The sequence below is a fragment of the Aquila chrysaetos genome, chromosome 12 (assembly GCF_900496995.4).
Source record: "Aquila chrysaetos chrysaetos chromosome 12, bAquChr1.4, whole genome shotgun sequence".
NCBI classification, from domain to species: Eukaryota; Metazoa; Chordata; class Aves; order Accipitriformes; family Accipitridae; genus Aquila; species Aquila chrysaetos.
Window position 1 is genome coordinate 24989731 of NC_044015.1, and position 64769 is coordinate 25054499.

General features: G+C 39.8%; 1 protein-coding gene across 2 annotated transcripts; it reads right to left on the minus strand.

Annotated features, from left to right (window-relative positions):
• Positions 1-17013: 17013 nt before the first annotated feature.
• On the minus strand, positions 17014-46848 carry ZNF326 (zinc finger protein 326). 2 transcript variants are annotated; one of them, XM_030033845.2, is made up of 13 exons: positions 46602-46848; positions 46044-46118; positions 39615-39741; positions 37122-37527; positions 34245-34443; positions 32395-32429; positions 31369-31456; positions 28909-29023; positions 27694-27841; positions 27278-27377; positions 25774-25904; positions 24665-24760; positions 17014-17735 (listed from the first exon to the last, which is right to left on the minus strand). In XM_030033845.2, exons 1-13 carry the CDS (start codon positions 46615-46617, stop codon positions 17571-17573), a joined length of 1701 nt encoding a protein of 566 aa, XP_029889705.1. In that variant the 5' UTR covers positions 46618-46848; the 3' UTR covers positions 17014-17570. The 2 variants fall into 2 exon arrangements, with proteins under 2 accessions (XP_029889705.1, XP_029889706.1); XM_030033846.2 differs by lacking the exon at positions 46044-46118 and having other exon boundaries at positions 46602-46843.
• Between the last annotated feature and the right edge of the window lie 17921 nt (positions 46849-64769).

Consider the following 64769-nt stretch of genomic DNA (forward strand, 5'->3'; position numbering starts at 1 on the left):
AACTAGATGATCTTTAAGGTCCCTTCCAACTCAAACCATTCTATGATATCTGCCAATTGCAATTAAGTAAAATGTTTTCATATTCCTATTCCTAAACCCTCTTAGAGAGATACCATCTTTCATCCTAGAGCAGCTACATTTTATTGATGGGTGATACCCAATAAAATATTTTTTAAACTGGGTATCCTTTGGAAGGTAAAATACTATTTAATAAGCTCATCAGCATCTACCCTTGTTTTTTCACTGTCTGATCTGCCAAATTACACGTTGCAAGGACAAAAGGAGTGGACGAACTTAAAGTACCTTCCCACCTATCCTGTATGTTCAGTAGATAATGGTAACAGCTTGCAGCCATAGAACGCTCACCTGGATATATGGTAGAGAACAAGCAGCCTATGTTACAAGTTCTACACTCATCCACCTGCAGCAGAGAGCTCTAGCAGATTTCACACCTAATTGTGACATTTCCTTATCTGCTCAAAAATGTTCCTGAGCTACACAGTATCTCTGAATTTTCATCGTTGGCTGAATCTGACAAAACTCTTGGTATCATATCTCCCTCTCACTCATCTTGAGCAGATCTTGTTAGTGCAGATTAGAACTTGTTAAAGATTAATTCTTAAAGCATCCTCAAGCTTTCTTTTCCAACAAAGGAAACATGAATTATAGGCTCACACATAAACTTTGCCCCCATCTTGAATACTTGCTGCCCTTTATAAATCTTAGATTTCTTCCCCTTGTGTGTGTTCAAAGGAGAGATTTTATTGCCTCCAGGGGTTGTTAAACTGATTGCAATACCACGTATTTAGAGCAGTTCAGTGGGAATTAAGCTGGTTCAATGCTGTCAGACCTAGAATATAGCTGTCAAATAGCATTACAAGTAAAACACCCTTGATAAGAAATAATGACCAAGTGTCAATCTGTTTTTTACCAGCAGCATTACAGATTTGGCTTGCCAATGAAAAATGCAATATTATGCACATTATAGTAGCTATGCTTTTGTGATGCTACATAGGAAAGGGTGTTTCAGTCTTTCAATTTAGCTTATTTTTAGATGACACAATTTGATCACAAAAATGTGTCTCAGACCTACCTTGGGTTCAAAGCAGCAATGCTTAAAGTCTTAACATCCTTGCTCTCTTCTGTAAAAACAACAAAACCCAAAAAACCCCAAAAAACCCCCAAAACAAACACCCCCCCCAAAAAAACAGCAAAAACAACCCCCAACCATCCACAACCCAAAAAACCCCAAACCAAAACCAACACATGCATTAAAAATTCATTAATCATATTCCCTAAGTGTTAGCCATGCAGAAATTAAAACAGCCTATTTGGCTTAGAGATGCTTTATACTGTTATAGCATAAAGGTTCAAGCTTCAGATATCTGTAACTTCACACTACAATACAACCCATTAGGTACTGTTATTTTTCTGATTAATGGATTGTTGGTTTTTTTAATGATGGCAATATGTACAAAATTGCTATATTTATTAAGATTTCTTTTGCAGATCCAAGTATTTGTCACTTATATGAAGAATTAACATGCAATACATTTTTTAATACTTAAATACTCATTATTCGTATACCAATACTTAAGTGCTTACTACTCTAACACTTAAATCATCAGGTGACAATACGTTTACAAATGTGTATTCGTTTTTGATAATGCTAAAAACTTATATGAAATTGTTCCCATAAACAAACAATGAGACTTTAAAACCTAAGAAAAAAGGTTACTTAAACACAACTTAAGACTCATTTAACCAGATGTGATAGGGTTCAAAGTAACATGCCTGAAAACTTGGTTTAGATAAAGCAGGAGATATTTTAAAATGTCTGCAATAATTTGGGGTCACAGTTTCAGCCAGAATAAGCTTTTCAAGATTTTGTCTGGGAGAGATGCAAGAGGAATGATATACAAAGTAAGGACAATGAAAATCTAATGTAATGTCTTTCACAAAGGCAGCATACAGTTCCCCAGGAGCCACTGATGAATGAACAGGTAACAGAAGGTAAACAAAACACAATCCAAACTCTAAAGCACACTAAGATTAAGAATGTGAAGCCAAATTGTGCTTTCTATCGCATTCAAAGAGGGCACCTGTTGACAGCAGTGAAAGTTCCAGCACATGAGATAAAAGTAATACGTTTAAAACATTATTAGTACTTTGACAGAAACCTACAAAAATAACCCAACAAAAATTTTTAAATTAAGAAGACTCTTAATATTGTCTCCCAATTTAAAACTGCAAAATACCTTCCATCTCTGAAATAAGCAAAGGACAGACAGCATCTTTGTGTTTACTACCTTCAAACTTACACCTGATGTTTTCCATTTTGTAAACTTTTTCCCTGCATTTTATTAATCCATTACAAAGAAGCCAAATTAATAACTAGCTGAGGTGTAACTAAAAGAAGCTTGCATATGGCTGAAAATGTGGGTTTCAAGTATGCATACAGACAGCAAAGAGGACAAGACTGAGGAACTACCTCTAGTCCAACAGCTTCAATAGGGCTGTACAAAATCTGAACATTTCAGAGCTGATGAGCCACTACAAGTCCTTACATGCCTATGCAATTCCCTGTCTTCAGTGAATCTACATGATATGAAAGTTAACTCTGAAAACGGGCCAGAACATTTGAATAGAGATAAATGGGCCAGAATATTTGAATAGAGGCTTCTGGGTTTGGTTTGGGTTTGGGTTTTTTTTTTTGGCAGATATGTTTCAGAACAGAAAGTCACAGTAAAGCATGACTGTTGCCAGCTTCAGACCCTGATCTTCCTTATCAATCCAGGGCTTTGAGCTCAAACTGTCCCCTAAACTGATTGCATACTCATTATACAGGAGTAGGCAATACTAGTACCAGGCAACAGTACTAGCTAAACAGTACAACATTATAATCACTCTAAAAGATAAAACAGATGTTCCAATGTATTTAAAAAAAGTAAATTCTACTTTCTGCATTAATGATCAACATTCATTATTAATGGCTAAAGTACTGCATGGGGTATTCTGTTTTGGATGAATTCATAAGAATTAACTTCCACTTCCACTTGCATTTTTGCTTTAATGCTTTTCCCGTTCCTCCTGTGAAATGTTTACAGCTCACACAGCGATGCTGGAGGAGTAACTGATTTCAAGCTCAATGTCATCGTTTCATAACTATGCTTAAGGAATCACAGGGTAATAGAGTGTCACCACTGAGTAATATGAATAATTTCACATTGCGAGATAAATGAGGCAAAGATGGGGCATTTATCCAAAAATCAATCCAGAGGCACATGCAAGACTCCCTTTCATTTTTTCTTCCTTAAGTGAAGTGGGAGATATCTGTGTGTGATTTCATTTTGTTTCCATTTATACAATTCAGCATGCAGTCTGTAATTATAGATTTTGGTACAAACCAGCACAAGTTTCTCGTTATTGATGTTGAAAAACTGTCCTTCAATTGGTTTTGCAAGCTATTTTTCTTCCTGTACTGCAGCTATGTCACAACCAGTTAAATTGTACTGCAGGCAAGGTTCTTTTAAATTTATTTGTATTTTAGTAAATTTTTTTCTTAATTGAAAATTTTAAGTTAATTTTGAATCATTCAGAAAGAGCATCAACCAATGCATCAAACTGACACAATCATTATTTAGCTTGATAAAAAACACTTCAATAAAAAATTGTTTGAACTTTACCTTAAAAATAGAACTTTGCTGCCCTCTACCTGTCAATTTCCAGACTGTGGGAGAAGACTGAAAAATCAGAACTATGTCCAAAGTCCCAGACTTTTCACAGAATACTTAAGAGAGCTTGGAATTCAGCTACAATTACACAATCTGTCTGGATCAGGCAGAAGAATCAAAGTCACAATTATCATCCCCCTTCATTGAGTTTAAATGAGGGAATGCTATAAAACTATTTGGAAAATACAAAAAAACCCCAGCCAACCAGCTCTTTTGCTTATGATTAAACGTGGAGTGCACAACCACCATGGGAAGAATGATTGCTAAAAGCTTTCAATTATATTCAGCTGGAAGTCACTGCCCCAAAATCACTCACTCATTTAATCATCCATTACTGGGGCTACCAGCATGGCTTTCCTCGGGCCAAAACCACTCCACTTTTAAGTATTATGTTCAGTGCATGTAGGACAACAGCCATGTTTCTACCTCTGCTTTCTCTCACAGGAGTACACAGCCTCTTTCCTTTTACAGGCTATATTCCTCAAACATTCTGGGTTTGTTTTGCTCTGTTATGAAAGGCAAGACCTGCAAGAGAAAGCAGAAGGAATCAGTCTGAGTCCCCGCTTCAACGGACTTTCTTTCTGTTGCACTAAAAAGCGCTGAACATCTACAACTGAAATCACTGAAACAAAAGAAAACCTCTCTTCCTTGCTTTCCTTCTTCCATCAGACATTCAAGTTGCATTTGCGCTAAACACTTGTGACCAGAGAATCAGCACAATTGTTACAGCACTCAAGTCAAGCACTATTAATTTAGACGGCAACAGTTCTACCCCTCCTTTTTAAACCTGCAGTTTGTTCATTGGTTTCTCTTAATGCCCACTTAATTAAAATACCAGAAGAAAAAAAAAAAAAAACAAAACCCACCCCTCTTTGAATCTCCAGTAGCCTATCCATCTTCCCCTCTCATTGAAGGGTGGTAAAAGCTTCTAATTAATACTTCCCATGTACCCAGTTAGTTCGACAAAACAGGGAGACAGAGACAATGTCCTTAATATCATGATGGATAGGATCATATGAAATTAAAAGCTAAGGAGACACTTTCCACCCCCTGCCACCTCACCTTTTGGTAACTGAAGCCATTAGCCAAAAGTAGACATACATGGAATACAGTGAAGGACCACTGCATTTTAATGAAGTCCTAAAATAAGAGATTACTCAGGCTACTTGTACCATGCACTAGAGCACACCAAGTCAAACGTCTAGAGTATGTCATTAACTTTAAAACATAATGAAGTGTTTGCATCTAGGGAATATAAACACACAAGCAAGATCCCCTTTGTTAATTCTACTCTTTGAAAGCCAGTATGAAGTAAAACAAGGCGAGTATACCTTTTTAGATACACCCTTGATTTAATCCTCTTCTAAGCAAAGCCCTCCTTCACACAGAAGGAGACCCAATCGATAGTTGTTCCAATGTGTATTATTCCAGTAACATTAACAACCCTTCAGATCCGACTGTTACTAAAATCAAGGAATCTGCATGGAGAGAAAAAGTTATCTTTCATTAGGGTTAATGGCAAAACTCCGAGAAGCTTGGCAGGAAGAGAGACAGCTCCTGCTCTGGACAGCTTATAAAGATGTAAGAAGAGCACAAGCTATCCGGAGAGTGAGAGGGAGCGAGAAGGCCTTTTCTCAGTCATGGTCTAGGTTCTACTCCCATAGAACCTAACAAATCAACACTGATCATCTCAGGATTACACCAGGCTCTGCTACCTACCACCACAGAGGATAAAAAGCCTCCAAGAAGTTCACTTGGGATCTCATTTTATTAACCACTGCTGCACAGAAACTACACCAGTGGGCTCCATTATAAAGCCTTAAGACAGACAGTCAGACAGACTCAGCAATTCAGACTTTGTTGGTTGTTTTTTTTTCATCTTGAGTTTGTTTTAAAGAACACCACCACAACTCCTTTTTTTGTGAAATTCCCAGAAAAAAAGCCAAAAAAACAGCAAGGCTTTCAAGAGGAACTGAAAACCAGATGAGTTTCACATGCCACAAAAAAACAATTTTTTAATGGAAACCATGGAGAACCACTTTGGAAATACAAGGACTGAAACACTGAATGAGCACTTCTTTTGCTCATGGAAAAGGAATTAAATGAAAGCATCATCTTCAACAAAGAACACAGGTACAGAGTAGGCATTTTATTTAAACAGAAGTCCTGGGGTTATTCAGTCATGGTAGCAATAAAATATGCAATTCTGTGGTAGGCTCTCTCTCTTGAAACCTCAAAATACTTTCAGCTGTTTTATGAACTTTTATAATTTCCTTATCCAAGTGAAAAGTTTAACTATTACTAAATTAATTTCTACAAGACATCAGAAGTCATTAGAAGAGCTAAATACAAGCAGAGAACCCTTGACCCCTATTCAGTTACTTCTAAAGCAATACTTCCTCTCATACCACCATTATTCAAGGAGGTTTTGGGGGGTTTGGTTTGGGTTTCTTTGTTTGGTTTGGGGTTCTCGTTTGGTTTTGTTAACTACCAGTGCTATCAAATAGCAGTCAAACAAATAAAAAAAATAGAAGTACCACAACAAAAACTCGTTCAAGCAATCCCTTCCCAACCCATAGAAGCTCTCCAAACTGAGAGGTCAATGTAAAGGACCTAACCCCCATGATTTTAAGGAAGTATTTTAACTCCACTGATAGAATTGGAGCAACCTGAAGTCTGTTCTCCTGTGAAGGGCTTATGATATTTTCTGACCAACTCAGAGGAAAGGAACAAATACAAGAAGTTTTATGAGCACAGTTAAGGATTTTATAATAGTATCATCACAACTGTACTCCATCATGCAAGTTCAACAAAACTAAAGGTAGAAATATAATATTGCTAGGGAATACCACTAGACAAACATCTTACAAACATTCTGCATTTGTATACTTCTACTGTAATGTTAAAATTAAGGCTGAACAGCTTGGTTTTATGATAGTCTGCCAATAAAGTCCAAAAGAATTTTTCAAGAGATAGACATTGACTTAAACTTAGGAAAAAAATAAAAATCAAGCCCCTTCTAATTAGGAATATTTTTCTTAAGTTAGGAAAAAGAACTCCACAATAATCTTTGAAAAAAGAAATTATGGCCAAACTCCATTTGGAAAGACAACATGGGTCCCAGGAACTAAAGAGTTAAAAAATCTCTTATAAGAAGAGAGTAGAGGTCTGAAATAAAATGAAAGTGCTCATGCAACCTTGCATTCTTGTTTTGCATTTTGAGTGTCTCATTTTAGTCACTTAAGATCTCAGGTACTTTAGTTTCCATAACATGAAAGGTACACTGCAGTTGGATCTGTCTGGACTTCAGTGTTCAGTACTATAATTGCATCTGGATTTAAATATAGTTTCTACATTTAAAAAAATAGGAAAAAGGTTTAAGAAAAGTTTGAGGAGCTGAAGAATGGATAACTCCTTTTGTATGTTCTTTCAAAGATTAATACCTGCCTCTCTGCCCGTACTTATGCTTCCAACATCATTTATTATTGATTCAAAGGTTGGAAAAAATAGAGAATTAACAACTGGGGGTAGGGGGAAAAGAAGAAATCAGTCCTGTATAAAATATCCTTACCACTTCAATAAGAAATCAGAGACCATGAGTGGTAAAACAAATGTGATAGGGGACGACAGAATTGGGCAGAAGGAAAAATAAGTTGATCTTGATTTACAATACTGACATCAACCTAAGAATTAACATTTGGCTAACACGTCTAATATGTAGGAAGAACAATTACCACAATAGGGGTACCATTACAGCACCCTCCATAGGCTCGAGACACAAAAGATTCTGACTAGAGCAAAAGACACTCAGAATACAGCAAAAGAGAAAGTGGAAAGATAGTATCATATCAAAGATGTAGAATTTAGCTGCCTCTGATTTTGCCATGTTCCCTCAGTGTACTTCCAGGGAAATTAAGTAAACATTTATGATATGGATGAGAAGTAGTAGTAAAGGCTACAGCATCCACAAAAATATCAGGCAAAATTCACATTCTGACAGCCACAACTTCTGTAAAGCAGGAAGCTGTTGGCTTCTGCTTGAGGTAACACCTCTTTGCAAGAATAAAGCTTTCACAAAGAAATCCTACTGCATTTAAAACTTCCTGCATTAACTGGTATCTTTCACATTTTAAACATCTTCTCATTTTGAAATGCTTGTTGACTTTTTTGAAAACCATTCTGAACCATAAAGGAAAATGTTTAGAACATTATTAAATTAGTTTGATAAAGTCTTTGTGAGCATTTTTTGTAAGAAACACAACATGAAAATCTGATTGTTTGAAAAATCTGTGAAATGGAAGCAACCTAGTTCTGTTTGCTGAAGGTCCTTCCTTATTTTGGCCATATTTAATGTCCCAAAAATGATATCATCATGTATCTCCAACTAAAAGGAACCTCTTGAGAGCAGCAAGGATAAAACAAATACAAATTAATGTTGATACAAAGTTCATTTTAGCTAACCGAGACTACATTAATTACACCATACACTTACATAAATATTGTAAACCTACTAATGTCCATCTTCTCAACAAACACAGTGCTTGGCTCTCATGCAAAAGTAATTAGCAAACTGCCGTGCTTTGGCACAGAACTTTGCGTGCTCTGAACATTGTTTTATGTACACATTCTTACATTCACTAGGACTTTGTGCTTACCAAGTTTTGCTGCAATTAAGCAAGACTAAAGAGAGAATAATTATTTTACATTTACTTTCAGGGCTTGAAGTATCCCTTATTTAGATTATCTGATAACAAAAAACACCTTAATTCAAACAGCCTATTGCAGTTTTATAACCTTTAATGCTTTCAGTACAAATCCAAGTTTATTAGGGATGAATTTATATACTTCCATATTTAATTTGGGCAGCTGAATCCTTTGTTTAAAATAAAAAAAATAGAGTCTCAATGGACAGAGACACTTAAGCTTTAAACAGGATTTTCTCTCTGCCCTCCTGAATTTCCATCTGAGGAAGGATAGGCTAAAGGCCATAAATGTAGAGCTATCTTTACAAAGGAGATGGAAATCCAAGTCAAATATGACTCTGAATTTCCATTGGTTTGTCCTAAGCTATTCTTGTTTCTTCTGACAGACCAGTGTTCCATTACCTTTCTGGAGGAGTTGGAGAGAAGACTATCAGTTCTTAAAAATATGCACAAGAAACTAATGTGAAATTACAGATGAAAAGTAAAAGAGTTTTATTCCATTAAGATTTCATCTTTTCTTTATGGATTGGCTTTCACAGAGCACATATGGAATTGTATTTCCATAATATCAGAAGAACTATCAGTTTTGTAAGAGTAGCATTGATGAAGTGTCCAACACTTGATCTTACTAAAACAGGCTGGGTGCTGCCCTGGCTGTGTTGCTGTCAATGGAAACTTTGCCATTGGCCTCGATGCACTGGGGACTTCACAGAGAGCATACTACTTCTATCGAACACGCGACTGTTGTTTTCCATATACTGAATGTATTTTTTCTGGCAAATAGCAAATCACTAAACTGAAGCAGTTTAATCTGCTTTAAAGCTGCTGCAGAAAATAAAGTTAGTCTGACAATTGTGTCAGCATTAAAACTGCTTGATAAGCCGAGTGCAATCAAAGGCTGATAGCAGCTTAACACCTTGCATTTAAAAATAGCCCTTTACACTTCATTAATCTCAAGCTTTAAAACAGATGATGGAGGTTTACAAGAAAATGAGTACCAGCTTTCAAGCAGATCCTTTCTAAAAAATTTATAGTTAAAATACATGTCAATGCTGCTATACAGACATGAAAGTTGCAAAAATAATATAGCTGAAGTGAATATAGCTAGAGATTACAAGGAGACTGCAAAGGCTGTAGGGCAGGGATCATCTTCTGTCTGTACTCTGAAATGCCTGCCAGGCGTTTGGGTGGTGTGAAAACACTGAGTATAAAGTAACATTTTCATGAGGCATGTGTAGCATAAAGGTCAATCAATCAATCAATCACATTTTTCAAACTATGTCTCTTTCTGTTACAATGTGAATGTTGCTATTTCACAAAAGTATTTAAAAAACAGCTGTTTTTAAAAAAAGTCAGTGTTGTATCCTCACCAAATTCAATAAAAAGCCAGGAAATCCCTGGAATTAGAAAACCTATACAGCTGTCCTCCTTACCTCTTGTCCACGTGACACAGAAATGCAGATTGTGACTGCATTGTGCAGATCTGAGCAGTGAATGCAGCCTTACAAGGTGCTTCGATTGAATCTATTTCTTCTCACTTAAAGTTACATTATGCTAGACTTAAGGCACGCTTTATTTACATGCATTCAATCTCTAGTGGGAGTTTATATACTGTGCACTGGATAATTCTCTAAGTGAACAACAGTCCAGCATCAAGAAGAGTTTCATGCAGAATACAAATAGACGACTACCTCCCAGGGACAGCGAGTTCCCCGGGCTTACGCTGGGGATGAGGATTGGTCGATCTGTTCACCCTCAGGGGCTGTCTGGAATTATAGATCAGGGACCTTATTGTCATACCCCAGCTGCTGCACAAAGCCACTAGAAGAAAGGAGATTTACGAGTATTTCAGCAGCACTGAACAAGGGATACAGAAGCTATACAACTGGGAGTACAGTGGCTCTAAATCTGTAGGCATTATGCAAAAAGAAAATGCAGAGTTCGGCGTCAAGGGAGCTCTCCCAGAGCAACAGGACATCTTTGTAAATTCTCTAAAGAATAAATTTAACAGTTATTAAAGAACAACACCCTGTTATTGCAGTCACTGAACTTTACATCACAAGGAAAGATGCAAGGGATTTTCAGAAAGACATCTGTCATTTAACAGTGACAGTGACCTCAGCACTGATGAGCAATTCAAATCCCCAGTGATGGAAACAAATTAACCCCTTGGTACACGGTGGGTTGAGAACTCCAGCATTAGGATGACTGCGCACTGTAACAGTACAGCCTGTAAAAGGTTCTACCTTCAGACAAGCAGTAGATGGAACGAGGTAGATTTTTTAGATTGTAATTGCTGTACATAAAAACCACTTACGACATTATTTAACATCATGCTATTGACAGTCTTCAAAAGGTGCAAAGGAATTTCAGTGGCAGAAATAAACCCTTCACTGAAAAACATTTATAATGTAGTATTTAAGGACTGGGCTCACAAGTAGGAACGCTAGCATCTTTTACATATACCCATTTCACACGACAGTTGTGTTTTACCAAGAGGGTGTTCAGTCAGTCAGATTCAGAACTGGGACACTCTAGAGATCCTGCAGTCTTTTCACTAGGAACTGCTACAACATTGGCCTGCAACCTGACCTGATCCTAACTCCTATACATAGTCCTAAGGAAACCCAGGGAGAAATACAAAATCTGCCAATATGTTCTATACACTCAGCAGATGGCTGCAGGGCAAGAAGACGGACAGGCCATAGAGATTACTCCATCCCAATGACTCTAGTAGCCCCCATGATACCTACAGAGAGTAGGACTGGACAAGAAGCTCTAAAGAGTAATACAGTAAGACCTTCAGCCCTTCTTGACCCTACCTCACATTCTGTGCATTTCCACATAGAGAACTAGCACAACACAAGACAATGTATCCCTCCTCCCAGGAAGGGCACCGTACTCATTTCTAGACAAACCTTCACAGCTAAGGAAGGCAACTACATCTGTTCAATGCTGAACTCTGCTGTAATCAATATTACCAATAATTAAATTGTAAACCTCTTTCCCTCCACTGAGTCAACTGCACTTCTTGAACACTGACTTAGCCTCACAACGCCTGAACTGACTCCTCACTTTCTCCAAAGGAAAACACATAAGAGACACACATGATGGGAAACATATGGCTGAGTCTGGCAGAGAACTTGGCTCTCGTAACTTTATAGTTTTGCCAGTCTTTTGAGGGAGGAGATGCCCATGTAGCATCACAGATTGCTTAGTAGTCAATAGAATTGTTTTTTCCACCCCCATCCCCCGTTTTTTAAGTTGTTTACTGTGGCATTTAACAAGTGTGTTATTTATCACTAACAGAAACAAAAAGTCACAGCGAGAAGACACAAAGGCTGAAAAACAGGGCAATGCCATATGGAGCCCCACACTATACCAACAAAATCCATTTTACGCTTTTAAAATTAAAAGTCGTAGAGATTGCGTAAGATTCACCCTTGTCTGAATAATAACAGTTAAAATAAATTAGCTTTCTAAAATACATATTCTAGCCCAACTAAAAGACCTTTGATCAGCAAGAAAAACACAGCTGACATTAGCTAGGATGGCTATACAACAGTGGTCCTCTCCAGCCTTATAAATCTATGGCCTTAATGGAGTATGTCACTGTACTCCATAAACAGTGACTGCATGCTAAACAAATTGCTGATCTGCCATCACAGTGTCCTCCCTCAGAGTAATTAGCTTCCAGATGGATGCCTTTAACACAGAGTAAAATATTCATACAATATAAAACCCATTTAGATCTTAAGGCAACTGTAAATTGTCCACTGCCATATGTGTAGTAGCTACATACTTATCTTATCTATGTTCTGGGAAATTCAAACAGGCTCCAACATGTTTCAGTCATCTCAGTGTAAAAAGAGGAAGACTGATTGACAGGTACTCTTGAAGAAACCTTAGCGATTGATGGTTTAATGATACAGCAACCTTACAGACTGGACCATAATGTTATTAGCTGGTGATGAAGGATATCTATCTTATGACCCTTCTGAAGTGAGAAGATGCTCTTTTCTAAGTGGAGCACATCAACACTTGCAGCTCTTTTCCGTAGTCCGTACAGCTGTTCTGCTTTTTACAATCTTTGACAAATACTCACTTAAATATGCCATAGGTTATGCTTATTCACAATATATGCATTCTTCCTGCCACCACATTATCCATTCCTAGCTTTTTTGGTACCCCACAAAAACTCCCAATATTCTTGACTTACCTTCACAGCTTTGGGTGTACAGAGAACCCTACAAACACAGAAACAGTTTGGAATACACATGTTCTAGAGTCCACGAGGAAGATGTATGGAGTAAAAAGGAGTGAAGATAGCAAGTCTCCATAAAAAGAACAGGCATATTCGGTGTGAAGACTCAAATGTTTGACCTGCAGAGGACCAGAAAGGCAAGCAGATTATTTTTTCCTTGGTCTCCCATAACACTTGGTATTCTTCAATCCTGAAAGAAACAAACAAACAAAAAAGCAACCACACTTCTGCATACAGGCAGAACTTTGTTTTAAATCAGAATCACAGGATACTAGGGGGTCTTGTTAAGAAGCCTTCTACTTTTATGGTTTTGCCTCAGCAGATTTTGATGCTCCAGTTCACCCTCTAGGTATTTATTTCTTTTCCTGTGGGCATCAGCTTTGAAGTACCAAAGGGTGGGATGAGGAAAGCTTAGATTTGTAGAATAAGATCAGAAGCTCTTTTGTTTTAGATGTTGGACTTCAGTTTATACACATTTCTGTTTATACAGAAAGGCTTATTCATTGGCTAGCTGTATTTAAAACCAGTCAAATCTGTTTATAGACAGCTGAATTGAGCTGCAGGACTTAGTGCAGTTATAGTTATTTTAAAAGCAAGTACAACACTGTAAGCCTAAAAAAAAAAAAACCAAACACAAAAAACCACACAACTTAGGACAATTTTAGAAATTAACCTAAAAACAAATTAAACAGATGATACGTTATTCATTTTTATACTTAGCTCAGAACAAACCTTCATTGCCAACACATCTGATGTAAAAACTTCAATGCTCTCACATGATTAGAGGGACTTCATTGCAGGCTTTAGACCCAAAAATATGTGGGACTTACCAAGCCCTTCCTTGCTTTAAACTGGGAGGAAGCACCTAGGAGAGACCCAACTCTCTGATGGTTATGGGCGTTCCTTACAATAAAGTTTCTCCCTACAATCCTAAAAGCTGAGTGGGTGAGGACTTCATTTAGTACAAGGATAACCAACTGAAGAAAAGCTCTGGATCCTCTATTTTAGTGCTGCTTAAAAAGAGCAGGAGGCATTCCAGCATCTGAAAAATACTGGAAGATTAGATTGGCATTTAAAGAAAAGCTTGATACTTTTTTGTAGAAGGCTGTTGGCAGAAGACAGGAAGAAAATGTATAGTTAATATTTCAGCAAGCTGAAAACTGATTTAATTTATTCTTAACTATAAGCAATACAGGAAAAGCCAAAGCAAGAGAATCTACAGGCTCATTTCAAGATTTCAATCCTTTGCATAGCATGAAAACAAGCCAAATATTACACGAGCATGATGCTAATTGTTCTACAGTTATACTGTGTAGCAAAAAATAACTGTATATAAAAAGCCTAGTGCATTTGGGCTGCAATACACACAAGAACACACACATATGGTAGTTATTCAGTATGTGTAAATTTGCAAGGATTAATGCCCATATTTCTTTCTACTGTACTGTACTCACTTCCTTGCAAGTTCAACCCTAAACAAACAACCAAAAAACACAAACAAAAAACCACAGAATATTTTTTTCAACATTTCTCAGAGCAAAAAGAATTGAATTAAGTTCTAGCTCCAGAAACAGGTAGTTACAACATGAGACAAGTTGCATGTATTTCTTCAACACAACAACACACCATTAAGCAGTGTCCTGTAAAAGACTAAAAACACAGCAAGGTGTTTCCAACAGAAATAAAACAGCATTAGCATCACTGTGCAAGTCAAATCCCCATAATTCTTGTGCAAAGTAAATCCTCACCTGAAACATGTCATGCAGTTTTGGCTACTCAGATCAGAGGTACCACACCTTCTCTGTTGATTCCACTCAAGCAAGACACTAGAAGAGTTCTACAGCTCATGCACTGGAACAGGATTAGAGAGATCTTGCCTTTTTTATTCCCTAACAGACATTTTTAAACATCCTGAAATACTTCACATCACCTGACGCCACTTTTTACCAACCACAAAATTCCTTATCAAACCTCTGAATATTGATTCCAGGACATGACCTATACCCACCACCTGCCTAAATTCCATCCAACTGCTTGTCCTTAATCAGCTGACTCCCCAAGAAACCAGTCATTAGTAACCAGTCATCATCTGGAGTGTGAACCATCAACAACTACATTTCAAATCCAGTTTTCCGCTGATCTTTCATTTAGTTAACCTGGTCTTTAGGGACTGGGGGATACAACTATGCTCCCAAATTGTTTGTGGTATTATAAACTGTATCACCTAGGGTAGTCAACATTCCAAGAAGGTTCTTTAGATAATTATCTAGAGAAAGGCATGTGTTACTGCAACCAACACTTACAAACAGTTCAGAAGTTGACAGCACATAGCTGGTCTTTGGTGAATGCAAAGAAAACTGGAAACATCTCTTAGCAGGGATGGGTAAATAAATATACCTGTATATTCCGGCATGCACCTTCATCCAGAACTGCCTAAAACTGTGGTCTTTTTTTCTGAGATTCTGAAACAAACAAATGCAATCTCCACTCAGTTCAGAATAACTGGGATGGGGGGGCGGAGGGGCGGGGCGGGCACAGCTTACCACAAATCTGTCATCTGGAATGGGCAGCCATTACTCCCTCTGAAATTATTTCCATACTTTGTCATTGGTGTAGGAAATTACTTTAATTTGATAAAACATTAGATGGAAATGGGACCCAGGGACTCCATTAAAAGTTCTTTCTAAGCCTATAGAAAAGGGTAATTTTGTCCATTACAATCAGCAGTTCCTCCCCATCCAAAATCTGTCATCTAAGTTTAAGCTATCACTTAACACACTTTATAGGTGAGAACTGTCAGTATACAGAAGTAGTCAATTATGTATTTTAGATTAGCAGTGAAGTCAAGAATGCTTAAGAGTTCAAAGATCCTGAGGTCATAGTGGATAAAATTACTATAGCAATTGAAATAAAGCACTGAGATCTTAGGTAGAAGGGCTTATCTTAGCTGCTTCTAAGCAACTTAATTCTCTCCAACTAGTGAAGGAGCCATAGACAAAGACAAAAAACCCACCACTTGCAGAAATCTGGGCAGCATCTCAGTTCTCTTAACTACTGCAAACAACTTCTCATGCTAAAGCTCTCGCCAGTTTCTAGAACACTGATACAGTTCCTGTTGTCTGGGAAGAGATCAGCGTCCTCCTCTTGTAGGGCAAGAGATCTACAAACAGAACACATAAATAGTTGAGTGACCAGCTTGTAAGGCAGAAGGGGAGATTATACCTTAAAAGTAATGCAAATATGAATCTTAATCCTAGCCTTAAGATGGAGAATAGGAGAATGAGTGTTTAGAGATCCAGGGAGTACTTTGTTATTTTAAGCTTACATATCCACAAAAGATACTGTTCAACCAGCTGCAGACTTAACACATCTTTCAACCAACCCGTACTAACTTTAGTTCCAACCTAACCCACTTAAAACAATCAAGTCTACATCATGCTGATTTTTTAAAATGGAAAAATATAAGCCATGTAGAAAACAAAAGGTGAAGGCACCAAACTCAGTTTCCTCTGTCTTTCCTCACAATGTTGTATTTTCTACTCTCCAAGCTATGCTAAAAGGCAACAGCTAAATGCCTACAATACACAGTATTTTTTGGAGTTGACTGCTACTAGACTTTCTGGTGGCCTAATATCTAAATCAAGTATTCCCCCATAATACTTGCATGCTTTCCCCAATTCTGCAATAGATCACTGAAAAACAAATTGGTTCACATTTCAGGTTAGAGGTATTTTAATTCTATCTAACCTCTGTCCACTCTCTGCTTATTCTACCTGTATACAGCAACGGCTACAAATTAACACAAAGGTTCTCCAACAGAAAGGCGCACAAATTACACATATGATGAGATTTTGAAAAAAATTCCCCATAATGACCACAAGAGATTTTACGCTTACTTCTGTTAAGTTACCACATTCAGGGAAAAATGATGCAAATTACTTAGTTGTACATAGAAATAGTTAAATAAGACATTTTCAGTTCTCATTAGTTAAAAGCTAGATTACAAGGAACTGTGGAAAAACACCAAGTGTATTTATATATAATTTCTAAGATAGACAACAGTGCACAGCATGTAAATATACTGAAAGCTTGCTTCCCCAAGGCACACTATGAAGGCTAAAGCACTTATCTGTCCTGGTAGGTAGAGTCTGAATACATCAAAAATCAGCAATAAATAACATGCGTCACTAAGATGCAACTACGAATTTTAAATAATTTCAATCATGATATCAGTCAAGATTTGATGTGAAACCAATTTGGTAGTCAGCATGGGGAAATACTTGAAATACTTAACTACAGAGACTTTAAACAGTAACATTTCTTAAGTGTTTTATTGCTACAAACTGGTACATCTTATCACAAAAAGCTACAAGGCATATTATAACATATACTCTATTATACAGAGTGCAATGCAGTCCCCAAAACAGCCACACTCAACAGCACAATTTTTGAAGTTACTCATTCTTTACTAAGAGGTAAATATGATAAGCTTATGCCATACAGCTTTTGATATATTTACCCCACAGACCCGCCTTTTCAACTGATTAGACCAAAAATTATTATTATATCCAACTTTCAATACACACACCAAAAAATAGGATGCTTAAAAAAATATACAACACAATGTCTTAATCAGCTTTAACAGTCAGTTTTCTATAAAAAGCTCAACTAAAATAATCTTAATTTCATTTTAAACAGAATCAGAAACACAGAGGAATTATATAAACAAGTTCTCCACGTAATGGAATGCATGCATATGGTGGGGAATCTTCAACTTCATTTGAGACTATTAAAAAGTCTTAGCCACTTTAGAGCAGAAATAAAAAGCTGTTTTGCCCCCCCCCCCAATATATTTTCATTTTCTTGCACTTAGTTATCTTCAGTGTGGTCTAAAGTGAAGTCAGTTTGTTCTTCAGTTTCTTCTTCCTCTTCTTCTTCCTCTTCTTCCTCACCCTCAACGGGCTCATCAGCTTTGTCCTCTTCTTCTGTCTGCTGCTCCTGAGCCTGATCATTAATTTCAAAAGGATTTTCACCCTGAAACAGAAGATTGAAGACAAACACTTTGATATTTATTTCAAACATAAAATAAAATAATAGTCATCATTTCAGTGAATGAAAAGGGCAGCCACTAAGAAATGCTATGGTATTCTATACAGCTTTTTAATAGTTGGGGGTTTTTTAGCAAGAAAATCAAAACAGATTTGATTTAAAATTAGCAACAACTCATTTTTATGCACACCGTAAATTGGGATCCCAATAAACTGTTTTAATGAAAGTAGAAATGGCATTGAGAAAAAGCCAAATTATGGTACACACAAACTTCAGTTTAACTTCAACATTCAGTAAATTAAAATTACGTGGTTAAGTTTCGACATGTTTTTATAAAGAACTACTGCTGCTTCCTTTTTCTCCCCAATTAAAACCAAATCTGAACACGAGTTTTGCTCTACTTTTCCTTATTTAGTCTTTATTCACTCCGAATAATTCTATCAAAAAGGCAAACTCTTCAGTAAATTAAAAAGAAATCTAGAATAATAAATTACATTGATTAGCCTGAAATTCGTTCCATTGCTTATCTAGAAAAATTATCAAGCAGATTTCTCAGACAGTATTTTAAATATGTTGGCATTCTAATTTCACATTTTCTCTATTTCATACAATAATTCAGTACAAGACATACCTCAGCTTTCACTTGTTTCAGGTATTTAAGAACTATGAATAATCAATAAACAATATAGAACAACAACATGAAGTATTAGGAGTTTCTTCGCTGAAGCTTCTTTCATGTTCAAACATCTCACAGAGCAAGTCTGATCTGAACATATGACACCAGTCACTAACTACACTAAGATTGGGATTTCAAGGACATTATTTACAAGATGATCAAAAAAAAAAAAAAAAAAAAAAAAAAAATTTGAGTACTAGGCCCCTTGTCCTTTTTTGCTTAAATATTTTTACTTCAGTTACATTTTTCAAGTAGGGTCTTCCAGGTGGCCTACAAATCACTGAAAAATTAAAAAGCTATAAAAACATTTAGCAAATGCCACTAAACAAAAACTTGGCTTGTTATTCTAAAAATCAAGAAAAAACATAAATTCCTTGGGTTACTGCTTAAATCTGAAAGCAGAATTCTTTGAGACCATGTTATTCCAAGTCCCAGAATAATTTTATGCACACACTTTGTAATGGCCAGCCTATAGCACTCAGATGGTAATGTCTGTTGAGCCCAATCAACCTATAGCCTAATCAAAGACATAGTTGCCACATAAAATCCCATGAATAAGGCAGTATTTAAACTTCTTTAAGATACTAAGTTTGGCTTTTTTAGAAGTAGATTCTCATAGGTAAGGGTCACATACATATAAAGCTTGTATCTTAACTTATCTGAGCCCTATGAAAACAAGAAAACCCCACATCCCAGTTAAAACACATGCCACTTCTAGATGATCCACTATTGTCAAGCACCACAGGGCTACAGAACACCAAGGAGTATTTCACTGAATAGATAACACTGTCCAACTTTGAAATACTAAGAATATTTATCAGCTCAGTAAACCGTTTCATGAAAAGTTGTATGGAAAAGCAAGTGCCCAAACCAATTCAATTCCAACATCAACGGAAAGCATTGAGAAATAAAAAGACTGAGCATCCAAACCTTAATTCAGTAAGGATTAGTGCAACTCCCCAAAATTGTACTTATCTACTTTCCTTTTTAATAGAAGTCCAAAAGATCTCCTGGCTGCAAAGCTTCTAGTGCCATTTTCCTTAGGTTCAGCCAAATATTTTCAATCACATTTGTGTACAGGAACAAGGATTTCCAAAGACAGGCAGAAATAAGCTAATTACTGAGTTAAAAATACTCCACCTGGTTAGTTTCAAATACATGCTCATCAGCAGACATTACAGAGGGAAGACAGCTATATATTAAGAATTTCATATGGCCTAATAGAGAGCATTGTTTCCCAGCAAAAGAAAACAAAAGGTGGCCTTTCTCTGTAAGTGATTCACAAGGATATCAGAAGCCCTTTTATAGGTCTGGTACAAAAGAAAAGATTAGAATCCTCTCATGTCTAGGCTAGGCATAAAAATGAATTGTAGCTAAAGAATGAACTTCTAAAAGGACACTTCACACTCCTGCAGACAACTACTGACTGTCCCTGACTCCTGGGGACAAGCTACAGAAAATTGTTACACTTCATTCCTGTGGAGACAGTATGTTGCTTCTGGCTAACCTAGCAAAACTGGATTCAGCACACTACTTCTGGCTGAACAGATCTCTATACAATAATAACAAAAACAAACAAACAAAAAAATTAAGTTGCTTTCCCCAACTGCTTTTTCAGAGAAAAATGCATTTTTCAAGTTCTCAAACTAAGGAAAAAGTTACTGCCCTCAAGGGGAAAATCCTAAAGACTGCGCTCTTTTCCAGTGATGTAGCATCAGAGGCATCCAGCACACCATGCAGAGCCAATTTTGACACTAGTTAATTTTGACAGCCACACCGGTCCCATCTTCCCAGATGGCTTTAAAAAAACAAAACAAAACAAAAAACAGAAAACAAGAACAAAGGCACACCACTGAACTCCTGCAGAAAGACTTTATAATGCCTACAGAGCATAAAAACACAAGCAGATAAGTAGTTTATTCCCAAGAGATGCATTCTTTGGGTTCCTTGTCCCTAGAATATTTAAATTGCAGAGAAAGCTTAAGACTGTGAACTGGCATTTACAACCAAAGCTTCAAGATTCAAATGTCCCCCGAAACCACTCTCTACATCTATTTATAACAGGTCTCTCAAACTTGACCCAAAAAGATAGCAAAGTCTGCCTACCTAACTGGTAAACTTTAGAATGCCTTCACTAATACAAATGATCAAAGTCCCAGGATATAGTGGTAGAAAATGTCAACCTCTATGATGTTTCTCTTCAGCAACATCCAAGCAGCTTTTAATCATAGACATCATTCTATCTAGGAAGTTCCAAATGGTCCAAAATTAGAGATAGTCATTACTTCATCAAGTGATAACTTTTTGCCTGAGAAACAAGATGGGGTTTTTTTCCTCATTATAAAGGGACTTGCTACAGGTTCATAAAACTTCTAAGATGATTGTTTCAGAGTAGCCAGCAGGTGGGTTGTGGTGGATTTTCCCCCTTCCCCCCCTCTTTACAATATGGATATAGGAGAATAAGGAGAAATTAAGAACGCTGAAAAAGCATACAAAGAATACATTGGAAGCATAAAAGGGCACCACACAAGACCAAGACTGGGGAAACAGAAGGCTCTTTAAAAGAATGACCAAGGTAAGAAACAATCCTTTCAAGGTACTTTGATTAAAACATCTATGATGAAGATATCAAACAAGAGATTAAGAGGAAAGCTTCCCTGCATGCACAGGACAGGATACAAACAATATGCTATTACTTTAAACACTGAATTGGATTTTCAAATATAGGAATTGAAAAAAAATCATGGAATAAGGTACTGTAAAAGATGGCCACCAGCACCATTAGGATCATAAAGGTCACATGCAAGTCTCAACAGCTGGAAACCTCAGTTCTGGTACAGTAGTTTTCTGGAAACTGAATGGAAAAATTTCCAACAATGCAGACACCAGCTCCAAAGCAGCAGCAGTACAGGGAACAGAAGCAGCATTTCATGACAGAAGACATGATACAGAAAATAATAGTCCTAGCAGTGGGGTCTAGCAGAAGACTGGAAGAATGGAACACATGACAGAGTTATTCCAATACTAATAGATTCAAGGAAGCTGAATTAGTAAGTTAAGAAGGCCACCTTTAACAAACGCTGTTCTCCACCATTATGATTCTTGTTGCTCTCATCATCGGCTGTGGCACTAACAACCACTGCCAAGCCCTATCTGGAAGTTCGTTTTTTCCTTTCCATTTGTAACTCTAGTCATTGACCAGAAGCATAACAAAGATCAGAGCCTTTATAAAACACCAGGATCTCTTCTAAAGCCACATCATCTAATTTACTGAAGCTGTCTTCCATGGAGCTGGGACATTAATTGCAAATGGCTTGAAACAAACAAAAACCACACACACACACACACACACCACATGAGGGATTATCTTAGGCTAACTCCATATAGATCCTTCCATTTTCAGCAGACACCAGAGGTACCTTTACCATGTTAAAAAAAAAATTCAAAATAAAAAAAAATAGCTTAACTTAGTGAAAATTACAAGGGGTGATTTAACCTTTACACCTTTGCTGCAGCTGACATGTCCAAGCTTATAGAATAGCTGAAATATAGCTGAAAGATTCAAGTTCAAGTATGCATGTACAGGTAAATATTACCAAGTTCGCATTTATTTCTTAAAAAGAAGATTTTGCAGTGAAATTTGAAAATCTAAAACTGACTTCATAATTAAATGGTTAAATATGAAAATATTTGAAAACATTTACAGCCAAAAAAAAAAATCTTCTTTCTGCTTTCCTTTTCACAGCACAAACTAGAAACATGTAGTTAAAAGAAAAACGGAAGTCGAGTGTTTGTAGAATGACACATTTGAAACTGTAAGTTTGTTTAAAATGGATGCATCTATTTGCTTTCTTTCCTTTTGCACATACAGCAAATAACCTGTGGAGCAGTCTCTAGTTGGAGAGAAGATTAAATCAAAGGGCAAAAGATATTTTTCATTAAGCCTTGGGTAGAGGAATAAGTCACAGCTAGAATGGCATTTTACTCAAAGGAAGTTGCGAAGGTGTCCCAGGTAAGACAACAGTTGTTACTGCTTGCCAATTAGCTCACTCCAGACCAGAAGTCATGATCCACTCCCTCATTTTCAGTCAAACATTAGCCAGAGCCTTCAACCTTCAAAAGTCTTATACAATGCAACACACAGCAAATATCCTCAAAATTGATCACCCGGTGCCAGCTGTCACCCAGCCAATCAACTTATACTACATTAAATTGTCATCCTCCAAGCAGTTACTCAGTAGCTCTATGGGGCAATCGAAGTGACTTAAACAGAATTTTTTCACACAAAACCACAATAGGGGAAGGTGGGTCCCAAACACTGGTTGTGGTAAAAGGATGGATGACTACTACTCTCAGCAGGGTGTGGTTCTAGAAGGCAGTACTGGCCTCAACAGAAAAAGAGCTTTCCCTAATTCAACTTTATTTGGGATATGCATGTCTTCTAAGCCACACATTAAAAGAACAAACTCCCCAATATGCACAGAGAAATCCAGCAATGTAATAGAAAAGAAAAAAAAAAAAAATCTTTTCTCTTTTTTGCTCATGTCAAATTGTATCAATAGGGATGCATAAAAATCAGGAGTTGCTGACCTGCAATTTTGTTCTCCTTCTGTCAAAGGCATTTGCGATGTTGACAACCTGCCTTTGCAACTTGGTACAAATCTATGCAACAGCCTCACAGGTCTTCCCTGCTCTGAACTTCCTCCTTCCATGCTGCATATGCATGATAGACGCTTTCCAAAACAATGTTGGGTTTAGGGTTTTTTTTTGTTTGGTCGGTTTTTTTGGTGGTGGGTTTGGTTTTTTTTGTTTGAGGTTTTGGGGTTTTTTGGTTGGGGGTGGGGAGGGGTGTTTCCCCAAGCCTATCTGCCCTTCATCTCAAAGCAAGCTATTTTCAGCCATAACAAGGATTTCCTACTCTCCTGGAAGACCACAGGCACCAAATGCATGCATCACATGCTCCGATTCATCATATGCTGTATAATAAAACTGGACTCCTTCAGTCTGCAGTTGATCATGCATTTGGATAAAGATGAGAGGGATTTGCATAACCAGAAGCCAGATAGATACATCTCACTGAGCAGGTGTTGCTCTATGTTAAGTTCAGTCCCTCCCAGGAAATACCAGTGCTAGGCATTCTGAAAATGTCAGTGCTCTCCTTGTGAAGACAATCTTGCAAATTTTATCTTCGTCAGTTTTCCAACTGATGAATGGCAAATTTCCATTCACCCTTTTACCAGTCCCCCACTAGGGGGCTGTACGGGACAATGCAAATGCATACCAGGCCATAAGGAACACCAGAAGAGATGGCTGCAAATACATGCAGCTCTTCCAGGCTGTGGTATCTGGTCATTTGCTACCTTTTCTTAACAGATATAGAACAGTTGTCAAACTGATTCATGCACCCAACCATACGTAATTTTGCAGGACATGACTAATTTGACATTTTAAATCATTTGACTAATTTGACAATTTGACAATTAATTTCTGCACTGGTTCATACCTTGCCATATTTCTGCAACACAGCATTGCCTTGTCTGAAAGAGTCTATTATTTGGGCACAGGCAAAATTATAAAACGATTAAAAGTAACTACCAGAAATAGCTAACAACAGTACTACAGAAAAAGTCACTTTGTTGGCCCAGAAGGAAAAAAACCCACATTTTGCTAAAATGAATTCACGTATGTTTCTCAGGCCACGTATCTATAACATAGGTTGCCATGCCTTTTAAATTCTCTGATCACAACAACTACTATTATAAGCTTTCATTTTTTGTATGCTGCCATGAATCCTAGAAATTCTATGGAATAAAAAGTAGCTGAATAGTGTGTGCACTATACTTTAGTACAAAGCCACACGCTGGAGCCTTTGCTTCTAAACATAAAGACTGACTCACTTGTAAAGTATTTTGTGCTCTATAGTATTATGTATGGAGTTAAAGACACTGCTGATGCTTTCCTAAAGCTTGATTTTTTTTTGTAAGAGCATCTAGCCAATTTTTTGTTAGATATACATATAAATGGTAAACCAGAACCAAAAGCTGGTAAATTTGAAGGTGGTAATTTTTTCTGCAGAAGTTATCTGAGACTGGCAAAATACATTAAAAGTATATTCAATCTGTGAGCTACCTAGAAGGCAGAAACAGAAGACAGAGCACTGAGGTTGAACTCCATCAGCATGGAGGAAATAGTGGTATAGCAAACATTACAGATGACATTTTTTCCATTTGCATCTTACCTTCACATACAGCTCGTATCGTGCCTTGACTATAGGATTATTCAAGATACTGGTGGCAGTAAGAACGCTCTCCCTTTTTATTTGTTCTCTGTAGGCCTAGGAACAAATTTTACAGTGAATAATTATCATACACCTGTTACAATTGTCACACAGATTTGAATTCATGGTCAGTTTCTGTAAGGAAAATAATGAATGTATTGCAGCATGAAATGCTCATTCTTAGCGTTTAAGACCAAACCACATAATAAGCTCAATTAAGTTTCGTAGTGTTTGTAGTTTGTTGCTTTAGCTTGATCAAAAGATATATTCACGTCTTGCTTACATAATGAACTACAACCACACACCTGTCTACAACCACAGTTACCTGATCTCGTCTACAGATAACATGCACGCTTTTCCATCACAGCCTAACATATTGTTGAAGACGTCCCTGCTCACTGCAGGGGGGTTGGACTAGATGATCTTTAAAGGACCCTTCCAACCCAAACCATTCTCTGATTCTATGATATTCCATAATCGCAGAAGCTCATATATAAACAAAACGTTACTTTGGCAATCTTGCTTACTATGACAACTGTGATTTTTGACACTCACTCTACTCTTTCAACCCTTCTACCAGCCTTAAAAGTGTATCACTACAAATTGTAACAGGGACCAACACCATACTACTGCTAATTCTAAACTGCTCTCACTTTTCTTCAAATTAAGAAGATAATAGCCAAGCAAAAAAAAGACACAAGGTTTGTTACCTTGCTGGAAACATATGTATTACATTTTGCAATCTGAGTAACAAAATCTTTCCAACACTTAATGGCACTAAAAAAAAAATTCCCATAAAATAAAGAAGTCATTCCTAGTAACCTCCTCAGGACTTCCTACTGTCAGCTATTAAGCACACCAACATTTCATTAATTGGGGGTGCTTAAGCACTGGCTCCTTAATGAGACATTATGTTTACAAGGCGTAACAAGGACATTCTAGCTTTCTAAAAGAACAAGCAATACCAACAAGAACTTAGAAATTACTTGCACCAAGTACCATAACACTTCTCACATACTATTAGATTATACTTGCTTTTTTTTTTTTTTTAGCAATATGTCATATCTTACTTGTTTTCCTTTTGTGTGATCAGGAGATTTTAAGTGCTGCTGAACAGAACTGTGCAATGCAGGAACGTACACACTGCAAGCACTGCAGTGAACAGTCTCAACTTTCATCATATGGTCATCAGCAGTAACCCCTGCCAAAGAAGATGCAACAAATCACGAACACAAAATGTGTTATTCTAAGGAAGTGGAACAGGGGATTGGTGTTTTATACCAGAAAATTACAACTCTCAGTTGTTAAACACGTCAAACTGAACCACAGGGGAATAGTCACCCAAATTCAGGCACCAAAATTAGGCTCTCTGAAGGCAGTGTTGAAGAAGGAAGTTTTTCACTTGGATACTTCAACTCCTTCTCTCAACAGACTATGTATGAGACCCAGGCAATTATGTTTGCTGTCTGAGGTTATGACATATGAACAACTACCTGCCTAAATAGAGGGAAATAAAAATGATACAACAATCAAACTGAACTATTTAATGTATAAAAATGCCATCTACTTAAAATCAGCAATAACTAATATCCTTAATAATACACATTTTAATACAAGAAACAAACAAAGCTTCACCAAAGCAGTTGGATTTACTTTACCCCTCATAAGAACAACCAACTTATTTCCTTGCCTCCCCTCATTACCAGGAAGCAGCACATGAATCCAATTACTCTTGCAATTTTAAATATTAGTTTGCCAACAAAACACTCTGATCTTCAAGGCAAACAGGCCCTCCGGTACTTAAAGAAAGTACACAAAAAGAACTTGGGAGATTGTTAAGATGTTGGCTGTATCTGTTTTTAAGCAGCTTTTAGCATTTAAATACAAATTAAGGTAATATTCAAATACAGCTATTGCCTAAAGTAAAGGTACTCAAAAGATGTCCCCTCTGGCTGTAGCACATCTTTGGAAATCCCTCAGCCAAAGGATAAAGTGGAAGGATACAGCACAGCAAGGCAGGGACACAAAAAATGCTCTAGAAAACTGCCTGTAGGGCAGCCAAGGGGAAAAAAATTCAGGCCAAGATGCATCTTGGGCAGCCAAGAAAGTGCTCAAACTCCTCCTTTTGTCAGTGTCCCTCAAAACCACAGCAACTATCCCACTTACATTATCCAGATCCTTGCCATCATATTTGACCACTATCACCTTACTGCTTTATTACACGCTCTCTTTCAATCTATCTGCACCCACCTGTTGCCTCTTCTCATAGATTATAATGAAAAAGACTGTGGCAAAGCCCACGTAATTCTGTTTGTCAGGTACCTAGCACAATGTTATCTTACTTTCCGAGAAGGCTACCTGAATAGCAAATATAAATAAGGTTTGCTATCTCCCACTGTGCTTACATTCCACATTATATGAGACATGAAGCAAGGAATCCCAACCAGGTACAGAAAAGGTGTGAAAACTAATTATTTTAATCCAAACACTTTATCAAATTCAAAGAAGAATGAAAGGAGAAAAGGACAAGCAGAGCTCCACACTATGCACTTTCCCATAAAAAGCATTACTCACCTTCCATTATATCTTTTTCAGCAGCTTGAGCATTTTCCGTTTGGTTACTTGTCTGTTGCTTACGCATAGCTGTCTTCTTGAATTTATTCACCATACACTCCTAAAGAAAATCAGAAAAAAAATATTGTAAGACACCTGATGTACAATTGTTTATAGTCCAATAGGAACCTATACTTAAAATATTACTCAGAATAGCTCTGTAACAAATAGCAATTAATTGCTGTTACTTCTTAAGGCACTACTTTTAATTGTAACAGACTCTGAATTTGCTTCAACTTTTAGAAATACATGCTGTCCCAAAAGTCCTCTGCAAAAGGAATAACAATGATAAATTAAGCATATTTTGAAGATAAATGGTAAATTTTAACTACATTCTAATGTAAAAGTATTATATAGATCAAAAACAGTTGTCTTACATGAAGAAATTCCATCACTACTTTGTCAAATTTGGTTTGCTTCTGGATATGATCCAATGTTTCCTGGTGAGCTGCACTCTCCAGATGTGACTCAATTTCTTTTTCTTCGAATGTTCGAAATTTGCAAAATGAGCAAGTAAATGCCATTCTATCAAGAGAAATACATTAAATAATACTTCTATTAAAGAAACATTCTTCCCTCTCTCCTCAAAACTATGAGGACCTGACAAACCTAACCAGAAAAGAATGGGAAAAGTGTTCTTTAAAGAAGCCTAAGTGAAGAAGAAAAAAGAAAAAAAAAAAATCCACTATTACACCATTATGATGGGTAACTGCTACAAAAACCAAATATAAATCAGGCCAGTCTGAGAGTAATGAATTATCTACGCAGAAGATAAAAACTGCTGAAATCAGAAGCTAGCCATCTAAAAGTCACATTATTCTGTGAGTATACCTATCACAGCTCTCTAGTTTGTGTCACCTTTTGTAGTACTTCTCATAGTCAAGCCAGTCCATGATTTCCTAACTACAAATAGTCAAAAGAATTCTTTTAAAGCTCATTTTCCATACAAAAACTATATAGTCTTTGTAAGAAAATACAGCCGCCTCAGTACAATGAGGAAAAGGCACTAATGCTATGATCATATACTGCACCGACATAGAACAGTTTTGTACAGTGCTGGCCATTAGCCCACTTGGCTGTGGCAGGACCAGGAAAAGCTACAGAACTATCTACTTATTTTTGCTACAAAACAGCTCGCTATACATATAAAACCAGAATAAAGTCAATTTCTAACAGCTTATTACATCACCATGAATATATATTTAACTGAAATATATACTTCAAAAGCAGTACCATTCTAAGCTGCTTCTCAAGGGTGCACTGATGCATTTGTGGGGGAGAAGAGGTTAGGAAATTGTGTCTTTTCTGATACAGCAGAGGCCCAGTGAAACATCCAGTCTTCTAAGCCACAGGATTTGGGGACTGGGTTTTGGTTTGATTTTTTTTCATTTGTTTGGGTTAGTTTTTTGGTTTTGTTTCGGGGGTGGAGGGGTTGGGGGTGGCAGGGGAAGGGTTTTTTTTCCTCATTTCTTCATTGCATTTTATTTTCCTAAAATCAGTCCAAAGGGGCTTTCAGGAAAGATGACATATTCTTACAGAAGAATAAAGGGGAAGAAAAACACTGCACACAAGACAGAAGTTACAGCACAAACCTGTATCCATCACCGTATTTTTCACTGTTTTTTTCCCTTCTGCGCCTTTGCTTCTCTCTTCTGGCCTCAATTCGCCGCTTTTCTTCTTCCTCACTTTTAACTTCTCCTTTGCCATCTTAACATATAATAGAAGGATTTTAAAATGCTACATTCAAAAAAACAACAACAAAAAACCAACAAAAAAAACCCCTCAAACCAACAAACAACTACTAAAAGTATCTGTTTTCCCTGTCTCCTCCACAAACACCTCAAAATGCAGAGAAAGACCCTATACCTAAGTGGTTCAATGGCTTATTTAAATGCCAGAGAAGTTTTGCTTTGTTTTCTTCCTCTGAAGACAACCAATTTAAACATTTGCTTCCAACAACGCAAACTTAATAGTTAAGGAGTTACACTCTAGATTACACTCATAAAAGTAAGGAAATTTAGAGTTAAAGCAAACCTTACCCTGTTATGCCTAGTTATTAAAGGCCTCTTCAAGTAAGTGACAGGGAAAGGGTACTGGGGGTGCACGCGGAAAAACACGTTATTTAAAACTCTGCATGGTTTTAGAGCATCATTGCTACTATCTTTTTACATAAGAAACTATCTAAAGCCATTCTCTTCTGCTGAGAAGGCAGTTTCCAACACCAAAAGCAAAGGTTCTCATAAAGGAGACAAGGCAGTGTTCCATTAAGGTATGGTACCCAACCTGAAATTCCACAACTTTATTATTTTTTCCCCACTAGACTTCGCTTGATTTCACAGAAAAATGTTCCAAAGATTTTCAGCTGAAGAAATAAACCTGTGAAGGAAGAGCCAGCTGGGGGGGGGGGGGGGGGGGTGGGACAGAAACCACCACACAACAAAAACCCAAACAAACCTTCAAAGAACTTCATTAAATTACCACCTGGCATGTAAGTAAGAGTGCAAACAAATAAATGACTAGAAATTAGTTTTGCAACATTAAAGACTTCTAAGGACATTGACTTTTTGCATAAGCATACTTATGTTTGCCTTTCCTATGTCTGCTTTAAAAGCTTATGGACAAAGGGAAACAATTAAGACTATTATTCAGTGAGTAGTTTTAGAGCAGGAAAAAGAGGATCACTTAGTTTTCTTTTGCAGTTCAACCTTAGGAGAGAGGTCAGCCTCCATGAAATCTGCCTCCATCCAAACAGCAACAGAAAGGAACACACAGCAGAAAGAAAAAAAAAAACAATCAAAAACCAAAACCCCAAAAAAGCACAAAACTTGCAAAAAGCTCTGTGGCTCTAGAAGTGTCACTGAGTACTGAAAACACTTCCACCAACTAACAGCTTACACTTCATTCCTGATTACCCCAAGGTTTTTCATTTTGTAGCAAAGAGTTTCAAAAATTACTCTAACCCAGACAAGAGAAAAACTCCCATCCAAAAGATTTTTTTTATTTTTTTTTTTAAAGCAATTTGAAAACAAAAAACAGCCACCCACCCACAGAGGCAATTCCCATTACTAATCTCAGGATTTAAATTTAATTTAGTGCCTTACTACCAACCCTGGAAACATGCGAAGGATCACTTGGTTTAGTGCTGTAAAAATCATCTGGTATGACATTCTGTGGAGTGAAATACCCCTCAACCTCACAAATTCAAGTGCCCATCCTGTTACAAGCTGGGGAATGGAAGCCTGACTCTACATATAAACTGGGACTCCCCAGTGGGGCTCCCACTTTCCTTCAGGGCACTTACACAAACTTTTAAAAATGAAAAAAACCACACAAAATTAAAAAAATTTTTTAAATTACTACTATTTCAAGAAAAGAAACTCTCATCAGTTGGCTGAAAATTTCCAGCACTCATTAGATCAGATTAGACTACATATGCAATAGGGCAGCACACAAGGGAAAGGGGACTAAAAACAGTTTCAGCTTTAACACTGGATTTCTTTGTGTATGTGTTTGAAATCACTACAATTAATATACACTTTAACTGATTTTATGTAAACCAATAATTAACCTGTTTCACTAAGACTGCACATGAAATAGACCCCCTGCTCTTGAGAGCAGCTCTCCGAGTTAACTAAATCAACTTTTATAAAAGCGACTCACCTAGGATTTAAGGGTGAGGTTGATCAGCTAATGGGATAAATAATAGGATGTGGGTGAGGAACTGGTGGGATAAACAATATTTAAGCAATGGAATGGCAGAAGACCATTTACATTAATTTCACAAAAATTAAAAAAAGTCAAACGACAACATACAGAGATGATCAGAAAGCAGTCAGACGATAAGCATGTAAAGAACAAAACAAGTGATGGATGGATGTTACAATCATCTTCTCCATGGCCTAAATTTAGATACTCTTTAAAAAAAAAAAAAAAAAGTCATGCTACTCAATAACTATTAGAGGTCATACGTACAGGCTTACTAAATCTATTCACTCAAATTCATACAAATACAATACCTACAACACCTTACCTGACAAAGCAAACTGACTTACCTCCAAAAGTCTGATATCCAAGATCATACGCATCTCTTGTAAAGTCTTCATATATAACAACTGCACCACTTGTGTCCACTTCAATTTCCTAATAAAGTCAAATCCATAATTTTTTTAAGAAAAAACCCAACAAAACAATGCCTTTTTAAATCCAGAAGACAGAGCAAATTACTTTATTTCCAACAATCTGTTACTTACTATTTTTATCAAATATGACAACGGAAGAAAGCAAATTGAGTATCTAGTTAGACTCAGTGTACAAACACTTCAAGCTATGCATTCCTCTTTAATGCCTTGAAGTCGTTGTGAATTAGTTTCACAATCAAAATTCTGTCTTCTACATAAATATTCTGACTTCCAATTCAGACTTCTAAATACTTAGTTGAGAATATGTTAATACCCCCACTCAAAAAGGAAAATATCATTCCAGTCTTTCAACATGGAACAAGGATATATATACAGGCTTAGCTTACTAAACACAATCTTGCATGTTGTTGCCACTGTCTTTCTGTAGGTAGGAACTAATCTCTGTGCCCTATCAGAGAACACCTATTAACACTGGTTCTTTTTTTATTTACCCTCTCTCCTTAACGTGTCTTATGTCTTATCCATTCTCCCTCACTGCTATTTAGTAACCTCCCTGTCATCTTGTATTTAATTTCCCAAGCCACCCAAGCAGGTCATAGGTTTATGAATTCAAGCTGACTACCTATGACAACATGAGATGTGTTCATATGACAGCTCTCTGTGCATTACAATAGGTAGGGTCCACAAATACACTTTAAATTCATTTTCCATGCTATCTGCACAAGCTGTATCTTTCACTCGAAATCAGTACGGATTTCAGACTGCCACCAAAATAAGACAGCTTTAGATAAAGTAAAGAAAAAAAATTATGTTTAGAAAAAACTTATAACGTTAGGTGCTTAATTTTTATAACTCTAGCTTAATGATTATTTGTCTTAAGGTGTACCATGCAAACTTCTGAAAGAATCACAAGCATTTTCCAATTCTGGGAATCTTTACCTCTATCGTAGAATCCTGGAAGGACGTCTTCATGTCTATAAACATAAAATGAGGAAGAAATAAATAATGCAAGAGTGCTGTCACTGTCAATTCATTTTAAGGCAATAAGATGTTTAAGAAAAAAATTCAGATTGTTATGCAGCTAGGACAGTCTACATCTAAAATTTATCATATTTTAGTAATAATACTAAATGTAAAATCAGTTATCCTTAGGAATATAAACTAAACAGTCTTCTAGAAGCGATCACCTATATCTAACTCCACAAAACAAGAAATTCAAGACTGAAATGACACTGTAATTTGAGATATATTTTCATACATATATTATATACCAATTGCATCCAATTTTCTGGTAGTTGTCACCCACTTCTTAGTTTTCAACTACATGATACTGTTTAGAGCATCTTTCAATTCAAGTTTCAGAAAATTGTCTTAAGCCACCCGACAGTTTCTTTCCCCCAATCTCAGAGCCACAGGACAGGTTGATTAAAGTGCATTCTAATAGGTGCTATCTACTCCAATTCTTAAAGTATCTTCAATATAATATAGTACATTGGTCCTTGGATTGTTGAAATCAGTGAGGGGGAACAGATAACCAACTGGAAGTGCTCTGTCTGAAGGTAGTTTAGAAAAGGAGAACCTAAAAAAGTACCAAAAGAGGAAGAGCTAAGAGGGAGACCTTTGAGATGCAAGTCTTTTGATATACCTGGAGGTGTATTTTACAGATCCATTTCGACACAACAAAGCTGGCAAGTCCAGCAATAATGTTTCCTACACAAAAGGCAGAGGAACATGTTCTATACACCCAGTGCCCAAAATTTTTACAGTACTGTTGAAGTTAAAGTTAAGGGAACAGTTTTGTAATACACCGTAGTGGAACTAGAGTTACAAAATAAAAAATAAAATTTTCATGTGGAAGTTACTGCCAAGTCTGTGCATTTACCTTGCAAGCTTTGAGTTAAAGTAATTTTAAACATTTTTCAGCTGTGATTTGAAACCAAACTAAAACACACTGCAGATCCAAATTAATGAGGAAATTAGAAGCATAAAAAACTAAAATTTGACTGCTGTACATGCTGTTCATAATATTTAATACTCAAGTTTACATTCCCTCAAAGCAAGTAATTTATTCAAACCTCGTAAGTGATTTTTTTCTCCAGCTTTGCCTGCAGCATCAAAATTATTAGTTGTAGGACATCTTTAGGGAAGCTAAACAAACCAAGCACCACTAGTACTTTGCAATCTGTACTTCCAGTTTATCTATCATATTTCCCGTTCTTCTCTTCATTACAGCATTTCATTTACAAGAAGGAGCAATCTCTCTCTGCCTTTCAAACTATTCTCTAACAATTTTCACTGTTTTCTCATTTTGCCTCCCTTTCCCTCTCCTCTTCACCCACACATTATGCCTTTATTTTAGCTGCATTGCAGCTGATGTACTACTTTTTATATCCATCAAAGTATTCGGATAGCAGGGCCCAGGCTCATGCAAGGGCACATTTTAGTATTTGTCAGGCATTGTCACTTAAGGCAACCTGAGATCTGAAATTATTTTCAGTGGTGAAAATTTGCCTCCAGAAGTATCATTATAAAGTCTGAATGAAACAGTCTTCAGCAGTATATATTTAAACGCATCAAAATATTCAATTTCATTCAGCAAATTATCTTTGCAGTAGAAGAGTTAGAAGAGTAAATTCAGGAAATCTGTTGTGGAATACTTCAAAGGTAGAAAATGAAGAATTACAAAACAGCACATACAGCCCTCTTTTTCAATATTAAAACTAAATAATTCGTAATAAATAAAAAGTATTAGTAATTTTAACTTAAGAGTTTTAGCACTTGTTACTTACTAGGTGATTTTTTCTGGCTCAGCTTCAAAATAGGTTTTGTCATTTTGGGTTTCTTGATAAATGTCCCACCAGGTTTGTTATATGGCTGTGGTATCATTTTTCTTTTTATTCCTCTAGCAGCAACTGCTGCAGGACTGGGTTTGTTATGATAGTCAACAACAATTCCAGGTCTGTGCATTCCTCCAAAGTCTCCCATATGCTGAAAATTTGTGAAATCAAGAGAAAGGTATTAGTATATGAAATCTATAGAAATAAAACAATTAGTTGGTACAATAAAACTGTGAACTAAGTATAACCTGCGTTCTAGAGCAAAATGCAGGGGAAATTTAAGCTCCGGGTTTGATGTTGTGTTGTGCAATGGCTTTGTGGGTGTTTGTGCAGTAGAATGAATATATATGTATAAACTGTGTTTCTGCTTATTCAGAACCATTGTCCAGACAATGAACATGTCTCTAGCCAACCCAGTTTTTGACACTTTCGTCAGCAGCCCTTAAAAAACCAAACAAACAACAACAAAAAAAAAAAAAAAAAAAAACCAAAAAAACCAAAAACCCTGCTTCTTTATGCCAAATTATTAGCAGTGATTTGAAAACTGAGTAAAGAAGGTTGTCCAGTGTGGAACAGTGATTAATTGAAGAAAGCTCATTCTTTACTTATCTCTCCACTGAATTCAATAGATTCAGAATTTAGAAGTTGGGCCTGAAGGGAACAATACAAAAACATGGCAGAAATAGGAATGAAAATTCAGTTGAAAGACTAAAACTTTCTATTATTTCTAAAATGCTGTACAGTCATTTGTGGACACTTGTTTATAAAAGTTACCTCTCTGAAGACATGGAATAAATGAGTAATCTGAAGAGGGAGAATTTAGGTAGCTGCAGTGTTTTCAAAAGCACTAACATACTTCCTAATATTAACTCAATTATTTGAGTAATAAAGGGCAGAAAAGAGCCCACTGACTGGATGGCTGACTTGGATAAGCAGAAATATTTGTATAGCCATGAGAAGAGAATTAGTATTACACTATCAAAGTTAAAAGAACATAAAAATAACTTCAACAAACTTTTCACAAAGTATGACTTTTTTTTTTAAGCAAATTTTAAATGACAAGACAGAATGTACCAAAACAGGCACTTTTCTTAATCAGAAGTCCATGCAAAAGATCTCCATGTTAATTTATTTAGTTAAGATAGTTACAGAACTACCTAGCATGTACACTTACACCGTACACATATAAATTTGACATGAAGTATGGACTTGGAAAATTTCAAGTACTTTTTTTTTTTTTTTTTTATAACAGACAGTCTATCTATTAAAGGTGCAATGCATTTTACGTATGGTAAGTAGTTTAGCCTTTACATTCTCCTTTATTACATAAAGGACTAAAAAGATAAATTTCAAAAGAAAAAAAAAAAAGAAATAAGGCTACTTTGTTGTAACTCTGCACAAAACTTTCAGATCTTCTGAAAGGATGGCATCCAAGCTTAAGAACCTAACACTTTCAGCTTCACAAGCAGAGAAACATAAAGATTAGAATCCATTTCTCATACCATGCTACATGCTAGCTAGCAGCCATGTGCAAATCTGAGCTAAAATTTGAATATGGCAACTATAGTACTCAAGAATGCTGCAAAGTAGACTTTCTGGAACAAAAGCACCACGCAATTAGGCATTTAAAAGACCCAGTAAAAAATAATCTTCCTCTACACTTCAAGCTACAAACAAGCTGCATGATTTAATATTAAAGAATTGCTTCCCAAAGAAATATGGCACGCTTAAGAATTTTAAAAGGTAAGTTACACCTAGAGGCACAGGCAGAAAAGTATTGACTGAACTCTTCATTCTCAAAAAAAAAAAAAAAAAAAAAAACCATAATCAGAATTGGGATTAAAAAAACCAAGATAAAGGGACACCATCAACTTAAAGTTAGTACTTCTTCAGGATTTTTTTTTATTCTCTTCTGTTGTATTTTTTTTTTTTTCCCTAGTTCATTTAACATCACGCATTACTTCTCCAAACTGTGATCCACTATTGTGTGTACGGTTAATGTTGCTGTTTCTTGGACATACAGTTTTTATGTCCTACACTGGAAAGGAATCCACTGAAAAGGAGTTAGAACATTAAGTCTTCAAAACAAAATAAATACAAGTAACAGGACTAGGCACACTATCTGGAAATTAATCTCAATTCTGTGAAAGGACCTGATTTCAAGTTGATGATGTCCCTTTAACCATGTTTTAATTTTGAAAAAGTATCACTGTAACTGCTAACCACCCACCTTTGTCATTTCCTCCCCATCACCCTTCCAGTACACAAGTCAGAGTAAGAATTAAGTTTAAAAGAAGACTTGATGTTTGCTAAAGCATGTGTTCAACATATTAAAGAATTAGCTCAACTTTTACCTTTACAGGAAACAAAAACTACTCTAGCATTCACAACCTGGGTTTTATTTTTTGCTTATACATTGCACCTTTAACCTACTCAAAACTTCAAAAGACTTTGAATTAAACTTTTACAATATTCAAGAATTTCCCCACCAGCAGCAAAGATGCTAGTGTTTACAAGGAAAAATGAAAGTCCTTTTAATCCCTTTTAGACCAAACCTATTACTTTTTTCTTCACCTTTCAAACAAAAGGAGAGATTTAACAAACCTTATCAACTAGTCTTCTATTACTCATTACTTTCAACAGAAAGAGGGACTGGGTTCTACTTGAAGACAGCTTCAAGGGGGTAAACAACATCGTCATCAACCATGATAGTTTGCTTGGACAAAAAACCCACACTGTACTGAACAGTGCATTCATTTTAAAGCAGTGGTCTTGAAAGGGTTTAAAAGAGTGTCTAGTGAAAAGAATCTGAAAAGATTCTGTACTTACTCCTCGGCCTCGGCCTCTGCCTGTTGATGGTCCTCCAAAAGCATCATAGTTTCTGCTTCCAAATCCACTTTCAGGATAAGCAGGCGTTCCTCTCCCCCGAGAGCCTACAGGTGCAGGCTTCATATGGGGTGAAGAAAAACTGCTGTAGGAAGAGTAACTCTCTCTTCCTCTGTCCTCCATAAACCCAGGCCTCAATTTTGAACGGGAGTAAGGTGCTTCCCAGCTAGACCCGCCCTGGTTTCTACCTCCGAAAGAGTCAAGGCTATTCCGGTAGGAGTTGTCAAATCGACCACCATAACTACCTCCGAAGCGGCTTTGTTCGGGTTCATTATAACCATAGCCAGATCTGTACAGATCTCGCCCACCCAGAGAAGACCCGGAGTCGTAAGACTCATAAGGTCCAAACCTGGAAAAGTTGCACAGTGAGGAGAAAAAAAAGTAAGCTTACTAATGTTATACATTTCAAAAGACAAGTTATCAGTTGACATTTATCAACTAAAATCAATTTATTACTATACTGGTCCGTACAGTTGTGTTATTGTTTAATCTTGATTAGGGCTGGGCAAATCACACTATGACCAGATAGAAAGCTATCTGAGCCATTTTTGCTACAAACAATTCTAAAGTTCAGTATGCCTGAACTTTGTTTACTTAAAATTTTCAGCAACATTTATTTACTAAAACATTGTTAGAGCCCAGCCCTAGTCTCACAAAAATAATCACCTGCAGACATTCATAGGCTAGTCAAACTCTCCTTTCTTCAAAATCATGCCCTCATATTCTAACAGTTAAACAGCAGTTAAAAGGCGGCTTAGTTCTGAACTGAGGAAAAAAAAAAAAAAATTTTTTTTTTTTTTTTTTTAAGTGGTACAGTTGTAAATCTTAAACACCCCACAGCTCTAATTTTACAGGAAAAATACACGTGCTCTTCCATTCATATTTGTACTTTTTGGAAATTTTCTTTCCTGTAAAATTCAGTCTCCCAATCAAAGAGTTCATGATCTTCAGTGTATCCATCTTTCACTTGCAGACCATTAAGTCTAGCAACTCAGGATTTTTAAAGTCTACCCAATGCATGCATAGTGGACAAGACAACAGTCCTTGGAATTTCATAGTAGGGTAACAAGGAACTGAAATCTTTAGTTATTTACCAAGAGTTTGCTTTACCAGGGGTGGGGAAAGGGAGCATCAGGCTAGAAATCATCAATATTTGTAACCACTTGGAAGGGAAACACATTAGTGTCCCTGAAGGGTTATAATAGGGCGATTCAGTGGGAGTTGGGAAAGACAACCCCTTGACTGATAAAATATAAACCAGAACAGACTCAAATTACTAACTGTATCTACAGTAAACTGAATGCCTTCATTTTAAAATATGTTAGTCTCAGAAGACCCAAAGCTACAGAGAAAATGACACTATCTACAGAAAGAGCCCATGCACAATATTAACGTTACATGGCAAGAGACATTTCGGTGTTGAAGTAGTCATTCAACCTCAATCATATGCAGATTACTATATGGTAGGTACAGCTCATTCCTGAATCTCTGCTCAGACTTTTAAGTCAATCTTAATGTTCATCATTAAACAAATTATACTTAACTAAAAAGTTTAACAGAACCGTGCAGCAAAACACAACACTTCTCCAGCCTCCCTACTTAGTACTGTCCTTGCCCAGTGGCACTACAGTGACTACAGACAAGAATCATACAGTAGTCTGACTACAGCCAGAGAATTCAAGGGCGCACACAAGAAAACCATCAGATTATCTAAGTTTTCTTCACATTTTATTTCCTCCAAGATAGAATCACTACTCTGAAAAGCATGCTTCTTTGAATACAATGTTAAAACCTAAATCAAATCGGCTGCTCCCTATGGTTTTTATCTGAAAGAGCAACAGTAATAGTATCCTAGCATTAAATACACAACTTTAAGACCACTGCATCAGAATTTTTATTTTTAGACCAATCCATCTTGCAAAGCAGCCCAGAACGTGTACGCAGTTCTGAGTGTAATCAGTACCTGCCAATGAAATAATCTGGACATGACTTTCAGATTCAATACCAAGATCATTTGAGCACTGCACATTCAAACCAAAGAACATATACCCTAAATGTTCCTTGAAAACGGAATGTTGATAGATTCAGTCTAAGGTACTAAACCAGTTAGGTCTAGTCTGCTATGACAGAAATGGTATGTCAGGCCAATCAGCTACAAATTGCTAGTCATTACTGAAAAATAAAACTTTTTGCATTTTCATTCAAAAGACGCATTGTTTCACTGTCAAGCTTTTCCACAAAAATGCTGATTATTACAAGAATCTAACTCTTACAGTTTAGTATTTGCCAGTATTTATCGAACATTAAGACTCAGAATGAAAGTGTTCATATAAAATCATAACAACATGCCTCAGGAACACTTAAGTTAGAAGACAGAATGATTTAAACTTAAATTGGGTTTGATCAATTCTTGGGACAACTGAAGGATTATTTTACCTGTTACCACCACCACCACCTCCTCCGCCTCCACCTCCATGACTCTCCATCCCATAGGATTGGTTAAGGTAAGAGTCCATGGATCGTGGGCCACCATAGCCTCCATGCCCATAATCACGGTCCATGTCTAAAAAAAGAGCAGAAAAATGTTTATAAAGAAAGCAAGCAAGAAGCCTTATTAAGTAATCTAGTTTAAATTCTTAAGTAAAAGGTTTACTCTTTGCCACAGTGTTACAAACAAAACACAAAACTGCCAGTTGTAAACCAATTTCGACACAGTGCTTAGGGAAGCTGTGTATCTTTGTCATCACGTGAGCACCTCTTAACTGAAATCAAGTTTGTATTTTTTCCCAGTAGTGGATACTCAGGATTATTGTTCCATCAGCTGGAATTTGGATGCAAGTTAAATTAGGAGAATTAAATGAAGAAGCCCTATAGAGAACATGTCAAAGTTAGTGGAGATTAAGGCCACTTCCCACCCTTTAATAATACACACAGCTCACATCGAATACCACAAGAAGCCTTCACTCACACTGACAGAGACCCTGGGTCAAGGTTACAAGCTGTCGTGCTGCAGTGCAGACTCTGTATACAAGCTACAGTCAAACAAAAGAATTTTCTCCCATCTAGCACAAACAAAAATCCACCCAAATAAGCACCGAGTTGCAGTTCACCAACTGCACTATGTTGGTGTTTCATAGCTGAACTGATGTTGCTTCGTGACCTCTTTGTATCTTGTAATGAAGTCTGGCAAAAGAGCCACCTTCTTCCTCAACACTGGAAGTCCTATGTAAAAGTTCTGGTTAAACAACCACTCGAATTCAAAGCACTAAAACAGTGTCATAGATCTGCATAATGAGTATGATCCACTGTTTTCCTGTCACATACACAATTTGGACTTCACTGGCATTCTAGTGACCAAAACTGCTTCCCGGTACCAACCAACACTAACTTTTGGATAACACAAAGAAAGCCTGGCAAGTCAAGCCTCACAGAAAAGGTAACTTAGAGAAGGAAAACACAGCGAACACAGGAAGGATAAAAATAAAACCACACAAAGACTTATACTCTCTCTTGTCAGAGTGGACTTTATACATTTCAAAATCTCCAAGTGTAAACCATTGACTTTTCCAGAACACAACAACAAACTCACTTGAAATTGTAAGGAATTTTCCTGTTTAAAGAAACATAGTAATTCTCCATGCATATCATTGCATGAAAATAACTGTAGTGATGAAAATAAGTATATATACTATTTCCTGTTTGTACCTGCTTCTTGTTAGCACCAGGCAGCCACTGTAATTTACTTTCTTACATGTGTCAACAACAAGAGTTCTGCAGATGGTATTAAGCTGACTGTATCACTTTTACACAGATGTTCTTAGCATGCCTGAATAGAGACTCCAACAAATGAAGATCTCCTCGTGATTTTTTTTTCTTCTAATGATCATAGGTACTTTCTAAACAATTAAAGATGATACTTCTGAAACAAACAAAAAAAAAAACTCTGAACATGGAAGTCACACTGCAACTTTCCATATGGCGAACATACAATAAAGATTCTGCAGCAAAGCACAAAAAAAGCTTTGCAAAATACTGATCATGTAGTACTGCACAGCATCAAGTTAAACTGCAAAAAGTTACTCATTAAAAAAAATGGCTGAGGCTTTCAATAGAAACATCTAATATTCCTCTCTGGTGTGACTGCATGATCTACCACCTAATCCAGTGGCATACCCTCAAGACTGCCTACGTAAAGATGCAGGCCAGTAAAAAGAGTAAGGCAGTCAATAAAATAAATTCAGCTTCACAAAAATTAAGGTTAGATGATCCCATGGTCAATCTCAGATCCAAGGGTTGGTTGTTTGTTTTTTTTAAATACAGTATATCTAATCAAAAGACACTGACATTCCAAAAACTGAAATACCTGACCTGAAAGCACCCAATAATTTACCCTAGTTTCACCAGCTCCCTATTATCTACAGACCCTGAGATGGCACAAAGGTAATTAGGTTAAGAGTTGAAGAGGTGAATCAAATCATTCAAAAACGAAGAACACAAAAGACTGTCAAGATTCCTGCCACTGCAATCCAATTCCATTACAGTGTAGGAAGTAGTGACCATATGCCAGAAGTTCACTAGTGGGAAAAACATAAAAGCATCCACGTGCAGAAGAACTCTTCCAAAAAATGGTTTGAAGCATAGTTTAGAAATAAATTTTTAGTCTAAAACTTTTAGCATGAAAGCAAATACTAAAATATGTTTTACAATCACAGGATAACTTCTGACATCCACTTTTGCTCAACACTCTCCTTACTTATCCATGGTTCACGTTATCTAACATCAGCAGTCTTGCTGTAGAGCTATGCCAGTCCCTAAATCCTCAAATCACTGCCTTTAGGACATAACCACCTCCTCCGTAACAGTGAACAACTCACTCATCCTTTCCAGACTCACTGCACTGCATTCACCTACATTATAATATACTCACATTTGAAGAGGTTTAACAGGGGATACAAAAGGTACAAAGAAGCGAAGAGGGATGATCACTTGCATGATTTTCTACTACAAGAAACTGGAGGCAGAAAATGAAACTTAAAAATAAAAAGCTAAAAAATTAATTGGATCTTTTTTCACAAAACAGATACTTAAGTCCTGGAACTGCTCTGTGACAAGAGGTTACTAAAAATTTACATGGATTTAAGAAAGAAATTAGATAAATCCACTGACAAGAAATTCAAAGGATGTCAAACACAAAGACTATGTCTCTGGTTCAGAAACCCCCCCATGCTGCAAACCAGTGAAGTCATATAAAGATACTGAAGGAGTACTTGTACAACTCCATCCACATCTCCAAAGGGACAGTGACGTACTGGATATTGGTGAGGTGGGACAGACATATCTTTGATCCAACCTAATGAAGGTGATCTTATGATCTCCTTCCAACTATTTCATTAACTGTTTCAGATTGCTAAGCAGTTAACCTATCTTTCCAACCACTGGCCTCCTGGTTCAGTCATTTTGTCAGCAGCAAACTTTACCGAAGATTTATAGATTTTACACTTCATGCACAGAGCTTGACAAAGAGAATGCATTCAAATTAAGTGCAGTATTTCTTCAGATATTAAGCTTTTCTTTACTCTGAAAGTCTGTTCTCCAGATAGGCTTTATCCTAAAAAGGTGGCAAACGTACAAGACAACAGTAAATGTTCACTTAAGTGAACCAAAATAAAAGGATTTCAATTTTTGAATGTAGTAGCTGAAAAATAATCACTCGCACAGCTTTAATTTTTACAATCTCAAGGTAAATAGCTTTTTAGTTGACAAACCTCACAACCACAGACATCAAAATCCATTCGCATTAGCCTCTTTCACACTTTAGATTCTTCTTCTCCTAACTAAAGCAAGACAGAGGGACATGGAGCATTAAAAAAGCTGTATCTGCACAGAACAATTTCCCCTGCCTGTAGCCTGCTCCCCATTCACCGTTATGTTAGCTCTAGCTGTCACCACCAGCCGAGACACGCAGAAGTTGCCTGTCTGCCTGTAGCAGAATCTGCAAACTATTTAGACTAAATGTGAAATTGTTTCACATGCTAGGAGAACATGTGCTTAACCACTAGAAAAGAACCACCAGGAATTGTATTGCAGTGTCTCAAACTGAAAATTCAAAAGTGTAGTATTTCATTTAAGTTTAAATAGTAACCGTTTATCAAAGAAACCTTTGAAGAAATATTATATCTGTGTATCTATGTATACTACAGAGTAAAAAAGAGAACGAAAAAAAAAGCAGCGGTTCATATTTGCTCTTAAAGTTTAAAAACGAAAGAGTAAATCACTTGAACTGATGAAGGCACTGACAAAGTATCTGAAACAGAGTTTGCTGAAGGAATAAATCAGGTTTTGGTATCTGCAACCTCTTGCATAAATACAGTATAGATGAATGAGCTGTTGAACTAAAGCACAGAAATAGAATTGCAAAGAACGATCTCACTTTTCATTTCTAGATCATACTTAAAGTCTACAGGGGCAGGGGAGAAAAGAGTTATGTCAAAGGAGAAAAAATATATTACCTCTAAAATAAAAAAGAATGGGACACTAAGAAAGATATGTTCAATTTACAAATTAAAATGTTGATGTACATGTACTCCTTCAGATTAAAAAAACAAAAAGCTGTATCTGGTGCAAAGATCATTTAAAATAGCTGCAAAATAAATCTCAATAGGCAGCAAAGAAAAATCAAATTTTCCTTAGGAAAAGAACTAGAAAGTTAAACATGTAGTAGATAAGACTCAGAATCCCTTGGTACAAAGGACTCCATTTAAAAGAAAAAGCTTAAGATCAGAGAACATTGAAACCATATTCACAGCACAAAGAAGAGAAATAATTTTCAATAGTGCTCTCCATGTAGAGCACATGAAAAGGCTAGGATGATGAGAAAGGAGAAAGACCTTGCAGCAATAAATAATAAATGAAAAAATAAACTTCAGTAAAATAAAAATAACCTTTAAACAATAAAAAAAAAGAAAAAAACCAGAAGTACTAGCTTGAAACAAGCTGAAGTTCCCTATATTTTAAATTCATAATCCACAATGACTACAACAAGCTTAAGGATCCATTGTGCAATAGTAAGCAACATTTTTTCCAGGCACATTACATTTTTCATAACAGCATGCCTGCTTTAAGTTCACAACCTTGTCATTAGATAGAGGAGTTTTGACACATCATTGAGTCCCATGCAAAACAAGGAACCAATCCAACAATGTAGATGAATTTTAGGAATAGCAGTAAAAGCCATTTCCCCTTCCAGATTAAAAGGACAATAGTTACAGTAATCAAAATGTTAACATGAATAGTTAATAACATTTCTGTTAATAATATTAACAGAATTTATTCTACAGGCCATGTCATCTCCACCTCAAACCAAGTCATCAGCAAGGGACAATGGTGCAATTACAACAGTCATCAGCCACCCAATGAAAAGTGCTTCACACTGGCTGAAAGTTTCCAACAGGAAGAATCTTGCCAAGAACTCAAATGAACACTGGGCAAAGATGAAAACTCTCAACATCCATCCTCTGTTGCCATCTACTGGACCCCTACAAAATAGCCTTTAGCCCACTGTACAGAATCACAGTAAGACAAAGGTTTACACATGCCTTACTAATGTACATACACTGCATAAACATTAATGTTAAATGTTTCAAGCTGCATACATCATAATTAAACTTGTTTAAGAATTATGAATAATAGAAAGCTTAATTATCACAATGACAACTATTATTACAGAGGTACATGAAACAACCAATCTAATTGTACAACATACATTTAATTGGTTACTTCCCATAGGATGAGCCTGGATTTACTTTAATACTACTGTCATTAGATCTCAGAAAAGCAGGTTCTGGTTAATGGCTACAGTGAATATTCCAATAAGATACTTAAACTGCCCCATAAGAAGAATCCTTTTCTACTAAAAATCTAAAGGACATTTAATTTGGAATCAATACACAAGATCAAAAAACAGGGCCATAGCCTTAATTTATTTTACTATGAAGAAAGATAAATGCAAATTAGTATCATTGGCAAAAAAGCTAAGACTCAAGGAATGTATCATAAAAATTATCATAGTGCAATCAAAGATGTGTCAGTAATCCAACGTGTTATTTCTGTATAACAGCCAGCAAGAGAGTATCAAGAGATCCAACAGCAAATGCTTATGTGATGACGTCTGTAAACGAAGCTTGGGTACAGTTTATGGTGAATTTTTTATATTAACATCCTTTTAGTACTTGCTTGCATGCTGGTGAGAGATGTCAAATCATTTCTTGAGTCTTACTAAACTCATAACCTTAATCATCTTACAAAAATATGTGCATTCCTTTTTGTTGTATCTATGTTGCATTTTTGATAGTGTAAAAGCAAAAGCTAGCTTTTGCTGTATCACATTTACTTTATGCGCTTTCTATATTCCTTCCCAAACTATTAGTTAAGGTAAACTTAAAAAAAAAAAAAAAAAAAAAAAAAAAAAAAAACCAAGCTGTTCCAGGTTCTGTTTTTTCCATGTCTGTATAAGAGGGGGAAACATCCTCTTTCAATAGAAGTAGCAAGAATCAAATACAGCAGTCCATAAGAAAACAAAATACTGATTTATGCAAAAAGCATCATCATAAGAAAAGTCTGTACTTCCCCCCCCATCCCCACTCCTTGATCTCACGATTTTGATTTGGAACGTGCAGGAGTTCATGTTGACATGCCCAAGATGAAAATCAAGTCTCACTCCCAGCCAGTTATAACTCCTCCAGAAAACAACATGTGCAGTCAAACCATGTTACGTACTTTTAATAACCCGTTTGTTTTTTGTTTTTGTCAACACTGACTGTTCAGCCCCAACGCTTTTTACAGGTTAGACGTATTTATAGCTCATACCTGAGACTGACCCACTGGGCATGTTCACACCACAATGCATGGGGGTATCTGGGAATCTCCAATCTCTGTCTTCAGCTGGAGAGGATGGGTCAGTGAGAATGACTTAGTGCTTAGCAAGAGCTGGAGGGGAGAGACAGGGAGCCGCAACAAGAGGCGGCTCTCTCTCCTGTCGGATCTCCAGTCTCCTGACACGACCCCCTCACGGAGCTCGCCCCGAGCTCCCCCCGTCTCTGCCCGCGCCGCCCCCGCCCGCCGCCTCCCCCTCGCCCCCCGCTCGCCCCGCGCCCCAGGGCGCCTCGCCCGCGGAGGGCCGCCCCCGCCCGCGCCGCCCGCCCGCCCGCGCCGCCCCCCGGGAGGGCCCTCCTCCCGCGCAGCCCTCCCGCCGCCGGCCGCCGCCGCAGCTCCCCCGACCCGGGAGGGGCGGCGAGGAGGTGGATGAGGGGGCTCCGTCCTGCGCGGAACAAAGCGGCCGCTGCCATTTTGAGATGCGGCCGGGCCCCGCGGCGGCAGCGGTGGCGGCGGCCGGGCCCTACCCTTGCTCTGGGGGTGCGCCCTCACCTTCCCCGTAGTCCATGGCGGCGGTGGCGGCGGCGGCGGGCCCTGCTCCCCGGACGGCTGACGGCCGCGACAGCCCGGCGGCGGCTTCTCTCAATGGCGCCTTCCACCACAACGAGGCGAGGCGGGACCGGCGCGCGGCAGCGCGGCGATTGGCCCGGGCGCCGCGTCACGTGAGCAGGCCGAGCTGCAAGGAGAAGGGGCCCGGGACCGGCAGGGACGCCGCGTCAAGTCCTCGCGCAGGGTGCCTAGATCGGCTGCGTCACGAGGGAGGCTGCGCGGCGGCGGCGGCCATGTTGGGCCCTGGCAGCCGCCATTTTGCGCTCTGGCGTCGGGCCCTGTCAGGCTTGAAGCCGCTCCGGGATTAGAAGTAGGCGAAACATCCGCACCTTTACTTTCCCATACACATCCCCATACACATCCCCTTGGGCCCTGGTGAAGTGGCCGCTGCAGAAAACACTCCCCTCGGTGCACAAGTACCAAAATCTGTCCTTACACAGAGCTAGAAGTTGGGCAGTGCCTGGTGGGACTGAGCCCTAGGTGGCTTCCTTGCAGCTGCGCAGCCCCAGCCGTGAGGAGCCCCGTCCCATGGACCTGCTAGCTCCCAACGGGGACTGCTGCTGTGTTGTACAAACCAAATGGTTTTGCAAAATAAAACGCTTGTTTAAGAAATGCCCCCCCCCCGTAATCCCCCCCCTTCAATGAACCTAACGTGTATTAACACCAGTTTATCTGTCAGTCCCAAGACAAAAGTATTTCAGCATCTCTAACAGGCTGCATTGAAACTGGTAAACACAGGCTTCCATTTTAAGTTAGTTGTAAGATAACACTGTGCTCTATGCAGCCAAAGATTTGAGGAAGACTTTGCCCCAGACACATCATAGTGCAAAAAAACCACAAAGTCCTGTGTGAAGATCACATGAAGAGAAGTATTTCATTCCTTATAGTTTCTTAATGCTTTATACAACCCTGAAAGAAAGAAAGAAACAAAAAAGGGGAAAAAAAAAAAAAAAGGCATGTGAGGGAGATGGCGATGAGCAGATCTGGTACAGAAAAACTGGGAATATGTCTCTGAAGCCAAGCTGTGGCTGAACTTTCAGGTTGTAAGGGCAGGCAAAGCCACTATCTCCTGGGGTTTGATTTTGTTCGGTCTTGGGTGGCTGACAGGATGGCATCAAAAACTCCCAATTTCTCCCCATCTGAAAAGTAATAAAAGCCCCATTGCACGAAAGGAAGATTTGACTCACTCAGGTCCAGAGTCCCAAGTTATGTATTAAACTAAAATCTGTCTGGCAGAGCAGTCAGTTTCCCTCCCCAAGCTCTGGATGGCAGCAGATGCGAATCTTCTTGAACTGCAGACTACAGAGAGAAGAGCACCGCGGCCGGCAGCTTTCCGTGATGAGCTCTCTTCTGGTAGCTCTCAGCTCCCTTCTTTCCCCAGCATTGCAGAAGAAATACGTGCAAAGAAAATGGTTATTCCTTGCCAAAGGGAATCTTTCCTTCAGCTTCACCCCTGACTTCCCAGCCAAAGGTACGTTATGCTTGAGCAAAGCGGTGATTTCAAGGTCCAAATAGCCCTCGTACAGACTTGTTTGTGCACCCACGCCTTTACACGTGCACCCTCGCACAGACCAGACAAGTTTCTTGCATTGAACATGAGATTTCTACAATAGGCATTTTCCTATATGTTTAGGGCTGTATGCCTCATGTTTGCAACACAGCAGCCTATTTTCTGCAGCCTTTTTTGCACTGCTGGGTGCAGCGCTGCTCAACCTGATCTGTAGTCTTGTGCTTGTGAACAGGATCAAGAAGCAGCATCACACTGCCCTGCAGATGGGAGCAGACCAGCATGGGGACTGTACAGAGGGGCTCCTGCTGGAAGGCACCGGCCATGACTGCCACTAGGCACCCGCCTCGGCAAGCCTGCCAAGGGCCTGCCCGCCACTTCACCACAACCGGGCACAGATGTTGTCTCTTCTCAAGAAAAAAAATGTATTTGATTTTTCCCATGCAAGTAAATGCATGGGCACAGCTCTATGCATTTTGCTGTATGCAAAATAAAAAATGTGAGGAATTAAAAAATAGCATATACGTGCACAGAATCCAAAGGCTATCCTAGGTAACAAAATTCAGTAAAAATGTGGTGGGAATAAACTGATTTTCCCAAGTGGCCTGAAACATGCAGCAGTCAAAATTGCAAGGTATCATCTCTGCTTGAGGACTCAATGCGTGCTGCAGGATGAGTTGCTGAAAAATGCACTAAGTGCATTCTCACCCCTTTCCAATGCATCTGGCTGGTCCAAATGAGATACCTAATGAAAATGCTATTAAATAAGCACCTCTGAAGGGAGGAAATCATGCAGAATAGATAGATTTGTGATCACTGCAACAATATCTGGCTAATGGTTATTCAGAATAAACACAAAGATCCAGAAAACCTAATTCATCTGAATCAGCTACTCCTAAGACTATCAAAGATGAATGATTTAGCTGTTGCCCTGGTGCAAAACCTACTGAGGGATTCAACAAATGAAACTCTCTGGTAAGCTATGCAACCTAAGGGGACTACTGCATAAAGGAGAACAGGATTTATAATGAGGTGCCTGAGAGGGAAACACTGGGATTGAACAGGAGCCTGTTAAAATGATACAGGATTATTACGAGATGCTTAGAGAAAAGGCCAAAGACAAGGAAGAGAGGAACAAAGGTATATCAGGGAAGAACAAAAAAGATTGAGGTGGATTGGAGAAGGGGAATAAAAAGGACTGTTTGCATGTAAGCAGGCTGCTGGTCAGTATGTTTGTGTGGCTGAGCCCTGTGACTGATTGCCACTGTCTGTCCTATCTTCTTTTTAAATTCTGTTTTTAACTATATTCCATATGATTGTGTTCTCTGTTCTGTGTCTGTGCATGTGATCTGCTCATAAACTCCAAGCCGGACTGGTGAGTTGAATGAGCAGTTTGGGAGACTGGTACAGGGAGACCCTTGAAGGGGGTTTTCCCTGAGCACACATCCTTAGAACCAGGATCGGGCTATGCACGCTGCTTGCGTGTGCCGTGTGGGTCTCTGTAAAGACCCAGACTGAGAATGGGCAGAAGCAGGACCAAGGCACCTAACACTCTCCGTTTGTAGGATAAAGGGCTTGGTGCCAAAAAGGCATCTTTTTTGTGAATCTCTCCACTATTCTCTTAAAGCACATTTGTTCTGCAACTAATCCATCAGCATATTTACTCATTAGAGCCTACTAGACTACCAAGAGTCACAGGGTTAAGCCTCTATATTTTGTCATTAAAAATTTGCCTTCAAAAGGTTAGAAGCAGCCCCTGAAGAAACCAATGATCATTGAAATCAGCAGAGAGATTCAAACAGACTTCAGGAAGCTCTGAATTGGGCCCATGCACATCATGGCATGGTTACTTACAATTTGTACACAACCCCCCAGTCTTATTATGAGAATTACTGCTATCCTGTGTGTTGTTTCACCATCTGGGGAAGTTATTGACAACAGAGGTGGTCGTTATGGGGACAGCAGTCTGTCAAAGAAAAGAGGGTGCATGGTAAAGAGAACATCCAATGATGAAAAATTTGTTCTCATACCAACAAGCACTTTAGGCACCGGACAGAAGGGGAGGTGCTTTCACATGCAGCCCTGCAAACACACAGGTATATTTGGGCTTTTAAAGTTACTGTTCCAGAATCAGAAACTCAGGGAGAAGAAACTGGATCTGGGGGCAGACCAAGGCTACAGTAGGTATAACATAAAATTTTTTGGATTTGCTACAAACAGGTCAGCAAAAGCGTATTATTTTAGACTTAATCATGATCAATGGGCCACTGTTGGTTTCAGGCTTTTTAAAACAAAGGCTCCTTCTTTCCTCCCTGCAGGGCTCCAAAAAGGAAAAAATCTAAGCTAAGCAAAGCAAAACAAAATGGAGACATAAGAAGAGAAAGGGAACAGGCCAGTATTGTACTTCATTGGTTCTCGATGATCCAAAACATGAATGTTTTGGTTCAGCGTAGAATCTCCCTGTGCAATCCCATTCTGCTCTTGAATTCATGTTCTGCTGCTTCCTTGGGTTTGTTTTCCTGGGTTTCTTGTAAATGTTTCAGAGCAGTACAGGGATAAAAGAACAATCGGTGATTTCTCCAAGCACACACAGCAGCACAGTTATTGTGAAATACAGCTCTTCTGTAGTTTGGTACTGTAACTACCCACACCCTCTCCTCCTCTTTCCAAGTGCTGTGTTTTCTTCTAGCCTTTCATTTAAAGCATTGTCTAAAATTGAAGAAATTCTGTAAAATGGCTATCAATTGCTGCTAACAGTGGTTAGCAACCAGGTACTAGCAATTGTGGAGGCCTAATGCTAACAAATCCTCTGTATTTCATTGCAGTGGAGTTGATCAAAATCTCATTGACAATAAAGGGGGTGGTTCTTCTGGCCTTTGATGAAAGCTCTCTGTCTCTTAACTCTGTTTAGAGCAGGTATGATTGATTGACATAATGTTTAAATCTACAGGAGCACATGTCTCCAACAGCACATCACTCCAGTGCTGTTACAACAACATTCACAGCAGTGGAATATATATATTTTTTTTAATTTCTAACATATATCTCCACTGACAGTTCACATTTTGAGGAGGTAGCTTTCTTTGCATTTTAGGACAATGGGGAGTGGAGCAGGAACATGAAAATTGCATTGATTCTTCCTGGAACATGAAAATTGCATTGATTCTTCCTAGAACATGAAATCTAATTCCCTTTGTTTCATCTTAGATATTAACATAGAAGCAGAGCCATCCATCTGAGCCTCGCAGAAGAACCATGGTAACCATCCAGAGCCACGCTGATTTCAGTGGGCTCTTATGTCTGTCATCACAGCATAAATCAAAGCCATAATATGGTATTTCCAAAGCTGAAATATTATGGCCTCTGTATGTATATATTGTACAACACAAACATAAAAAATGCCCTAAAATTCAGCAGGAAACATCCTAATGCAGAAACATACTAATCATGTTATCCTTTCCTACAGGGAAAAAACCCACTTAGAATATAGATTAAAAGTCAACCAAACTTAACAAACATCTTCATATAGCTTCTTAACAAGAAAGACTAGAAGCTTTCAAATGTGCCATAGCACAGACCTGCTGGAGGTTGCATGCTGCTATGGCCCTGCTGGAGCCCCATCATCATCCCACAGGCAGCAGTGGGCACTCACCGGAAAGAATAATTGCTATAACTTTTGGGTCACAGTGGAACACAGAAGTGAGAGTAGCAGAACCCATTTCAGGCTTTGGTTTGGTTTTGGCATGATTTCCAGCTGCTGGTTGGCTGGGAATAGAGAGAGGCTATCAGCTTCATTATCACACAGCCCTAGCGGAAGAAGGATCTTTGCAGAGCAACTTATTAGTAATTGGCAAGGATCTTTGCAGAGCAACTTATTAGTAATTGGCAAATTATCAGTAAAGTGCCTTACTTTTCTTGCATGCAAATACTTACGAGCAATTATGCTTATTACTTTTTAGATTTACAACTTAGTTTTACTTTACGCTCCTTGGAGGCCAGCTCTAGTTATTATCTAATCTTGCAGGAAAGTGCCGCTGGAGGTGTGCAGGACTCTGGCTGGGCTGTTTGCCCTATAGATGCCACACTGGGCAAGTCAGACCTGCATAGGTGCCCTAAACAAAGAGAGAACTGGACTTGTCATTGCTCATTGCCCTTTCACAGTCAGTCAGCCCATCAAGGTCCTGGAGCACTTCTTTCAGTTGCCTATTATGTGCCCATTTGCTCCCATGTTAGAGATGTCTGTGTCATACTCCCTGCATAATCTTCCCTGTCCTTCAAAAAAAAAAAAAAAAGCCAAACAACGTATAACTAACACATACATATTCATTGCCAATATTTTTCAACCCTTCTGTATAGGTACTTATGTATCAGAAAGGGCACAAACCCAGTTCCATCACAAGAAACTTTGCATTTAAGTAGATTTTATGCACATGCCCTCTCTCACACACACAGAGTACCTGAAATAGCAATGTGCCATTCACAGCAAGGGTTTATTCACAGTTTTCCTAGAAAGTTTGTCCAGTGCATTTATATTTGAAACACTTTTTAGATAGAAGCAGCATGTACGAGAAACTGTGAGGTTCCAAGATAAAAAACTTAAGATTAATAACACTTGCAGCACACAGCAGCAGTCAGACAAGTTATCTCAGAGTATAAAGGCATGTTTATACACAGGCCCCTTTAAAATAAAAGTCACCATTAAGTAGGATACGGTTGCTGTGGCTGAAGACAAGAATGCCAAACGAAAGAGATGTGAAAAAGCATGTCATCTTCTAGGGAAAAAATAAATAACTGGGTGATTTTTTGCATACAGCTGAAGTGGTTGAGGACTTCTAAGGCCAAAGATCTTGGCTTCTAGTCCTTCTTGTCACTATGGTTTGTCTAGACAAATCCATGGGCTTGCTACAGAACGAAAAAGAGAAGCCTGAAGAGGAGACCCCCAGATGGGAAGGGACCTACTCCAGGCAATCCCCCATGAAGGGGGCTCTTCAGAAACAGAAAACTCATCCCTGCCAGAGCAGAAGAAAACAGACGGCAGGCTGCCATGTCCACTCTGACATCTGGCCCTCTCTTTCTGTACAGTTAGTGGGACATGGTAGCATATTTGTTACTGCTTTTGTAGGGAAATGGGTAGACGAGGGCACGTGTCCTTTTCTTCCGTGCTGCAGTAAGCTTAGAAGAGTTTAGGATGAGGGATTCCTAGAGGAACTGTTCACAGAGATAGAAGGCTGCCCATGCTCCTGTGCCTCCCTCCTCAAAACTGCTGTGAACTCACATACAGTTTAAAAATGAGGAAAAAAAGAAAAGATGGAGGGTATATTTATTTGTACTTGCAGGCCACTTTCTGAGCCTTTGCTCTTGGGCTTTATTCTTGAACTTTTCACTGTGACTCTGAGCAACATTTTTTCTCATTTTCAATTTATCATTCTTATTGTTATTTAAAGCTCAGATTTCCATGCTGTCTTGAGTCAGACTGCAGAGGTGTACAGCAAACACTAACTGTTACAAGATTTGTGGTAGAATCACCACAATGTCAACATATGGTTTGACATAACATTTCAGATATTTTTTTCCTGTGTTTCCAAAGTAGTTAATTCCAGAACAATTTCCACATGGCCCAATACATCCTGCCATGAGAGTGCTCAGCAATTTTTTCCTTAAATTGTGTTATCTTGGTGAGTATTACCCAAGGAGCTCATCTGCAGAAGGTATTTTCCCATAGTGCAGAAAGGGAAAATTGCCATCTGATTTTGCTGGATCTATGATATAGTGTGTACACCATGGCACACAGTCAAACTTTCATGTAACAGTTTATTTCCAGGTTACTGAAATTTTATAGGGGTATCGTTACATAGTTGCATGAAAACAAGGAACATATCCAGAATCCTTTAAAATGTATAAGAAAAGAAAATAGCTACAGCCTCTTTCTCATACAGCATGCATGGTACTTCCCATGCACTTCAAGGATGACAGAAATTTCAGCAAACACTTTACCATTCAAGGCTCATAAAAACCTGCATATGCTGCGCATGTTTCTGGATCAGGTTTGTGCATGTAGCGTGTGTTTAGTACAATCTGAAAATTTAATGCTGAAAATAATGCTTCTCTGTGCTTTCCATTTGTTGTGCTTTGAATTAATCTGCACTGAGGAGCCTCACATCCAAACATTCTGGTTTCTGTGAAACATCTGATAACACACTCTGTTAGCTCAATAATTGTGCTGTTAAACCCACTTTGGAGCCTTGGTCTGGAGACAGGGGTTAGGTTTAACCACTGCAAAAGGTGGGTGCTGTGCCACCCCCCCCACCACCCTCCCACACGTGTCAGCAGCCAGGGCAGCAGCTCCCAGGGTGTCAGGGAGACGAGCGGCTTGGCACTGACAGAGGTCTCGCATCCCCCCAGCTCTGCCTTGGGAAGCTTCACTCCAAGGTCTGAAAAATTACTTCTGCCCTGGTAATTCTGCCTGCCCCGCTCCTCAACATGGCTCTGCCTCGCAAGGAGACAGCTGCTTCTGCTGAGCCCAAAGCAGCTCGTCCAGAAAATGATAGAAAGCATCTGCTTAGTATCAGCTTTTGCTTCCTCCTCCTGCTCCTCCTGCTCCTCCTCCTCCTGCTCCTCCTCCTCCTCCTTCTCCTCCTTCTCTTCCATTGCACTTGTTACTCTGGGTCTCAAGTCCTGGCATGAATGTAGAGATGCTCTCCGCAGCCTGAGCACATTCATCAGTGTGAGGATTGCAGCGTCTGTCAACATTTCCTGCATGATACTTGAGAGCACTTTGAAACCAGTGCTGGCTGCCTCTCAAAATGCCAGTGAAACATGGACTTCACTCAACTCCGTGCTCCAGGGTCATATACCTCCTGGGCATGCGGTTCCAGCCAGCCTCATCGTCTGTGGTCCAGGAGCACTTTTAAGTGCAGATAACCTCATCTAACTGTGATTATAGATCTTAATACAAATGCACAACCCCCCATATTCGAGGGCTTTTTAAAATCTCGTCCTTTCATCCAGTTTATGTGCAGCCACACAAATAGCTGAATCAGCTCGCCTGAAAGGACCTTCCGAGGAAGGGCAGAAATGAGCATGAGGGGGTGATGGGGCTTCAATTTTTCTCACCTATTTTTCTACCAATGGACATGTAACCTCAACTCCTGCCAGGTTAATGGATTCACCCCCTTCACTGCTGAGACTCCCCTGCACAAAGCCCAGAAGTATCTTAGGTAGCTATGGGAGGGAGCTGTGAAGATTTGTATTTTTCCCTTCTAAGTGGCATATGTTAAGCATTCTGGGACAGAAAGGTCAAATCAGGATTCAAACAAAAAAGAAATGCATACATTCCGCCTTCCTGTCGACATTTACCACCCAGCCCAGTCACCTCCAGCCATGGGCACTGGTGAACTGGCTTTGTTATGGGCTCTGACCCAGATCTTCCCTGTGGCTGAGATACGGCTCTCTTCCTTTTTCTCTCTCCTTTCCCAGTTATGGCTCCAGCAACTACAGGCGAGCTAGCAGAGAGCTACAGTGTGAGGGATATGTGTTTATGTATTTTTCCATGAGAGGCAAAAATCAAATGCAAACATATACGCCTAGCATAACGTTAGTCCCAGATACTCGGGGCCAGCTTCAGAGTGCCAGGATTAGCGCTCCACAAAGCAATTGGTCTGCCTTGCCTCCTGCTGCATTCCTGCACGCAAAATACCAGGGTTTGGAAATGGATACACCATGGGTAAAACCTGAAACCGGCCCCAAGCACTCTGGTTGCCCAGCTCACGCCCACGTACAAAGGCCAGCTCCAGTTCCGTGTGGTTCAGAGACCACATGTGAGACAGCTGCCCCAGGAACTGATGCGGGCTAGACTGGCTCTAGCTTTCTCCTCGTATTATGTATAAGGAATTTTTCTTGTGTTGTGCTTGTTCAGTGGAATTCGGATGCGGAGCCAAAGATTGCTCCACAACCGCCTCAGAAAAGCGTGATTCATCAGATGGCATTTGCAAGGGGCCATCCCAGTGCCTGTCCCCTGGAAAACCCCTGGCTATGCCAGCGAAACTCTCTGGTGGCAGTTCTTGTACAGGTGGCGGTCCCACTCAAGTGGGCACTCCTAGCAGACGCTCATACACTTATGTTGTCTTTTCAGGGTATGACTGCAAACAATTTCAATTTACTTATCTAGAACAGGCTTTCAGTACTACAGAAAAAAACATGGTTTCCATGTTATTTCTGGAAGCTTATATAATTTTTTTCCACTTTCTCCTTTCCTCTGGGCAACGCCTCCCCTTTGCATAATTTCATTAAGATGTACAAACTCTCCAAGATACATACCAGGGGAAGGATAGTGAAAGCAGCAATCACAGAAAAAACCCCAAAATACTACTTTCCATCCAAGTTACAGAAAAAAATTGCAAAATTCCTTGGCACCAGAAGCATGGGGAATCAGCCACCTGCTACCAAGTGAAGGTGGGGTTCCTGTGTGTGCAGTCAGGGCCGTGCCAGCAACATTAGGAAAGGTATTTTTACAGACACTTGAAGTAGAAAGTCTCAACACCTCTTGCTGACATCCATGCCATTGCTAGTCAGACCAGCCAAATTAAAGGCAGCACTGGACCATCACCCTGCACTGTGATCATATCCTCCCTTGGCATATACATTTACCTCATGTGTAAAGGTCAGAGATCCCCACATACTTATTTAAAACACAGAAACCAGACTGCTGTTAAACCTGTGGGACAGGGTCACCTAGGATGTCAGCTGTTGGATGTGGGCTTTTGAATCAGAGCTTCACGTCTTCTCAGATTATGTTCACCTGAGAATCTGAGTAAGGATAGGGAAAAAGAAAATTAAAGTTATTTGTGAAGTCCTACAGCCCTGTCAGGCCTGATTACTTCAGCAAATTAAAGAAATTTGTAAACTGACCACAACCACCAAGGTAATGTCCCACCTGCCCAGGATCCATAGAGCCTAGCAAGGGCTGTGCCAGAGCAACTGTCTCCCCATGGACCTTCACCATTTCCCTCCTCAAAGAAGATACACAAGCTGTCCATTTAAAACCACTTCCCAGATGCTCTATCTAAATCACAAGAAAAGCGAAGCTATATATCAGCAACCATGGATATGGCTTTGCCAGTTCTAGCTCTCAGATTAAATCAATACTCTCACCATCTAACTGATGCATAGGAAATGAAAATGAATTGATGGTCTTGGATCTTGTCCCAGCAGGCTAGTGTCTGCTGCTCAACACCACCAGAACGAATATCACCAGCTGGGTCTCCTCTTGAGGCTTCAGCAAAACACACAGAGCAGTTACAAGGAGCAACCTGCCTTCTCAGCCTTACGCCTGCTACCTGCCTAGTTCTGGATCCGGGCAACCATGGCAGGGCTGACCAGCCAGGCGCTCACTGCTATTTCCCTGGCTGAACCAGATCAGCAAAGACAGGGACAACATAAAGCTTGGAAATTTTTCAACCATGAGCACGTTTCTTTGCCTGTTACTCATGTCCTTGTAAACATTTATCCCCAAATGGCATTTGAAGATCCACATTCTATACTGTATTTATATTTGCTGTTGGCATGCCTTGGACAGTGAAAATCAATAAAGGCAGTTTCACTTGCAGGAGTTTGAAGCTGTGGTGTTTGCCCAGTAAACATCCCATACACGCAGTCCTTCATTGCTGAAGAGAACTGCACCAAAGTAAAAATGTCACAGGTACTTCTCCTGATCTTAGAGCTTGTAAAAGGATATTATTACAGAAACTGAAGGGTTGGATTCTGCAACCCTTACAGCACTGAGCACTTACCTGCACAACCAGCCCATTGAGAAGGTCTGGCACAGAAATGTTCCCCACAAGTCTGTGGCTTCAGTAAACCAGCAAATTAGTTAACGAAGGATGGCAGCATCTCCAAAACGGCTGAGGTTTCAGCTCTGAATTTTAGAGGGTGCCTTTTTCTGATAAAGTTAGCATAAATGTACAGTAAAATCCTTTCAGGAAGAAAATGGTTCCCACATACTAATAGGGTGCTGCAGTAGAATGATTCCTCCAAACAAGTGGAAGTTTTGCACCAGATTTTATTAGGGAGGAAGGATTTAGCCAGACTTTTTACTGTTTCAAATTAGCAGCAAAAAAGAAGAAAAAGCGTTCACCCGAGTGATTCATTTCAGCAGCTCCAGGACAGCCTGTAGTTTCTTACAGGGAAATAATTGGGATTCAGAAACATATAAAAGACCACCCCAAATGCCATATGTCTTTTAATCCAACAATGATGTTGTAGGCCACTGTCAGCCTGACTGTGACAAAAAAATTTCTGCCAGAAAAAAACAAACCTCAAAACCCAAACAAAACCCAAGCCACAGGGAAGAGAAAATAAAGACTGCAGAGATTGTTGTCAAACTTTTAGCAGGTTGAAATCGGAGCTGCTGTGCACAATGGCTCAAGTGTGCAGTTTTCAAAAGAGGCATCTGGAAAAAACAAGCTTTGAATCATTTTGGATGTGAAGCCAAAGGAATTGAGAATAAACATTTTGGGAACAGAAAAAAGTCCATCAAGAGGGGTCAGGGCAGAAACAGTTCACCTCTACCTCAGCTAGGGATCAAGCTCTGAGAAGCATCCCAGATTTTTTGGAGGATGGTTTCACTGGAGCTCATTTAACCCTACCCTTTATACAACAGAGCTTCGAATGCTGAGCGGTAGAGAGGCAGAACAGCCCTGTGAACAGTCAGCACGTTGAACCGCAGGATTTCTTTGCTCTTTGTGATGTGTTAGGACTGGTTCCAAACTCCTTGTAATCGTCACATTAATCTCACAAGCTGTGCCTGACTTCAACTCTGCAACATTAGAAACAGGAGAATTCCACCAGCCCAGCCTTTGACAGCCATTTAGCCTCTACTTTTGTGTGAGAACTCATAGAAGGAAACAAGGGCTGCATCTCCAAACATGGTGACTGCTCCAGGAGAGAGTGAGAGCCACCCTGCTCTGCCCAAGCTGGAAACGCCTTTGCATTTAAAAGTCAACTCCAAAGAGCTGCAAAATGCTCGGCTTGCTCTGCCCCAAAATGCAGCATACCCGCCAGCAACCCCCAGCGTGCAGGCGAGGCGGAGGAGCCCCATCTGGGTCCTTTTGTGCACAGCGCTCTGGAGACACACAAAATGAGAAAAAGCCAAGCACCACCCCTTCGTCCCTTCCTCTCCTCCGGGTGTCAGACCAGAGGCAGACGCCTGTCTTTGGCACAAATCAGGGAGGACCGGGGGGTATCTGGCAGTCCCTCATCCTCCTGTGTGAGCAGGTGTATCCTCTGCCAGCAGTGCCTGAAGCTCCTTCCCTGCCTCCCGTAGAGGAGCCCATGCTGTGGCCAGCCTCTGAAGGCTGTACAAGCTCAGACCGCTGAGGAACTAGCAAACGACGGGGCATCTTGCACGGGGCAGGAAGGAGAGGGGCCGCTGCCAGCAAGGAGCCCCCTAAACACGGCAAAGGCAAGCAGCTGGGGCACGTACCGCGGTCTGGGCCTGTTTGTGTGACACAGACAAAGAAGTATCTGTCAAAGGCTGTAGCTTACACCAAGGAGTAATGCCTCTTCCCTTGGAGCAGAGGGTGCCTCTGTGCCCAGGCAACACAGCAGGCCGGTCTGGAAAAAGCAAAAGGGGCACGTGCTGTGGAGGATGGACAAAAGCAAGGCAGAGAAGGACAGAGAAATTAGTTTTTTCTATCACAGAAAGTTATCCCAAGCAGCCTATAATAAAGCTGGCATGATGGAGGAATCGAAGCCATGCCCGTGGCTAGCAACCACGCTGCTGCGCTCTGCGGCTTGAGCAGGTGCCATAGTTGCGGTGCATCCCGAGGGGAGGAAGGAGGCTTGCACAGCACACAGCGGCTGTTTGCTCCCCACCAGGGCATTTCGTCAGAGAGCCTCCCGTTCTGACAGCAGCCAAAGGAGATGCTGCAGATAATAGGAACATCAGGGCGAAAGCCAGGGCCATGCCACAGCAGGGGCAGTTTCCATGTATTCACTAATCCTCCCTGGAGTTCTCTCCCATGAACTTCCTTTGCATCCTCTTGAGACTACGAAAACTCATAGCACCCTCATTATCCTGTAGCGAGGAGTTTCACAGCTGCAAACCTCCAAAACAGTACCACACCAAAATACTTTTGTACTAAACCCATTACAGGGTTGTTTTTCTTTCCCAAGACGTGTAATTCACAGCTACTGACACGAACCGAGCCAGCCCTGCAGGCGGGGGGGCTGCTGAGGGCCAATGGCCTTGGGGCTCAGGGCATTTTTACCCCAAGCCCTCGTAAACCTGCCCAGCCCTGCTGCACATCCCAGAACGGAGATGTGGCACTCCTGGCCACCCTGGCACACTCCACTCTCATACACGAAGGAGCAGTAGCTCACACCGAGGCCCCTTAGCTGCTAAGCGCTGGAAGTGCTGCGGCCAGCAGGGTAACAAGTGGAGAACCAGCATCTACACACCTTTTTCCACATCACATAGGACTGCCACAGTTTTACAATATGCAGTGCCTAAGTCCATTCTGCATCTGTCTGTTCATCCTTTAAGCTTCTTTGAACTTAAGTCTTGCACAGACCTAATCACACTGCCAACATTCTGCTAATAATAGCAGCAGCCCTTCAGCCTTTCAGGAGCACTGATTGCAGCCTAACAAAACTGCAGCAATGCTCAATCTCGGAGGTATCCTCCAAGCCAGCCCTTTCTCAGTCTGGTGAGGAGAGAGCAGCAGATTGTAAAGCTAAAACGCTCATTTTGGGACCCTCTGAGTCCCACCCAGGCTGTTCACCCGTGTTTCACACCCCATGCCGTCTGCTGCTGAGCTCCTCTGGGGGAGTCAGCAATTAGCGGCCCTATAATGAATGTTAAAAGCATTTAATTAAATGAATATATTCAGAGTTAAACACGTTGCTAAGTCTGATCAATGCAAGCACAAAGATAAACAAAGCCCCACAGGCACAAGGACCTTGTCTACATGGCACTGTAACCTGGAATGCCTTCCTCTGAAGATGCACTTGCCTTTCACTGTGGGTGTAGTTCTTCTCTGGGGTAACTCCTGCAGAGACACCCCCGCTGGGAGCATACTCGCTCTGCCAGTGAAGAAGTGGCCAAGCTTAGGTTGACTGCCTGGCGGTGAGGAGAAAGGCAGGTTTCAAACTGTGGTGCAGCACTGCTCTCTACATGATCATTTTGCAGTCTTTTAATTACTTCAGAGAAATGATTTAATTAAGGCCTCTTCTGTAGAGTTCTAGTTCAAAACTGCGGCCTGTCAGCTTTACTGGTTCTAAACTGAAAGAAGAACAGTCCCTGAGAGAGGACATGCTGAGGCTCCTTACGCAATGCCTGTGTGGGCTCCTGGAGCTGACCTCTGTCTAGCAGAGATGACACTGGATCACTGTGGTTTCAAGACCACCAGCACGTGGGGAAAACACCCATGCTCTGTGTGAAGGCTGCAATTTGCAGTGAGAGGGACACGCACTCAGCCATAAATAGCTTTCAAGGTTTGAGGAACTTTCCCAAGTACTAAGTGTGTGAATTATTCATCCACACTAGTGCTAGCTTGCAGGGACAGCGCCGCCTCATACCCATTTAACACACTCAATTTTAAAGCCAATTTACTTAACTAGATTTTAGTACAAAGATGGCTAGAAACGTATCTCATTCTTCTGGGTCAGATCATGGTGGCATTTTCTTAGGTCTCAAATACACGTAACCATCGATACTGACAGCAATCAATTTAACAACTCAGCTGGCCTTTGCCTTTCATTGAGCATGTTTCCCAATTTAATAGGTTAAAACTCGAGGTCCTGAGAGGCATCTTGTTTCCAGCTCTGTTGTGCATTACAGCCCTACAGACCTGGGTGTACACTGGGAGTCTCCACTTGCCCAGCAGTTTACATCCATAGGACATCTTTGCAGCTACACTGCAGGTACAGTATGAGAAGAAGTCCACGATAAAACTCTCATGATAGATAAGAGCCCAGAGGGCTTGGAGACCAACCACCATCTTCAGATATATCCCCTGGACCTTGGAGAAGCCAAACAGTGAACAAGAGCAGCAGAGTCACCTGCCCTTGAGCAGAGGCACTCGGAGGCCGCTCTCCCCTGCTCCGCCCTCAGACCAAAGACACCGTGCAAAACTGCCTCCGAATTCTCTTTCTGCAGAGGATGCCAGGAAGTCGATGTGACCAGGCTTTCCGCAGGGCTGCCCGCTCAGGAGGGGTAAGCAGGAGGGTTGGGCAACCCAGACGCACAGCACAACACCGTTGCTCCTGGGGAGTCTCATTCTGGCTGTGTCCCTGGGGTCAGCGGCTCTATGCTGGGAGGCCTCAGCCCAGGTCCCATGTCCCACTACAGACCGCTAATTTTACCAAACTCAATAAACTGAGAGGACTGAGGAGAGAGCAACAGGAGTTACAAAACAAACACACCCAAACAACACATGAAGAAAGGCTGAAGGATGGGGTTTAACCTAGGGCTGAGAAGAAGCACTCGCTGCAGAGAGGGCTGCGACAATCATCAGGTGCTCTCTACATCCTTTACCAACAGGGCAAGAAACATGCAACCCCATTTCCAACAAAGACAGGGGAGGTTGTTAGGATACACAATAGTGGGAGCCATGGGGATGCCTATGGAAATTGCAACTTAAGGATGTTATGGAAACCCTTTCCTCAGAGGGCTGCAGGAAGAGTGCAGTTCCCCCAGGCTGCGTGAGAGCTGGAGGTGGACAGGACCCCACCAGCCCCAGCATCGCTTGCTCTGCAGTGCTTCCATGCAGCGGTCCTGGAGCAGGAGGCTGGGAGCCAGGAGGGAGCTTCAGCCTCCCTGAGCTGGCAGGGCTCTGCCCCATGTGGGTATCACTTGCCGGCCGGAGGAGGGAGAATCCCTTCACGAGGGGAAGCTGCAGCTCCAAGATTAGACTCTGGCCCCCGATAGCGCCCGGGGCTCCCCTGCAGAGCACTGCCGAGCACGCAGCCAGGGCAGGGGGGCAGCCCTGGGTATGGCCACGCGGGGATAAGTGTTAACGGTTCTGCAGGGAGAAGCTTATCGCAGATACTTGCACGGGAGCGGGAGGGGAAGGAGAGCACACAAGCAGCAGCTGCACAGGCACCCTAAGGGCCTGTCTCAGAGACAGGGGGGACAGAAGTAAAGAAAAAAAAAAAAGGCAAAGAGTCATAGGGTGCCCTGAAGATTTGAGCTTGGCTCTAGGCAAGAGCAGCTGTAACTTGCACTCCAGATTTTACACTATAACTTCTGAAATTCCAACCTGGGGATGGGGGCTCTACCTCCTCTCAGGACTATTTATTCCCTTTTTTTTTCCCCTCCTTATTCTGCATTTTCTCCCATCCTTCAGACACGTCGCTTAGCAATATGTTGCATTCAACGGCATTCCCTTTATTTTGTAGCTAAGGACACAATCTTGTGTGGCAACTCCCACAGGTGACATCTCAGAAGGAGCGAGATAAATCCGGCTGCCCCAGCAGAGGGGAGCCTCCACAGGGTGCTGGCAGCAGCCACGGCACCCAGGCCTTCTCCCACCCCAGCTCTGCCAGGGCAGCTCCAGCAACACCCTCTGGCCAGGAATGTTGGCTCCAGACTGCTGGACGGTGTTAGGGAAAAGGTCTTTAAATCCACTTTTACAAACCACCTGAAGCAGCAAAACTACCCAGAACTGGTTAACAGAACAGCCAACGTGTTCATGCATTTATTCCTAATGGTCTGCACAACCCAGTCCCAACTCAAGATTTTGTTGTTTATGGGCACAACATGTTCATTTTATGGGAACAGACCTGCTCTGTGCTGGAAGACTTCCTGCAAGCGGCTGTGGTGTTAATTTAGAAGATGGCATTCTTCCCAAACAGTCATTATTAAACCAATAACCCTACGTTACCTCCAGCATCAAGGGGCAACGTGCTGTTGGAGGCAAGACAGAACAAAGGTCCTGGCTGTAGTAATTGCAAAAGGGCTTAGGGGCTGTTCTCTTCAGGGAAGGGAGAGATGCAGCCTGGCCCAACTCCAGTGCGTGTGGTTTTAAAGATCCTCATTTGAGTTGTATTGTGTTGATGTGCAGCGTTAAAGAGCTGCCACTTCTGCACCCATGCCTGGCTGAGTTACAGGAACTATTTTCAGCATCTCTCTGCCAGAAACGACAACTCTCATGACTTTTATCATGGAATGGGTGCATGTTTGTAATCAGCTTGGAAAAATCTGTTTCTCAGCTTAATTCTAAAGCCTCATCTTTGCTACAGAAGCAACTGCACTCAGTAACACAGCTTTCCCTCCCTTTAGCAGCATGGGGAATGATTTGCAGTCCTGGGAAATTGTTCACAGCATAAGCCTGCAGGGTTTTGCAACGTCAATGTTTGATGCCTTCAGTTTAAGTGCTGAACACACTGTACAAGAACAAGTGGACAGCCTGAACTGGGAACTCTTCTATAGTGCTAAAATTGCCAATCATTTGGGAACCCTGTAAGCTCATCAGTAGTTTGTGCAGCAATTTTATCAATTCACAGTGGGAGGCAAGGGGTTAATGCCAAGGTTAAAAACACTACAGAATTTGCCTCAATTCTTTCAATTCTGGTAATCTTAAGGATCACCTTGCATGTTCCTACAG

Coding starts and splice junctions, on each gene's coding strand:
- ZNF326 (XM_030033845.2), bottom strand. Junction 37,528..39,614: donor GGTGGTGGTGGTGGTAACAG/GTAAAATAATCC, acceptor CAACTTTTCCAG/GTTTGGACCTTATGAGTCTT. Junction 29,024..31,368: donor TGGATATCAGACTTTTGGAG/GTAAGTCAGTTT, acceptor TTATATGTTAAG/ATGGCAAAGGAGAAGTTAAA.